The sequence below is a fragment of the Pipra filicauda genome, unplaced genomic scaffold (genome assembly GCF_003945595.2).
Source record: "Pipra filicauda isolate LSUMZ 115617 unplaced genomic scaffold, ASM394559v2 scaffold188_size1440453_pilon, whole genome shotgun sequence".
NCBI classification, from domain to species: Eukaryota; Metazoa; Chordata; class Aves; order Passeriformes; family Pipridae; genus Pipra; species Pipra filicauda.
The window spans coordinates 297173-369261 of record NW_024104296.1 but is presented as its reverse complement, the minus strand read 5'-3'; the positions used below and the strand labels follow the sequence as shown (position 1 = coordinate 369261).

The following is a 72089-nucleotide window of genomic DNA, read 5'->3' as shown; positions in this document are numbered from 1 at the left end:
AAAAAAACTGTGGAATATGGAAGTCTCTTCTGTTTCTTCACAGGTTTGTTTCAATTCACAGATTCATTTCAATCACTACCTTGTCATACAAATGGTATTTGTAATGGCATGTCCTTTCTTCATACAGATGTGTGCCTAAATTTCCACCTCAACAATTAGTTGTATTTCTAGTCGAGCATTTCACTGTAGGACAGAAATAGATCTTATCTGTCTCCAAATGGATTGTTAGCAATGAGCGGATTAGAAAGAAAACAGATGTTGGGTTGGAAGAGATGTAGTTCTACTTGTATTTTTAATCAGATCTAGTTGTCCCCAAATTAAGAAACACTGTTCACTGCAAGCAGCCAGGGTGAACCTACCCAGGGCTGAGTACGTCTCTAAGCTGCATCTGGTGTAATTTTGACAAGGCTGCTGATTCTGCCTAAAGATAACCTCAAAATGTTTTCTTCTGCGTGTCTGCCTGGCACTGCCTCAACTCCCAGAAGTCATGACTGGACAAATCAACTTCCAGAGCAGGACCAAAACTTGCAATCTCTTCTTATGTCATGAACCTCACTGAAGTCAACACCACACATCAGCCAGACCCTGACAGGAAGGTATCATTTCCAGCAAGCACAAGCTTTGAGCTTTGCTCACTCATGCACACAGGATCACTATTTATTACCCTAAAGGAGCCATTTATCAAGTGCACAGAACATACATTCCTGTTAAGAAAAGCCTTCCCTCAACATTTTTCATCCTTCTGCCCTTGGATTTTGAGAAACTAAAAGGATGTGCCTTCTAGCAGGTGAACACTGGATTCTTGCAGCGTGGGTCCAACAGTGGATGTGTTTGATCAGTTTTCCCTTGTTTCTCTGGTGTCATGTACACACCTGAATACCTCATTAGGAATGTGAAAAAGTGATATTCTTCTGTTTTCTAACAAGGGAAATTTAATTTTGTGGCCAAATGAAGACAGTTGGATCACAGCCATTTTCTGCCCATGTTGTTGGGAATTCCTCTGAAGTCATCAGTGTCATGCAGAGTAGTTCACAATGTGAAGAATGCACACAAAAGCTCTCACCCAGAGCACAGTGTGTTGCAGCTGGGTAAGATTTTAGCCCCCGCATATGTGCCTTCTCCTTCCCTCTGCTGAGCTAAAACACCAGGCATTAAAACGCTGAGCCAAAGTGTAGCATTTCCTGCAGGGCTCTGGTTTAAAGGCATTTGAAATATGGCAGTGGAGAGAAAAACTCATGTTTTCTTAATGGCAAATAGAGAAGGGGAAAAAATATTTTCAAGTACATTGTATTGCTTGGGTTATCCAGTCAGCAGCAGATAGACAGAAAGACAAACAACAATAGGCGTTGAATATTAGTAGTACCCCCAAATTCCAGAATACCGGATATTCCTGAATATTTGTGGGTAGTGGTGTCATTTTTAAGCCTAGAAGAAAGCTTATGACCTTGTCCAATCTTGCCCACTAGTTCTTGCATTAAGCCTTTTGCATCTTGTCTTATCCAGAACAACTTACATTAAATGGCAGCACAGGGACCAGGAAAGCTGCAGGTTATTATTTTGCCAATTTAGCAACAGTCGAACACAACTTTAATCCTGGGCATGTCAGCCCAGAACATCCTGGGCTGGGAAATCCATTTAATATATTTTCCATTGTTTTCCCAACAGCAGCTGAAATCTCACTAAGGCAGCATTTGCTTTTTTTACAGTTCATTTCTCTGTTACAAATATCTTTAACAACAGGCAGTCAAGCAGTGTAAGACCACATGTGGACAACACTAGTCTTTAGAAAAACAAGCAGAACCCCCTTGTTTTCCATCAGTGGTGCAACCATGGCATGGCCCTACACATCTGAACAAGTCAGCACAAGGCACACTCTGTCAATGTTCACTGTATTAGTGTTCACCTTCTCTTCACTGTTCACTACAAAGGGTAAAGTGGAATTTGCCATCCTCTGTGGGACAGCTGCAACTCTGAACTTTCACACCTCGAGCTGACAGCTTGATGTTAATGAGAACAACAATAAGGAATGAGGCAAATAATGGCTGAAGACAGGAAAAAATAAACTTTCAAAAATGAAACTGTAACTCTCCTACATCAAAGCAAGTAGCCATCCAAGTTAGGCTTCTTTCTTGGTGTAGTCAAATGCACTGAGGTTGCTAGGGGCCAAAAATAAAATATCCGGACTATGCCTTTCTGCACCCCAAGCCCCCAAACTCCCAGTACCTCACAGGTATACAAAACCACTCTAAAAATCTCAGCAACAGAGTTTCAACTAGGAGGTACTTGCCTAGCTCAGTAATTGGACTTTTATTTAAAACAAATGAATAACCAGAACCCGGAGAGACCTGCTACAACTCATTCCATGCATTGCTATCACCACAAGTGCATGGAACAAGCCTGGAAGTCCAAGCCTTTGCAGATGGCCACAGTTTCTAGTATTTAATCATGACAAAATTCACTTAGCCCTTGAAATCAGACAAGATCAAGCTTATGAAGTGTGGGAAGCTCCTCCAGTATTCACTCAGTGGCAATTTACTGTAACTCCAGTAATGAGTTCCTCCCATGAGGCACTTGCACGTCTGAAGTACTGCTTCCTGAGGCTGTCATGTCATTAATTTCCAGGGTTTATAGGCTAGTGGAGCTCGTGAATTTGCTGTGTGTAAAGGCTGTGAGATTCTAGTGCATCTACTGCAGTGCACAGCGTGTGTGTCAAGTCCCCAACACAACCTGCAGCTCCTCTTCAGAGGGCGTTTGCATGGAGTTCAAGCAGCATTTAGGAAAAGAGGGAGAAGAGAATTGCAAAAAGGAATGAGAAGGTGAAGGACAGGGGAGAGTATTGCACTGTACCCTTAGTATACAAACCAAGGGCCTTCAAGAGACTCTTCAGCATCTCCTGTTTTCTTTCTCGGAGATGTCATTTTTCCGATTCACACACACCTGGTGCATTCGATACAAGACCTGCTGAGCTGAAGCCTTTCTTCAAATAGGAACTGTAAGTGCTGGGCAGCCCACAAATCTGGCTTTGCTCGTGCAAAATTTTAGTTTTGGGGTTTTTTTTTAGTTTCACTAAAACAGTGAAATCCAAAGTGGACAGCAGTACACCAGCTGTAGGCTGTGAGCTAAACCCACAAACCTCTGCAGTCACTTGTAATCAGAATGAGAGGAAACCCACTTTGAGATGCACTGGATGCATTCCCTGATCATACTGAGATTGTTTCTGTATGGAGCTGTCAGTTCAAATGCAGACACTCGAAAGGCTTTTCCCTCGTGCCGTCTTTTTCTGCTGCCCTCATGGATACAGCACTCCAATGCTACTGAATTTCCTATCAGATTCTCCTTCGCATTTATTTCATGTATTACGCAAAGACAAAGGCTCTGAACGTTGTCTTTTTAGTAAGATTCTGAACCTTTTGTAGAGGACTTAAAAATAAAGTATGTCTGATCCCATTCATGCTAAAGCTGATGTGGTCCTGCTGACCAGAACCTGAATGGACTTTATCCCACAATATTGTGGTTGCAAATTACTATAATCCAAGCAGAATAAAGAAGCCCTGAGGGAAAAAAAAAAGAAAAGACTCGAATGCCTCAGTTTGCTGTGATACAGAACGGAAAATTATTTTAATATATTCTTTTAAAATGACCATTTGAAACACAACCTGCACACACCCACGCTGATGTCCAAAACAACTCTCTTCAGTTTGATAAGGAAGAATTACTTGCATTCCAGCCAAGCAAGGACTCCAACAACCCACAGACTGGCTGTTCTGATGTAGACCAGATCTGAAAATGTCTCAGGCTTGTGCATTCAGAAACTTTAATTATCATCTTCAATTCAAATGTTTCAAAACAGAGTATCCCTCTAGAGATGGGTATACAAGTACTGTGAAGAAATTTGCTTTCAAATTATCTTTTAAGCAGAAAGCTAGACACTTTCTCATCAAAATTAGGGGTTTATTTAATTCGAATTTTCAAATTCCATCTAAGACAAATCAGACAGAGTATTTTTCTTATATTTTTCTTATATTCACCAAACAAATTTTCATTTGTTGAATGGCATGAACCATTTCAATCTGAGTAACTCTGATAAAACTGATGCTATTTGTTGGTGCTGTAAAGAAACATATTGTTTCAGATGGGAGCAATGTCTCTTTTCTTTTTCTTTTTTCCTTTTTCCATTTTAAATCAATTGTTAAGCCTGAATAGATTTATTTTTTTTTACCTTTAAAGTTTTTTTAATCAACCAAGTAAACAAAGAATGTAGTACCCCATCCTCTCGTCTATGAGGAACTACAAAGTGATTTTGAGGCATCAGCAATCTGCGTGGAAAACTATGGATTCTGACTAGATGAGGGAAGATGCTGAAGACAAGGCAGAAGGTTAAACAGTAGAGTAAGCAGCATGTCAGGAAATGCAAAGAGTGTCATTTATTTTTATCCAGGAGCCTTTTCGCTTGACAGAACCGAAGAATCCCATTTTATGGGAGGTACCCATAGGACTTGCAGACTTAAAGTAATCACATCTAAATTTTCAGCCTGAAAAAAACCCAGTATTTCCATTTAAGTGTGTGTGTTTGGTGGAGGATGGCACCCAGGAGGATGGAACTCCAGGTGACCCTGCCTTGGCAGGGGGTTGGACAGGTTGATCTCCACAGGTCCCTTCCAACCCTAAGGATTCTGTGATTCTGTGTCAATAACTCAAGCTGTAGGATTTGGATCACAGCAGGAATTTACCATCAGAAAATTCCTCAGGAAGTCTAAGAAATCTCCAGGGAATATGTGATGATGTAATTGCTGTTTGATAGCTTTCTTATTGCTATTCCCTGTGTTCCTCTCTTTGTGAATCACAGCTTTAGTTTTTGAAGGTCACACATTTTTCTTTAGAGCTGTCTTTTAAATAATTACCTTTTCTCCCTCACCAAAAAAAAATCAGTGATTTATACCTACATCTCATCTCATGCAGCTTTGACTTTTGCAGGCTAGAATATTTGTGCCTTTCCATAAAGTTAAGGATGCAGATCATTTATCTGTTGATTTCTAATATTGCTGTAAGGTAGTGATTTTTTAATATATTGTTTTGTGGCACCAACCAGGCAAATGAGTCGCTGCCTAAACAGCCTACAATCCAAACAGGTAAAGGGGATGTTTTATGGGAAAATGAGACGTGCATCAATCATGCACAACATCTGATACACACCTGGATGTTGGACACATCAGCCTGTGACTGGCTTGGCTATTGGCACACAGCCTCCGTGGCAAAAGGGGGATTTGATCTTGGTTTTCTTGCACATGTGATCACACAACAAAGAAGTGCCAGTAGTAGGATCCCGCAGCTATTTTAAAATAACTTTCTAAATATATATATATATATATATATATATATAAAATAGCCAGAGTGTTCCCTGAAAACTAGTTGGAAAGACAAAGAAGAATTTTTAAATACAATTTTAAAACAAAACATGACTTTCCTGATAACTGAAGCTCTCCTTTTAACCTCTGAATTGAAGCCCTCTGAGCCTCAGGAATGTTTGTTTTCCACGCAGATTGGACAAGGCACAACTTTTATTTGCACCCTTTGATATCTTACACAGGCACTGTGCCAGACAAATGAAAGTAATTAGTCTCCTTTCCAGTCATGCTCACTTGGAGGCTGAGCTTAAGCACCCACCTACTCACCAGTCCTTGTCAGCATGTGATTTTTCACCTCTTTTCTCATCCTCCTTGCATCCTGCCACTTCCAACATTCCACAGAACCCTGCCTATGTGTCTGCTGCCTCTCCTTCACCCAAGAAAGCTCAGCACTGCAAGCCTCGATAAGTGGATTTGACCTTCAACATGAATATCAAGCCTCACATGATTCAGGCACACAGCTAAGCTTTGCAAGATAAGGGGCTAATTAATTTAATTGCCAAACAAAAAGAGGGAACTCCTACTCAGGTTTGCCTGAAATCATGTGTTCAATTATTTATTTATTTGCCATTTTAGTTTGAAACCAGAAGGTAATGGAAATGTGAAAAATAGTTTGTCTTTCTCCCTCCAAATTTTGATTTGTCAGGTCAAATTTCAGCCTCTCTTTTACTGCATGTGGGAGAAAAAAAAAAAGCCCAAAACACTTTTCCATGTTTCAGGTAGAATCTCAAAGACCAAAGACTCTAATTTAAACTAGAAGCAATACAATTAAACAGCAATTAATACATGTTATCTTTTATCACAAAACCTTTGCAATGCAAGTGATAGTTAACAAATTGTTCTGTAGAAAAGTGTTCTGAAATTGGGTGGATTCAGCTCACCAGAGTGCAGACATGTTTAATAGTGAGATATTTAATGGGATTCTGATAACCAGGATGATTTAGAACATACCTGATTCTAAGTGGAGCAGTTTGATTAATTTATGTAATATCTGCTCAAATGGTTAGGCTTAAAAAATTGCATAATAAGCATTTCACTAAGTCACAGCCTCAGATCTAAACCTGTTTCTCAGAAGAAATGTTTTTAATCTTTTCCACCAGGAATTTATTCAGGCTTTTTGCAAAATCTGTGTGTTGGAATAAAGGTTGTCAGTACTTTTAAACCTGTAAAATGCTCTGTTGGCCAGCAGTTTTCCAAAAGTAAGCGGAAGTAAAAATTTAATTCTTTCTTCAGAATACTTTTTTTCAGCTTTATTTTATGCCTGTCCTCATGATACTGAAGAACATTTTAAATGTACAAATATCCTTTTATCATAAAATTCAGTGTGGAAATGGTCCAGCACTCATTCATGCTTCTGTCCTGGAGCAGTGAAGAACCATACTTAATAACATATTTTTGTTATCCATCTAATAATTGAGTTTCTGCAGCATCTTCTGAGCTAATAACACGCATAGCAGCAGTGAAAAAGTCAAGTCAATCATTCCAAATTTGTAGATTCATTGCAATCTCATCAGCTGTTTTCTTATCCAAAATTTAATGCATGAGAAATATGCCCATCCTCAAGACTCATTTGAGGAATTTTAAAGCTTTCAGTGATCAGAGAATGATAGAATGGTTTGGGTTGTAAGAGACCATCAATGTCATCCAGTTCCAACCCCCTGCCATGGGCAGGGACACCTCCCACTAGCCCAGGTTGCTCAGAGCCCCATCCAACCTGCCCTGCAACACTTCCAGGGATGGGGCAGCCACAGCTTCTCTGGGCAACCTGTGCCAGGGCCTCCCCACCCTCCCAGGGAAGAATTTCTTCCCAATATCCAATCTAAACCTGCTCTCTGTCAGTTTGAAGCCATTGCCCCTTGTCCTGTCACTCCAGGCCCTTGGAAATACTCTCTCTCCATCTTCCTTGTGGGCTCCCTTTGGGTACTGAAAGGCCACCATTAGGTCACCCCAAAGCCTTCTCTTCTCCAGGCTGAACAATCCCAACTCTCTCAGCCTTTCCTCACAGCAGAGCTGCTCCATCCCTCTGATCATCTTGGTGCCTCCTCTGGACTCGCTCCAAGAGCTCCATGTCCTTGCTGTGCTGTGCCCCCAGAGCTGGAGGCAGCACTGCAGGGGGGTCTCATGTCGGTGGAGTAGAGGGGCGGAATCCCCCTCTTAGAGTGTAGAGGATGAAAGAGAAGAGCAACCCCGCAGACAGGGCTCCTTATGAGCTGCTTTTCCCCAGTACAGGGATCTGTGGTCTCCCCCTCTCTCAAAAATGTCCAAACACTGTCCTGGGACGGGAAAGAGGAGGCTGGACACACTCCCATGCACTTTGTTTCTCTGGGAGAAGGAGCAGCAATTAAGATTCTAAGTGGCAATTCAGAACAAGGCTCTGCAGCAGGATCCAGGACAGGGATAAGTTAGTCATGAGCACAGATGAGGAGTAATCCTGCATTAGTCACACCACAGATAATAAGAGCTGGAAAATGATGACACGTGAGTCTCATGCTAAACCCACTTATGCTTAATTCTCTGTGCTGAATATAAATTGTTCTGAAGAACAATGCATTCCTACAGAACAATTCCTCACATAATGCCACTAACATCTCTGTCACCTTGATTTAGGCCATTTAAATGTCAGTAAGACAAGTTAACACTGCCTAAGGGCAGCTTTGTCCTATGCACCAGAAATCCTGTTCCATCATATTCTATTTTTCTGCAGCGCCTCATGAAAAGGTCCAACTTTCGCACGCAGGGATAGATTTCCAATGGGGGACACAGGAGTCAGGGATGGTGATCCCCCCTTCCCTCCCCAGTATTCCTAACCAATGCAGTTTGTAATATAAAGAATTAAGATCTAACATGGCTTTGTGCATCTCTGCCTTTGCCACCACCCTGCCCCTGCTGTAGCCAGCCTGCCATGTGCAACCACTTCCCTTCTATTAATTCCAGCCCTGAATGCCTTCGTTCTCCAGGGGTGTGTTTATATGTCCAAAAAAAAAAAGCAACTGAAAAGCCATGGATGGTGTGGAAGCACAAGCCAAGTCTCCCATAAGAATGCAAGGTGCCCATCTGCCCTGCAACAGCTCTGAATGCCAAAAGATCCACAATTTCTACCATCAGACAGGTTTATTAGTAATTGGGAATACAGAAAATACTATAAGTCACAGAATCAATTAGGTTGGAAACATCTCTAAGACCATCAAGTCCACCCTTTGACCAGTCAAACTTTGACCGTGCTGGTCTGGCAAGATCTGTCACGGAGAAATTGCATTTTGAAGGGCAGAATATTCCTGGGAGAAGGGGGAATTGGTGTGTTGGATTCTGAGGATGCGAGTTCAACAAAAAAAAAGCTGTAATGAATTTTTCTTTTGGCAAAAGTGGGTGTAGAACCTGACAGTACTGAGACCTCAGAGGTAAAGTTTTAAAACGTTAGCAGGTTATTAGCAGCATTAAAAATGTGCAGAAAGCTTCACTGTTGAATTACTGAAGTGCTGCCCTCCCAGCTGCTTGCAGCCTATTTGAAGAGAGGCTCTGAACCACCTGCCACATGGTCTTCTCACCTGCAGCCACAGGATTGCATGGTCCAGACAGCACTGAGCAGGTACCTTCTGCTTGCTGAGGTTATGAGTTTGTCTCACCTGCTGGAGAATTTCAAAGCAGCTGCTCAAAGACACCTTTGAAGTTCAAAGCTCCAAGGAGAGTTAAAACACATTTTATGAACAAACTACCTTTGGGTCCTGGGAGAGCTGTACCTACCTCTGCAGCTTTCTCTGAAGGTAACGTGTAGCCTGAGACTCACAGAGAATATACTTTACCCAGTCTTCTGGAAACTGAACTTTTGAAGCACTGCTACAGCATTTTTTCCTAATGACTTTTTGTGTTTGTCCTTGAAGGAGAACAAGAGCTTTGTGGCTGAGGAGGAGAGAAAAATGTTCTCTGGAGATGCTGTTTCTGGAGGTTGCTTTTCAGAAAGCCTGGAGTCTGCTCCCACTAAAATCAGCAAGAAAGTTATCACTGGCATCAGTGGGAACAAGACTACGTGCAGCAGTTTTACATTTAGACTGGATTAGGAAGCCTTTTGTTCTGGTCTCTGGTTTGCATGTCTTGTTTACACAAGGCAGTTAATGCCAATAAAAGGACTAACCACTATTAACAAACAGCTGTAACAGATAATCCGGTAAGTATGGGGTGGATTGTGTTACAGGAGGGAAGGGGATATTTGTAGCTTCATGTTATATTAGGATGCTGTTTTCCCATAAGGGGAGCAAATTCTCCAGAGGTTAAATCGAAGCAGGATTCTAATTCATTTGTACTGAATCACTTCTTCTGCCCTCACCCCAGAGGACCCTCTCTCTGGGAACAAAGCAGCCTGAAGAGACTCATCTCCTACCACGGATGCCTGGATTGTGAATACAGGAGGTTTCAAAGGCATTTCCCTACAGCAGAGAGCTGATAAAACTTGTCTCTCGGCTTTTGTTCAGTCTCATGGAGGTAAAACTTCTGTGACTGACACTTCAGCATCCACCCCTTCCCTGCAACCCTCTTACCCCACATGCCATCTTTCCTTTGCACACCCTGGATTTCTCTTTGGGTCCTTTCTCTGAGTCCCAGGCTCTTCATTGAGCCATAGAAATGTTCAGCTCTGCACACTGTCTGCACCCTTGTCTGCTCTGTTCTCTCTCAATCTGTTCTCAAACCCAGCCTTTCCCTTCCATTTTCCAGTGTCTTTATTTACCCAAATTCACCTTCCTCCATACCCCACCCTGCTACAGCCCCTCTTTTACTGTCCCTTTATGTTTTCATCAGGTTGGCTTGCATTCTTAGCATCCCTTCCTTCCTCCCCCTCGGGGTTAAACTCAGTATACCCTGTATCCCCTTGTGCCATGACCTTTTAACTTACCCACACCAATATCCTGATCTGGCATCCAACAGATCCCCCCACTGCCATCTCCAGGCATGTCAAACACTAGGTTGTGCAAAGCATCCCCATGAAGGCCTTGAATCTCCAAGGCAATGCTGTATTAACCCAGTTCTCTCCAACAGCATATCTGACACCTCAGGGACTGGGCTCACTACCCAGGGAAAATCTACCACCAGCAAGGTCAGGTTGATCTGGTTTGCTCCTATGAAGACTTGTGACTCAAAGCTGGATTACAGGGCACCCCTACCCTCAGGGAAGCACATTCCACCTTTTCAATCAACCCATGGAAAGGGTAGTTCTGCTTTTCTTTTGCAGTGTCTGCCTGGTGTCAGTGGGTTCACCTTGATTTGCAGGGTTATTTGTGATCAATGACGTTTTCAGATCGGGCCGGTTATTTCATTCCTGAACCTCATAAGAGTAAGCTAGCAATACTGTGCTTCCATGGCATTCCTCCTTTCTCCCTGTGCCACCCTTGACTCCTGCCTCAGCTATCACCACAGCCTAATTCATGCCCAAGCCCTAACAATTGTCACTCCCTCCACTCTCCTGGCCCCTGACACCAGGACAGCTGCCACCCTCCTCCTCATCCGCTCCTCCCCCAGTTCTGCTATTGCCGGCAGCAGTGCCAATGCTGAGGCTGAGCAAACTCAATAAGAGCCACACTGCTTCTTGCTGCTTTGCTGCCTCTTGGATTTGGGGTCTTGTAGTGTGCTCCTGCCTCACTCCTGGGCTCCCTCATGGAAGTGAGTGGGGGGCTCCAGGCTGCACAGGCAGAAGGGGAACTTAAACCTGTGCCATGGGATCTCTGGGCACCATGGTGAGGGAGGGTGGGTGCTGAGGAGTCCAGATGTGGATCCCTCTGAGGCATGGCCAAAGGGTGAGTTGGAATGTGCCCTATGCTGCTGCCTAACACGTGGGTTTCATTTCCAGGCTTTTTCCAACAGAAAAGCTATAAAAGAGTTTAGTTCTGTTTGCTAAAATATTTCTGTTCTTTTCTGTCATCCCACATGAAATTTCCTTCATTCTAAACGTACCTCTGTGTTACGAGTGCATCTATCACTAATATCTCCTCTCACTAAAAACCTCTTTCATTTCCCCACTTCCCCGTCCTTCCTTCTTCAGCCCATTTACAAACCCTGTGGCCATGGCAGAAGCCATGAATATTTAAGTTTAGGCATGAGAGAGACACAGCTACAGTCTGACAGAAGCCAAAGTTGAAACAGTTGTTCTTAGACAGAGGTCAACAACTTTCATCTCTTCTCCTAAGTAGCTTTAATTAACTCAAAATGAGGAACTCTTGACAGGATAAGGAGGAATGGGTTCATACTGACAGAGAGGAGGTTTAGATTGGATATTAGGAAGGAATTCTTCCCTGGGAGGGTGGGGAGGCCGTGGTACAAGTTGCCCAGAGAGGCTGTGGCTGCCCCATCCCTGGAAGTGTTCCAGGCCAGGTTGGATGGGGCTCTGAGCAACCTGGGATAGTGGAAGGTGTCCCTGCCCATGGCAGGGGGTTGGAACTGGATAATCTTTGAGGTCCCTTCCAACCCAAACCCTTCTGTGATTCTATGGAGGGGTCAGGGAGGCAGCATCCTGCTTGTAAGTGAGGTCATTATAGGCAAAGCTGGAAATTCAACTCGGTCACTGATAGGACTGGGCTGACTCCCATCTGTTTTGTTTCTCAGGATACACCCAGTCTGTGTTTAGTCGTTCCATCTGCAACCACAGCTCCAACTCCTAAGCCCTGCTGTCCTTCCAGGCACAGATATGAAATCCAGGAAACAAAAACTGGGATTCTCTCCCTATGCTTTTTGCAATAAAGGATGAATCTCTGTTCCCTGCAGAAGGCTGGTTAGTCCCTGTGTGCTGCTTGTTGTTCATTTAGCTGGAGTACCAGGATGCAACAAGCCCGGTTTTGTGTCCTTTGTTAAGGTGTTTTCAGCAAGGTGCTTGCTGCTACAAAATGTGGCCATGACAAAAAGAAACCTGTCATGGAGATGGTTCCATTCAATGAAAGCTCTGGGCAGACAGAGCTCTTGGATCCAGGAGGAAAACCCTGACAGAAAGAGGCACAAAAAAAGTCTGTTTTCCTTGACTAACCATGCACATAACAATGGGTTTATTTCCCAACACCTGGATTAGGCAGGGAACTTCACCCTGAGTCTTCTGATCCTCCCTCTCCCCATCCAAAGGGATCTTTCTACCCCAGGGCAGGTCTCTCACAGTTTCCCCTGCTAGAGTGTATCTAACCTGCATAAATACTTAAACACTTGCTGAGAGAGGAGAGCGTTTTGCAGGAGATTGATTTGACTGAGCTGTTGCTCAGGCGTTCACACAGGATGTGGGAAACTGAGGTTCAGGCCCCTGCCCCAATGAATATTTAATTATTTATGGAAAGCGGAGCAGCTGCAGGAGGAAGGAGTGAGAGACGCTTACAAGGAGTTAAGGCACTTACAGGGGATGTTGGAGAAGGCAGAGCAAGACCTCATCCCCATGTCTCCAACACTCCTCGTGACTGTCCCAGCCACTGCTGCCTCACTTGCTCTGATACTTCAGGGGAAATCTTCAGAGCTTGATTCTGTGCCACTGCAAAGGTTTTGAAACCTTAGCAAATATGACTCCAGTTCTGGCATGTCTCAACTTTTCAGACCTCTGTTTTTCAGTGTTAATGTTCTTTTAAGTTTCACACTTTAAAAGTATTTAAAACACAAAATAAAAGTTCTCTGTCTTCCCCGTGGCTGTCAAGGAATTAGTCTGAATAGTTTGCTGTATTTTAAGCCTGATTTCCAGGGCTTATTTATCTAGGCTCCTGAATACTTCTGTGGCTGAGAAAAAAATAATTAAAATTAATGGGCTTTACATTTGGTTTGGACAGTGATAAGGCTTGAGGTCAGGCTTTCAGGAACAATTTCCGTAGACTAACACTCCCAAGCTGTGTCTTATAATGTTCTTAAGGATCACAAAAGGAGGCTGTAAAAATAAAATACCCCCTCTGAAGGAATATATGTTCTCAGATCTCACCACAGAGATGTGAGCTTATCACCTATAGGCACTACTCACAGAGTCCAGGAGCTCAGTGTCCAACAAGAAGTCCACATTCAGGAGAAGGAGTGGAGGCAGTTGTGGGGCAGGTGGGATGAAGCTTTACATTTCATGGTATTTTTGGACTTCCATCCTAATCCTTTCGTTCTCCCTCAGTTTTGGTCACCCCCATTTTTATGCTTGCTGTTTGCATCAGGTCAGAGAATTCCTTCCCTTATAGTGTCTCATAATGTGAAATCCATAAACTTCACCCTTCTTTGATTTTATAGAGTCATCCCAGGTCCTTTTTGCTTGGTCACTGTAGTCCTCAATGTGGAATTTAAGCATGTTAGATCTAAGCTTGTTGCTCACATACTCAATCTCCTCGAATATAGGTGTCTCTGGCTGCCTGACTTCAGTAAACACTGTTTTTCTTCAAAGCTTCTACCAGTTAAATGCCTTAAAACCATAAAATTCTCCTCAGAGCAAATAGATTGTACAACCTCCCCCAGCTTTCAGAACTAACTTGGAGCTCACATTCATCTCTCTGATCCATCACCTCACCATTATCTTTCTCCCTGAACTCTATTTTTACCCCCTTTCATTTTATCTGCAGATCTCTCTGTCACCATCACCACAACAGTACATCCATATCACTGCTTCCTCATCTTTCTAGTTGTTCAAATGCTCTTTAACTACCTGGTGAGGGCTGTAAAACCGAAGGTGCTTCATCAAGGACACTTGGCAGACAGGGCTAATTCTACTTTGAGGTAGGGAAAAGACATGAGCCAGGTATGGTACACACACACTTCCCATCTGATCCGTGACTGGAACAGCAGAGGAGCAGCTCTGTCTCAAAGTACCTTCCCAGTGTTAAAGAAGGGCCAAGATCAGATAAACAACTTGCTGTCCATTGAGAGGAGGTGACTGCAAACTGGAGTTAAGACTTGTTAGGACAGGTCAAGTCCATGCCTGGGCACTTGCAGGGCTTTCCTAGCACAGGCAGTGACATTCTGGCTCCCAGGAACGCTCCCAGACACACACAGCTTTAATGCAGCAGACACAGCCTTGCTGTCAAATCCAGGAGGATAAAGGACCTCGTTTGTTATCTTGTCTCAGTTCAGAAAACCTCTAGCTTGTGGGGAAGGATAAGATATGTCCTATTTTGCTGTTTTGTGAAAGGCCATTTAGAAATAAACATGTAGCAGAGGAGGCAAAATTTGTCGCACAATCCATCACCCTGACCTTTGCAGGAAATAAAGCTCTGCCTCAGAGCTCATCAACAACTACTCATAGCTTGATTTACTGCTGGGGCTCCCTAATTTTATGCTAATGTAACTCTATTGATTTCTGTAGATTTGCAGTAGTATTAAGCAGAGTACACAAAAATAAACATAGAGCTCAGTTTGATGAAGACAGAAAGCTTGCCTGTGTTTTCCAATTTTATCAGCTGGCCTAATAAAAGCTACTATTTCTCCATACAGTCCTCAATGCAATCAGTTTAAGCATGGTGCTGGTTTAAAAAAAATGCTAAATTACTGTCTCCTTACTGATATCTGAATCTAAATGTATTTGTGAATTACTGCCAGTAGGTATTTCAAGAGAAAAAAGATAAGAAGAAATTAAAATCAATTCAGCAAAACAGTTCAGCAAATCCCCCTAAGCAGCATAAATGAAGGAAGATTTGTAAATGCCCAGTCCAACGCTCAGCATATCTGTCACTAGAGCATCACAGGGATGCTCCACGTGAAAATGTTTGGCTGTATTTTTCCAGTTGATTTGTAACTACCTTGGAGAACAGTGCAAGTTGGCTGCAATTCTTAAATTGCCACTTATTTCTCTATTTGTTGAGGGGTTTTGTCTCTGTTGTGAACACAAAAGTTCTCCTTTGGGTTGCTCCTTCTCTGACTTCTGGTACATGCTGCAGAAGGAAAAGCATTAATCCCTCATAGTGGGATTATATATATATATATAATATATGATATAAATATATTATATATTCTGGCTTATTGTAGAACTGCTTAAAACACATCAGAGTGAAAGAAAGGCTGTGTAGCAAACAGACACAGGACAACTGAGAGTGAAAAGATGGAATAATGACACCTTTGCAAAGCCAAGTTCAGTGTGAAGCAGACAAAGACATACACATTATTTTGACAATATGACTGAGAATAAAAAGCACAAAGATTCTTCTTGATGGGGAAAAAATAAATCCATGGGATGTCCTCTGCTGGAAGTGTATATTCACTAAATTTCTGGCAGTGCATTCTCAGTAGGAGAAAGAAATGGGTCTTGTTTTTTGACAGGACAAGCCACAGGGATGAGTGGTATAAATGTGTAATTCCAAAGGGAAGAGGACACTAACTCTTCAAGCAGAAAAATTTCCAGCAGGGTAAAACCTCTGGCATCCATTGGCAAGGGGGTACCTGGCAGACTGGAATTATGCTACTTACTTAATATCCTCTCTAATTCTGACAAAATATGTAGATATCCGTTTCCCAAAGGAATGGGAATTGTCCTGATTCCTGCAGCTTGCACTGCTGTCTGACTCTCAAATGGAAGGAAAACACACCTAGCTTGTTCTTTGGACCTTATGTTTTCTCCAGAAGCCTACTTGGGTCTGAATGTCTGGCATCTAAGACCTGCATGGATTCATTTTCCCCACAAGGTCCTGTATAGACCTTCTTTCAGGATGATGCCTATCCAAACAAAGCCATGAATTCAACCACCAGCACTTTCCCCACTCCATGGTACTACCCTAATGCAAATAAGAAGTGAAAGCTGTGCATTTTTTTCAAAGCAAGCTTCTGGATTTTGGCAGACCTGGATCACGACTAGGGCAAAATGATTCCCCGCAGACCTGAAGAGAAGCTAATTTAATACTATGGGGCTAGAATAATAGTACTACTAAATTACTAGGGAATATTAGGTAATCAGCAATGCCATTTCCATGCAAGCTCAGAAGACCAAAGACGAAAATGATCTAGAGTTACTGAATTTCTCTGACCAAGGCCAAAATTTGAGATTCCAACAGGAGGACGTTAGTGCAGGGTGGTGAGGGATGGAACTGCAGTACCAGAGGTTGTTTGAACTCAGCTCATACACTCACAGCAGCTCTGAATTACAAGTTAGTTGGTGGTCATAAAATGGATCAAGAACATTCATTCACTATTGAGGAAAAAAGGAATGTTTTCCTAACCCTGCATCCCTCAGCTCCTGCTCTAACAGCAGGTAAGAGTGGTGGGGTACAGGCAACTCGCAGAAGCAGGGTAGAATTCAGGGAACAACACAGGAGAAGAGCTTTATTGAGGTTCCCATCCTAACTCCCAGACACCCTTAGGACCTGTTGCAAAGGACTTTGTCTCTTGCCTTTCACCTGAGGAGTTCAGGTGCTGCCTGTGGAATATTTAGTCCCACACGTGGGTTAGTCCTCTAATATTCGTACACGCTCCTGGTGCACTTCCAAAGGTTTTTTGGTCTGGCAGACCATGAAGAGGAAGCAAATACCACACACGGGCTGGCTTCCCATGGCAAGCACTAGCAGCAGAGAGCATCACACTCTCAGACCCCAACAGCAGAGTGTGGCCAGTCCCAGGCAGACAGACACGATCCCCTCAGTCAATCTGGGCCCACTGCTTGCCGCTCTCCTGGGCGTAGCTCCAGCGTTATCAGGGAATATTATCACTTTTATCAGCCCCCAAATGTAATCCTTCAAATTCCACTGTAGGATTTGGCAGAGAGTAAGGTGGGTGGTTGGCACCCACTGAACTAAAATGAGCCCCACATCTGTGTCTTTGGGGGCTGTGACAGGAGCAGGGGTGTGGGAACTGCCCTTTTTCTCAGGCTGAAAGGCAAAGAGCTGCTGGTGATGAGCACAGCAGAATGGCTGGGAAGCTGGAAGACAGTCAGGAGTGAGTCTCAGGGGTGGGAGAGCAGAGGGATTAGGGACATCAGGCCTTTGGTGTAGGTGTTGGAAGCACAGGAGCTGTGCAGCCGTGAATGTAGTGTTGACAGAGGGCACGGCAGGCTTGTCACATTCACCACTCTGCCTTTCATTACCTCACCACCAGCATCTACTCCACAAAAGCTCTTTCACACCTTCTACAAATGTGTAACAGTAAACAAACTCCTACTATGGATAAGAAAGCTCTGCCAGTGTAAGAAACCTCAAACAGGTTTTCTTAAGCTGAGGAAAAGTGCACAAAGGCTCTGCTGGCCTGTTAAACTGTGTGCACACAAGGACTTTGTGACCTGCTCTCACCTTTCACAAGACTTAACCTGGCTTCCCATAGGTTTTCACAGGGATATTGCAAAATACCCCTTTTACTCCCTTCAAAGTGAAATATCTTTTCTTCAACACTATTTGCTCTGCAATGGGTCAAGCTCATCCCTCATGTTCTACTTACAGTCTCTGCAAAACTGAATGGAGAATTAGGCAATATCATGTCTGGGTATATGCTGAGATTTTAGTGGGTACAGTGGCATATCCACAGGATGACCCAAATTCTATTTGTCCTTTGATTCATTTCCCACCACCTAGAGGGAGGCAGTTAAATATGTGAACACAACCGTGATTTTAATCCTACTGTTACACTGAAAATTTCCATCATTTAAAATCATATCTTTGCTAAAACAGTAACATGCAATAAAGTACAACACATGCCCCCTTCCACTAAGCAAAAATCAAAGTCTACAAAAATCTCTGCGTTTTCAGCAACTCAAACACTGGGAGCCCTTGGGCCCAGTGTAAGCAACATGCACTTTGATTTGCCTCCTGTTCTTCAGGGTATTTCTTTCTGACTGTTAATGTTCAGTGGGTATTAGAACATGAAATAAGGTGAGAGAAAGGTCAGAGCATCAAGATGTATATCTACAGCAAAAAGTGGTGGAGAAACTGTTGCCATAAGAAAGCACCTTGGCCTTGCTGCTGGAGTATAAAACAAGAAAAAAAAGTTTCTCAAAACCCCAAGAAGGTCCTTTACTACATAAACGTGGTCTGAGGAGGGCGAAAGGGCTTGGTCAAGACATGCACACAGGAACACCACTTGCACCACATGGTTGTTTCATCACCTCTGCTCTGCACTGCAGAGAATCACAGAGTCATAGACTGGCCTGGGTTAGAAGGGGCCTTAAAGGCCATAGAGTTCCAAACCCCCTGCCTTCCACTATCCCACGTTGCTCAGAGCCCCATCCAACCTGGCCTTCAACACTTCCAGGGATGGGGCAGCCACAGCTTCTCTGGGCAACCTGTGCCAGGGCCTCATCACCCTCCCAGGGAGGAATTTCTCCTGAATATCCAATCTAAATCTGCTCTCTGTTAGTTTGAAGCTATTCCCCTTTGTCCTGTCACTCCAGGCCCTTGGAAATAGTCTCCCCATCTTCCTTGTGGGCTCCCTTCAGGTCCTGGAAGGCCACAATTAGGTCACCCCAAAGCCTTCTCTTCTCCAGGCTGAACAATCCCAACTCCCTCAGCCTTTCCTCACAGCAGAGCTGCTCCATCCCTCTAATCAACTCTAATCAACCTCTAATCCAGAGGTGGCCTCCTCTGGACTTGCTCAACATCTCCATGTCCTTGCTGTGCTGGGCCCCCAGAGCTGGAGGCAGGGGGGAGTCTCACCAGCGTGGGGCAGAGGGGCAGAATCCCCTTCCTTGACCAGAATATCGGCACTTAACTCCTGCCACTGGTCTTTGTAGTGGTAAATGAGCTCCTCAGATCTACAGAAACCTTATAAAGAAAGAAGCAGTCTTTGCTCTGTGAAAGCTGGTTGCAAATACAGATGGCCCTGCCTGGCACGATGGGTGCTGACAAAGGGACTCTTTGGAGTCAGGCCTTGCTTTTTCCAACAAGCTGTCAAGCCAAGGGCAAGATACATAAAATCACTGCTTCTAAAAGGAGATGTAAGCCTCCAGAAACAAAAAGTGGGGCCACTTTCCTGAAGATTTTGGCAATCCTCTCTGGGAGCAATCCTGATATAAAGGCACTCAGTACAAAGAAAAAGAACTGCTTATTTTGTATTTGAAAAGACACCTTCATTTGTCAGAGAGAAGCAGAAGGTGTAGAAACTGTTTAAGAAGAAAATATCTTTTTTGCTCTTAAGGACACTGGGTACACTAGAGGTGGGACAGTGTTTCAGGTTTTGAAAAGCAGGTGTAAGGAAAAAGAGGAAAGTTTGTTGCATCTAGATGTGACTGTAGAATAATTACCTATACCTGTGTGATTCCTGTGTCATGCAGATGCAGGACAGATGCAGGAAGTGGGAAGAGTTTTGCTGATGCCACTTTGTTTGCCTCAGAGTAGATGTCTGCAGGTGTTTTACAACTTTCCCTGTCTGAGAGGGATAAACAATGCTGTTTCAAGCAGGGAAGTTTCATAACTCCCACCTAGCAAACAAAGATATGAGACCAAACTGAAGAAGTTCCTGTACAACTAAGGTAGGAGGCATCATGCATGAACTCCTTTCCAGTCCCCTCTGTCACTGCTTACTTGGAAGAAACAGTAGCTGGACAAACTGTGGCTTCTCCTGGAGGTTCTGCTTCATGGTCCTTTCCATCCTGTGGATTAAATTTCATTGTGAAACCACTAGAAGATCACATGGGTCTTTGGTAGGAAGACTGCTGCATTAGGGTATGACCTGATGAGGATATATCATCACTGAAACAATTATAATGATCACTTTTGTAACTGCAAAGAGGGACAAGGCATGTTTAATATAGCTGTGCTTAAGTCCATGGAGGCTGTAGTGTTTGAGAGAACCCTGTGACTGATGGCTTTATCATCATCTGTAGCATGGTTTAATCCTGTGGTGATTGCATGCCTGACTACAACTGACCACGACTAATTCCTGCCTTCAGTCCCTAAGAAAAAAATCCAAAAATCTCATTTGTGTTTTAACTAATGGCTCTTCCTTAGACAGAGCTTAGCAGAGACCAACAGGAGGCATAAAATCCCTCAAAGGCAGGGAGGCACTGCAGGGAGACATTAGAGGGCTGAGCAATCACCAACTACATGAATTTTAACGAAGGCAAGGATTTTGCACCTGGAATGGGGCAACCACGGATGTATGGACAGACTGGGGAATGAGAGTCTGGAAAGAAGCACCAGGAAAGGGCCGTGGGGGTCCTGGACAATGGCCAGTTGAATTTGAGTCAGCAGTGCCCTGGCAGCCAGGAGGGCCAAACAGGGAATGACATGAAGCTATTTCAGGGGAGGTTTTGGTTGGATATTGTGAAAAGGTTCCTCACCCAAAGGGTGGTTGGGCACTGGAACAAGGCTCCCCAGGGAAGTGGTCATGGCCCCAAGCCTCATAGAACTCAAGAATCATTTGAACAACACTCTCAGGCACAGGGTGGGATTATTGGAGCTGTCCTGTGCAGGACCAGGAATTGGATTTGATGATCCTTGTGAGGCCCTTCCAATTCAGGATATTTTATGATTCCACGAAACCTTCCACAGTGAATCTTCAGCAGATTACCACATAGAATGAATCCTCCAATTCCATTTATTGCTTAATTTCCTCCAGCTCTCTAGCACTACGTGGTTACAACTGTGCCGTGCAGGTCCAGATTACAGCAGCTCTTCCAAGTAAGAGAGAGGTGCTGTCAGAATAGTGGGAAGACTTTGATTTCTCAGACAGCCACAATGAGTTAAGCGGGTGCACTGCTCATGGGGGCAGCATTCCTGTTTGTACGCACAGATGGGGAGATGGTGCCAATTCCATGCAGATGGTGAGCTGTGTAAACAAGAAGTTCCTGTTCTGCATCAGCCTGCTGGTGTGCCACTTGCCAAAGGGCATCTGCAGGCTGATCACTGCCAGTTTGCAGCCGAGCCGCTTCCACCATTCCATCAGCACTGCTTGTATAAACAGGGAAAAGGCGCCGCATCCCACCAGCCTCCTCTGCTCCTCCAGACCCGGGGAAGCAGGAAATCTACACATTTATCACTCTGAAAGGCGCTTTGGCGACAGTGGAAAATATTACACATAGCCATAAAAATAGTCTTTTCTCCTACCCAGCAACAGCCTTATTTCAATGTGATGGATGGCTTAAACCAAATAAAGTTATGTTCAGAGACCAGCCTTGACCTTCAGGGCACTGTATTAGATATGTAAAGCTTCATCCAACAGGGCTCTCAAGCAGCTCTTCAAACATGCATGTAGTCCTAAGGAAGTCAACAATGCTCCTGATGTGCTCCAAGCACTCTTTGCTGGATCTATGCCCACACAATAACTCTGTTGCCCTTAACCATGGAGGTATTTAGTGGCCCACCTGCAGCCATAGGTGCCACACAGTGGAAGTGGTCACCATCCCTGTCACCCAAAGGAGATAGGGCATGCTATGAACCAGGTTTAAACAGGATTTTTATCAGCTTCAATGGAGCTACTTCCACTCCGAATATTAAGACCAGTGTCACAGAGTTGTACCTCTTCTCAAAAGTTAAACAAGCTTGGTTATTGTTGATGTGTTGTTGATTATTCACATATTCAGCCAACAGCCCTTCAAAATGCAAAGTACCTTTTAGCCCTAAAGAGGTCTGCTATAGCTGGCTTTATTATATACATGAAATTCCAAAGTACCAACTAGTATCTGCTTGGAATGCTCAGCAGAGATGTTCCAAAACATCTTCCTCACGCTGTCTGTGCAGCTCGGTCTTCCTTCTTTTCGGTCTTCCCTCTCTTACCAGTGAAAACATAGGCTTGCTTATATTTACCCAGTCTCATTTGCCATCTCAGCTGGGGGGAGGTTGAGCTCAAGATGACAGTGTGACAGTGTCTATATTGCAGGCTAGTTGTTTAAGTTGGGTCTGCAGCCAGGGGAAATCCAGACATTGCAGGTTCCTGGAGCCCAGCAACACAGCTGGGCTGTGTCACAACGAGCCAATGCCTCCTTCAGACAAGCAGAAGCTCTCTATTGGCTCCACTGGCTATCAGTGGGATCAGATCAGTGCTTAATCATGGACATCTGATGCCATCTGAGACTTATGAGGATGTCCCTGCTCTGGCTTTCAGCTACTGCTGCTGGAGAGTACCACATGCCATGCCTGTATGTCCCCAGGCTTGTCTGGGATACTCTAGAAAGCTCACTGCTCATTTATTTCAAACCTTATTGCTCCAGAAGAGTTGGTTGTGTCAAGGACCTCAGGGTTTTACTCTGTCCTCTCAAGAGAGAGGGGCCCAGTGGGACACATTTACCACTGACATTTACCACAAGTAAGAGTGGTGTTTGCTTTGAAACCAAAAATCCTATACCAAAAAGCCTCATTGCTTTTGAAAGCTATGAGTCACGCCCTGGTTTTAAACCTTGTGAATTAACTAATCTATTATTAAAAAAAAAAAAAATCTAGTGGTCAGACAGTTCAAAGAAGCACAGTATTTAAAGTCAGTTATTCAAAGTATCCAAAGGAATTCCATTTTAAAGGTATTGATAAGACTATTTCTTCCAGACCAGCTAGAGACATTCATATATCCAGAAACAGAATAGACTGCGCAATTTATTTATCTGATCTATGCAAGCTAACATGATTAGGGTTTTAAATAGCAATTTATTGATAGCCACCTATTAGTGAGCACCATAGTGAGCACAATCTCCCCTGAGATTGTGACACATTTCTTCAGACACAAGCTGTCAAACAGTTCAGACAATCTGAGAGTAGAGAGGATGCAAACACAACCAACTTTTCACATGATTCTTGCATAGCAATATAGAATTAACATTGAATTAATGAGATCATCACTTCTGCACACAGTGCAGTCGCTGTTCCTGGATGTACAACTGACCTCTAAAAAGCATTTTGATTTGCTGTAGCTCAGTTTCTCCAGTGGGAAATGGCCATTCTGATGCTACAAACGAGAAGTGCAGTGTGAATTAAGCTGATAATGTGTTATCCCTGATTCTGTTTACAGCTGGTGAGGTTTGTTGGCACGGCAGGAATGTGTGGGTCAGTCAGGCATTCTGTTTTCCGCAGGGTGCTGGAATGCTGGTTTGAGGAGGTGGGTGCGTGGGTTTGCAATTATGGTGCTGTTGACTCTAAGCCATCCAAGGGAAGATGGAATCATTTGTACACAGTTCTGAGAAGAGTCCTTATCAGGCTTGCTACCATCTGGGTGGAGAGTCATTCCCTGAACAGAGCCAGCCTGGATGTACGGATAGACTGGGGAACGAGAGGTCGGATAGACCCCATGCCAGTCTGTAACTTCCTCACAAGGGGAAGTGGAGGGGAAGGCACTGATCTCTGGTGACCAGTGACAGGACCCGAGGGAACAGCTGGAGCTGTGTCAGGGAAAGGTTAGGTTGGACATTAGGAAAAGGTTCTTCAGCCAGAGGATGGTTGGCACTGGAACTCCCCAGGGTCATGGCCCCAAGCCTGACAGAGTTCAAGAAGAGTTTGGACAACGCTCTGAGGCATGCAGTGGGATTTTTGGGCGTGTCCTGTGCAGGGCCAGGAGTTGGATTTTGGTGGTCCTTGTGGGTCCCTTCCAACTCAGGATATTCTGTGGCTCTGCGGCCATGTCAGCTGCAGAGAACACTAATCAGAATAAGATGATCTTATGAGGATGAAGCACAAATGGGTGGGTCACCAGTTTCAGGACAAGGAAGGCGATTATATACCCTGAAAGGCTAATGATGATCTGCAAGGAGATACCTGGACGTGCCACTGCCTTGTCAAGGTGAAGACAGGTAGGAAAGGTGGGCACCTTCTCACATGAAACTAAAGCCCAGGCAAAACTGATCTGTGCAACTTGGGCTTGATTACAAACACGAATCTCAGGTTGGGTTCATCAAAGTTCCTGGACAGGATTGAGTGAAATGACCGCTCAGATTTCCAGCAGGTCCAAGCCATGTGTCGGCTCTCGGGCTGAGGATCTATGGTTGCAGAAAGGAAGGTTATGAACCCAAGTGGTTTTAATTGGAAACTTCTCCAAAAAAAATTTTGGAAAAATGCTGCTTTCTGTTCTCTGTCTTGTTATATTAAGAATAAAATGGTGTCAAAATGAAAAAAAAAAAAAAATGTGTTCTAATAAAACTGCTTAGATTTGGAGATGTGCAGGATTTTCCTCAGCCTTTCCACAGGTTTTGGATATGTGTTCAAGCCTTTTTTAGCATACACAGAAAACTGGAGAGGAATTCTAATTTGTTTTGTTTTGTTTTGTGGGCATCATTATGTTGGCATTTGTTCATCTGGTATCCACTTTCCAAATTAGGAAATGCCATTAACATGTGCATTTTTCATTCTTGTTTTATGCTGCTCTTCTTTTAAAGTCAGGCTTACCTTCAAGATCAGGGCTTGAGATGTGTATTTCAAACCCAATTTTTTTTTACTTTGATGGAGTGGATTTCACTTTTTTGTTTTCTCTGATTACAAGAGAAAAACCAGAATTGATGTCATTTTAACAAATTCTTCCTAACCACATGCACCTAGGCAGGTAAGGGCCCAGAAAGGGCCATGCAGGTCTAGTTCCATCAGGATTAAAGACACCAGGAGGGAAAACATAGGAGTCAGTGTGCCTGGCATGTTCATGCTGTGTCTTACCCTGTTTATAGGTGTGTTCCTATGTTGACATCTATGTCTCTAGCAACTGAAATAATAAATTGAGCCAACAGTGCCCTCCTACAGAGATCAGCATGAATCCCATCTCTTCACTGTATCCTGTTGCATGACATGGTATTATCAGCACACAAGGGATGCTATCTGTGTCCATGCACTGCTGCTCCCTTCTCCTCTTCAGCCTATGCTCCAAGGCTTTTTCACCATCTCTACAACCAAACTCACCAGGACAAAGGCTTTGAAACATCCTCACAAACTCTGCAGTACCACTCTTGGTGTGAAGGATACAGAATGTTTCTGCTCTGGATCTCATCTGGATCTCCACCAGTTCTCAGATTGCTCTTGCTGTGCTTTTCATCTTGTATAGCTTAAAAACACCTTCCCTTTCCCCCACAGCTGTAGGAGTGGAAGTTGGGGATATTGCCTGGTTCCACTCACCTTCAGGTTTTCATTTGAACAGAAATCCATCTTGGTCCTTCTGAATATGCCTTCCTGCTTTTTCCTTTACTGTGGGAATGGCTCCAGTGAGCTGCAAGGATGTCATGTGCACCTCCCCAGCTTTCTGTAGGGTTATTTTGTGGTTTCATACCACAGTATCCTCCAAGTCAAGAGACTTGCTGGAAAGTAGGAATGGGCACGTAAAGAGAAAGAGTCCAGCTCAGGTTGTGCCATATCCCAGTTCACCTTCTGCTCACCTGTTGGAAGGCAGGAGGACTGGGTGGGCAGCCCCAGTTCCACTCAGCCTCTCTGTGTCATGCTTTATCCAGCTCCTGGTGGCAGCGAAACGCAGCCTGCACTTTGCAGGCTCTGACTAACAGTTCTTATAGAATAGTCCTAGACTGGCCTATTCCCAGCCACATTCCAGTTCCCCTCTTTGGCTGGTGGGCCTACTGGTGTGCTAGCACCGTGTTCTCCATGTCTGTAAACCCATTTCCATGCACACAGGACCAAGAAGGTTCTCCAGTGCCACACCTGAATGGACAGATCCTCTCGGTCAGCCCCACTCCCACCCACTCTGTGGATTTGGGCTCGTGCTTCCCGCCAGCAGAAGGTACACTGAGGCACAGAAGATCTGAACCACAGAATCACAGAATTAATGAGATTGGAAAAGACCTCTGAGATCATCAAGTCCAACCAGCAACCAATCACCACCTTGTCAACCAGACCAGAGGACCGAGCGCCACAGCTGGTCTTTCCTTAAACACCTCCAGGGACCATGACTCCACCATGACTCCTGGACAGCCCCTTCCAATGCCTGACCACCCTTTCTGTGAAGAATTTCTTCCTAATGCCCAACCTGGACCTCCCCTGGTGAAGCTTAAGACTATGTTCTCTTGTCCTGTCACTTGTTACCGGGGGGAAGAGTCCAAACCCCACCTGGCTACAACCTTCTGTCAGGGAGTTGTAGAGTGAGAAGGTCCCCCCTGAGCCTCCTTTTCTTCAGGCTAAACATCTCCTTCAGCTGCTCCTCATGAGACTGACTCTCCAGACCCTTCCCCAGCTCTTTTCCCTTCTCTGGACATTTCCAGCCCCTCAGCAGCTAAGGGCCCAGAACTGGACACAGGATTTGAGGTGTGGCCTCACCAGTGCCCGGTACAGGGGGACAATCCCTGCCCTGGTCCTGCTGCCACACTATTGCTGATCCAAGCCAGGTGCCATTGGCCTCTTGCCCCCCTGGGCACACCTGGGCTCATGTCCAGCTGCTGTCACCAGCACCCCCAGGGCCTTTTCTGATGGGCACTTTCCAGCCCCTCTGCCCCAGCCTGGAGCTGCAGGGGGTTGTTGTGACCCAAGGGCAGGACCCAGCACTGGGTCTTGCTGAACCCCAAGTCCCCCCTAAGGACCACAGCAGTCAAATTATCTCCTGTATTTGAGACCTTTGCCTCCTGGAAATAGTTGATAAGAAGGATCCCTTACTAGGCAGCACCTCTGGCCATATAGGGAACTCTGTTTCAGTTTCCATCATTTGTCAGGACAGCCAGCACTGCTCTGGAAGGCAGTTTGCAAAAGGTTGTATCCTCTGGGAACAGATCATCCACTGAGACCACCACCAGCCAGCCAATCTAGTTTTATCCTCAGCTGGCATCCCTTTGCCATGCAACCCAGGGGCTTTTCTTCTATGCCCCCAAATCAAGGGCTGGCTTTAATTCATGAAGTGCGACTCCAGTTTCTTTCTCTCATTCCTGTTTTCTCTAGGGGTTGCTCCCTGTAATAGGTTTGCTTTAGCAAAGATAGAATAAGGTGGAAAACAACCTTCTTTACAAGCCTTTCCATAATTTTTTACACTTTTCTGGGCTTTCTGTGCTTACCTAGCTATTACTTTTTCAGAATCCATCCCTCTTCAACTCTAAATTGCTTCTCCTTTTCTTATGGCTCCCTTTTGCAATTAATTTTTTGGCTTCTCTAATTAATCTCTCTGTAATGCTGAGGTGATAGTAAAGGGATTTTGAGGGGCCCAGAGACTGCCTGGAAGCTAATAACCTTGCTAAAGCAGATTTAAGAGATGTTAGGTATAGGCTAGCTCTGTGTGCAAACCTTGACTCAGCACATATGCAAACAGGTTCCAAAAATAGCTTGCACTTTCCCAATTCACATGTGATGCATGTGCCATAATTCTGCACTGTGCTTTCCAAAAATAGCATTTACAGGCGATTGGTTGGTCTAAATCTGTGAATATTTAGCTTTTTTAACCCAGGCATCAAAGCACCGGGCTCCACAGACTTTTCATAGAGGGATTTTTCTCATGGGCGCCTCCCCCCCTATTCACAAAAATAAAGGTTTTATCCCCTCCCCCGTGCAACTGCTTAAGATCCCCGTGGCAACTGCACAAACCTCCTCACGTGGAGAAGCGACATCAGGTGTCGGCTGAAAGGTATTTTTAGCTTCTTTCCGTGCTCTCTAGCTGCTGGAATCAAGAGGCAACCCATTACCTTGAAGTTAACCAATTCCCCTGAAACACCAGCAAGGTCTCTGCAGATCAGCAACCCAGAAACTGCAGCTGACAAGCACAGGTTGTTTGCACACAGATCTGAACAAGGAGCTTGGTTAGAGGCTGAATGGAAGGCTTCTCTCTTGCACTTCAGGAGAGAAAATGAGTTTCTGGGATATGTGCAGGTGTCTGCCAAAAAAAAAGACTGGAAACCAGGACTGAAAAGACAGAGTGCTGATCTGACCACCAGGATCAAGGCCAGGTTGGATGGGGCTCTGAGCAACCTGGGATAGTGGAAGGTGTCCCTACCCATGGCAGGGGGGTTGGAAAGAGATGATCTTTTAGGTCACTTCCAACCCAAACCATTCTATGATATTTATTTCAAAAAGTTACTGGAGAGCATCCAAAGGAGGCTGCAAAGATGTTGAAGGGCCTGGAGGAGCCATAGGAGGAGCAGCTGAGGGCACTTTGTCTGTTCAGCCTGGAGAAGAGATTGAGGGGTGACCTCAGAGCAGTGCAGCTTCCTCACCAGGGGCAGTGGAGGGGCAGGCACTGATCTCTTCTCTGTGGTGACCAGTGACAGGACCTGAGGGAATGGCTGGAGCTGTGTCAGGGAAAGTTTAGGATGGCTATTAGGAAACGGTTCTTCCCCCAGAGGGTGGCTGGGCACTGAACAGGCTCCCCAGGGCAGTGGGCACAGCACCAAGCCTGACAGAGCTCAAGAACTGTTTGGACAACACTTTCAGGTACATGGTGGAATTCCTAGGGTGTCCTGTGAAGGGCCAGGAGTTGGACTCGATGATCCTCATGGGTCCCTTCCAACTCAGCATATGCTATGATTCTATGATTTAACTCTGCCTCCTATCAGGTAGATAACACTGATAGGTCCTCCAAGTCTGAGGAAAGGAATTTAACATGTAGAAAACCCATTTCTGTAGAAACAGCCTGGGCCAACCTCATTTGGGGGCCAACACTGCAAGGCACCAAGTACTTACTGACAGCAAACCAGATCTCCCCTTGCCTTATCTAAACAACTACTACTACCAACTACCTCACTTATCAAGTGCTGCTTTATACTTATTGAACTCCAACAGCTTTGTTCCTAAATATACCAGCACACTAATATGCTGGCATGACTCAGAGGTGGTACCATTGGTGAGGTTTTCTTGTGCAGCAGGAATGTTCAAAGATAAAAATTAATGCAGATACTCTAGGGGCAGAAAAGAAGTCAAGGAGCTGTCAGCTCAAACTCCATTAACTGCTGGTATCTTTGCTCAGCAGTCACAGGCTCTGACCAAGGGTCCTTCACATCTGCTTCAGCACACAGTGGAGATGTGTAACTCCTACACACAAGCACTGAAGAGGAAACTTCTTGAGGGTTTACAGCTCTCTTTCTGTTCAGCCATCTTCACTCCTACACCAGCATCTAATATAATAATAGTGCTTTTCCCAGGAAAATAGTGTGAATTATTGCTGAAAAAGACTTTTTGCTGGTGGGTGAGAGGCTGGACCTACCCCGGCCTTGTGCACTGGCACTCAGAACCCCCCCGTGCCCTGGGCTGCACCCAAAACAGTGTGGGCAGCAAGGGAGGGGGGATTCTGCCCCTCTGCCCCCTCTGGGGAGACCCCCCTGCAGTGCTGCCTCCAGCTCTGGGGGCCCAGCACAGCAAGGACATGGAGCTGTTGCAGCGAGTCCAGAGGAGGTACCAAGATGGAGCAGCTCTGCTGTGAGGAAAGGCTGAGAGAGTTGGGATTGTTCAGCCTGGAGAAGAGAAGGATCCAGGGGGAACCTAATTGTGGCCTTCAGTACCTGAAGGGAGCTCACAAGGAAGATGAAGAGAGTATTTCCAAGGGCCTGGAGTGAAAGGACAAGGAGGAATAGCTTCAAACTGACAGAGAGCAGGTTTAGATTGGATATCAGGGAGAACTTCTTCCCTGTGAGAGTGGGGAGGCCTTGGCACAGGTTGCCCAGAGAAGTTGTGGCTGCCCCATCCCTGGAAGTGTTGAAGGCCAGGTTGGATGGGGCTCTGAGCAACCTGGGATAGTGGAAGGTGTCCCTGCCCATGGCAGGGGAGTTGAAACTAGAAGATCTTTAAAGTCACTTCCAACCCAGGCCATTCTGTGATTTTATGTTTCCTATCCCTCCTGTCCCAATCCTTCCACTCCCATCAGACTTTCAGACTCTTACAAGCCACTCCTTCAGAAAAACAGTGCTTCAAAGTGCTGATACCCAGTTTGCAGTGGAGGGACAACAGTGACCCAGCACTGCTGACTGGGCACAGGTCATAAAGGACACTTTAAAGGATATGCCCAAGATGGAGGCTCTGCCCCATTCCAGCCCTATTTCCTTACGGACAGGGCAGGTTCATGGACTCATGGAACATCTCTGCTGCTCAGCAGGGCAGACAGAGCCTAGAGCCCCGCTGAGCTGGCACAGACTGTGGGGTGAAGCAGCACAGGGGAGCTGGTGTGACAGACAGGCTGACTCCTCCGCTCCTCGGTCACCACGGAGCGCTGGGACGTGAGTGTGCAGCCGTGGGTGGGGATGTGAGCGTGCTCCTGATTGCCATTCCCTCTGAGGAAAGACAGCCTCATTTATGCATAACTCTGAATAAATTCTAACCTCACAGCCATCTGCTATGGCAGTTGTACCTTCAGAGGCAGCCAACCAGCTCAGCTGCCAAAAGCATGAACCAGAACTGGTGGCTCCTCCGAGTTTGGGGGCTGGTGCCAAAATAACTTGAAGTCAGGCAGTTTTCTTGGGGGCTTCCAAATGGTTGTTCTTGTCCAGTGGGATTATATGTAAGAAGACTGCAAGGCACGTTCAATGAAATGCAAACCTAGGCAAAACTCCTCTGGTTTGGTTACCAATGCGAGTCTCAGGTTGGGTTCACAAAAGTTCAAAGGTCTCCTGGTAAAATTGAGATGGGCCTTTGGTGAACTGAAACTGAATTCCAGGCAATGCAGAGCCTCAAGCAATCCACTGAAATCAAGTTATGGGTGAGGAGGTAACAAAAAAAGGGACAGGTTCATGCAAGAGGAGGTGACTCCGCACACAGGAGACCTGAGTCGTGGGACTCCTTCCTACAGGATGTTATGGATTGTAATTGTTTACAAGGGTTCAGCAGGCAGCTGGTCAAACTCATGGAAGATCAGTCCTTTGGAGCTTTATATTTGAAATGAATGCCACCAACTTGTGAAGCTTCTGGAGGTTTCATAGTTCAGGGAAAGGACTCAGAGCAAGAATGGCACAAATAACAGAGCCATTCCTGTGTACTGTGCATTATTTCCTTGACCAGCACTCGAAGTTCAAATGTGCAAAAGTATTTATGATCTCAAATTTTACGGAAGCAAGGCAGTTTAGGCTTTTAAATGTCCTTGTGATTCTGGAGAAGGGTTGCTCACCACCTTCCATGGAGACTTTTCCACAGTCTTCCCATGGCATTCACACAAGAAGCTGATGGAGGAGGTGTCTTTGTGGCCTGTCAAGTCAGTGCTCAAAGGCACAGCTGAGCTATTACAGCCCAAGGAATGACTGCATGTGAGTTGAGGGCAGGAACTGTCCTCTTAGGGCAATGTTGTCTGCAGCAGGAAATATAGAAGAGACATTGGCTTAAGTATCCATGAAAAAGATTTAATACAGACATCATCACTCACAGTTGTGGGGGGATCAGAGGGTGTCACGGGCAATTATGTTAAACTGTTTGATGGCTTATTGACGTCTGGGGGGGTGGGGAGGCCCCAGCACAGGTTGCTCAGAGAAGCTGTGGCTGCCCCATCCCTGGAAGTGTCCAAGGCCAGGCTGGATAGGGTTTGGAGCAACCTGGGATAGTGGAAGGTGTCCCTGCCCACGGCAAGAGGGTTGGAACAAGATGATCTTTAAGGTCCCTTCCAAACCAGGCCATTCTGTGATTCTGTGAAGCCACCACAGCTCAGTGGTAAATCTGAGACTTGCTTCCCTTGCAGACAAATGTTCCCCCACATCAACTAGTTTGAGTGACATCAGTGGAGCAGTGCCAACTTACTCCAGCAGTACATCTGCTCCCACATCTTTACATAACTGTTCCTGACTTTTTTCCTTTTTTTTTTTTTTTTCTCCCCACAGGTAAAAAGAAGCTGTGATTATCCCATATTCATCTGAGAAATGCCACTAAAATTGATGATATGATGATTATTACTAATATTTGCTACTGCTTATATTTTAAGCCCTTCAAACTCTTCCCTACGTTGCTCTCAGAGCTGGGCTGTTTAACTCACTCCCAATACAAAAGGCAAGAAAAAAAAACTTTATAAAAACATTAAACATGCTGCAAGACTTGGACCAAACCTGATTTACAGTCACTCTAGATGATCTAATAATGTACAGATCAGGTTCATGCAGCAGTGAGCAATTTGACGGTCAGACCAACGGTGTTTTCAGAAGAGGGGAAAGTCATGAGGCAAGCAAAAGGATGCTCTGTGGAAATAAAACACTTCACAGTGGGGCTACACTTGCAAAAACATTTTTCACCTTCAATATTAATGTTTTTCTGTTTTAAAACATCACCTATTGTAAAAGCTGGCCACATTTACTATAGGCACCATGTTGACATCACCCTAAAGAAAATAACAATGGTTTGGCAGCCTGCAAAGTCTCTTTAAAAATAGACTGCGAAGCCCCTGAGAAAACGGCAGGCTCTAAAAATAGGACTAGAGCTGAAGGAGGCAAAAAGAAAAAAAAAAAAAAAAAAAAAAAGGAAAAAAAAAGCTTTCCTGATGCTAAAGCTCAGGGTCAGCTGCAAAATGAGGGGTTCCTTCAAGGACACACAATGAATGCACTGCAGAGCTCTGTGATGAATAAAAGCTCCCTCTCTGTTTCCCTCCTGGGCTGCACCAGTCTCTCAATGGGGGAGAAGAGGGAAAAAGACAGAATTTTAACCAATTCAGGTAGGTGCAATCTGGGGATTCCTTCCCGTCCTACCCCCAACCAGCCCTTGATAAAAACATCTCACAGAAATAATGTGGATCTATCTTTGCTTCTGCCGTGGTCTTTTCCTTCCACACACACCCTTGCCTCTGTTTTTCAGTGCCAATGCTCCTTTGCACAAATCCAGATTTTATGGGCACATCCTTGCTGCACTGGCACAGAGACAGACTTGGGAGGCTGAGAAAAATCATTTTAATAACCCAAATAATTTCAAGCAAGTGTCCCAGATTCTTGATTACTTGTGATGCAGGAAGCTGGACATCCCATTTTCAATTTTCACATCTAAGTATTAGGATAAGGCACGAGGTTTTTGCAGGATTTTAGACCCTCCATTTGGTCCCATGCAATGGTCATTTTTAGCATCATTCTGTCACAGTTATGAAATAAAACTAGAGCCCTCCAGTGGCCAAAACCACACCAGTAACCTTGCTGGAGGCAAACCAGAGATGGTCTCCAAGTTAGCTGACCTACTTTACCTTGGCACCAGCCAACCAACAGTGTGAGAAGGGCTCAGGAGCTGAAGTCAGTGGGATATTCTTGGACAGGGAACATCCAGCACAGACACACTGTGGGATCCCACGGGTTAAAACTCTGGCATGTCTGTGAAATCTGTGATTGGCACACAGATTATCCCACATTTCACCCTCATCACTAGTTGAAAGGACACCAGTGGAAAGGGGGAGCCATTTAAAACAGCCTTGGTCACATGTTGGAAATAACCTGATCCAGCTCTCAGAGAGTTGCAGGAGAGAAAGTAACTGGCCTGAGTTTTTGGTGGGAGTGCAATAGAAAGGCAAGTCATTGGTACAGCCACTGGTCAGAAACACCCAGAAATGCCACTCTGTCACCCAAGAGAATAGCTAGGAACCTCCAGGGAATTATCTTCCTTTAAGGTAGCCACAAAATTCAACCAAATGGGGTTGTGCCTGTGCTTTTGGCAGCTGCCTTCTTACAAACAGCTGCTCACTGTAGATGTTTTGTTTACTTGAGCAGTTACCTAAAGGTACTTGTCCTTTCTCAAATGCACATTTACCAGGGGGGGATGTGTTTCACTACAGCTCTCAGGGACTCCTAATGGTGGCTCCTGAAGGTGCAACAGTGCTTCCTTTACGGGATAATCCTGTGACCCTCCTTGCCAGATTCTGTCTGTTGCAAAGGAAGCAGCTGTGCTTGTCTAGGGTTTCCTTCCTTTGACTGCCTTAGTTTTTATTTTTTTGCCCAGAACCACAAGGAAATTGAGTTACCTCTGGAGCCATGGAAGGAAAGTGCTATGGAGTCTCCCGACCTGCCATGATGGTCAGTGCAATCCTCGCAGGGTGGGTACACTCTGAGCAGCAGATCCAGGCTTCTCCGGGTTTCTCCAGCTGGAGAATGTCATGGCAGAGTCCTGCCTCACAGGCTGCTCCTCTGCAGGGAGGCCCTGCCCCAGCTCTCATTGCTCCTGGGGGAAACGCTACAGAGGAACAGGAAACTTCACCAAGAAGGGAGCAAGTGCTTCCAGGGAAAACACCAGTGCTTTTCTTCATCTGTACTACCTAACGCTGCAAGGACAGGATGGTCTCACCTCCTGGCCACACTGAGTTCCATTTATCTGCCTCTGCTCTTGACACTTATTGCCTCCAACATAACTTCATTACAACAAAAGTATCCCAAACTCTTCAATTGCAAACCAGTTAAGCATTTCACCAGTCACTTGTTTCACCTTGCAGCAGAGTGATCCTTCCCCAAAGGCACCTGTAGTTTCCCACAGAGCTCCATTCCCCTGTTTCCCTGCTCTCTAATAGGTGCTGACAGGGAAGAAGCACTCCATTCCACAGAGTTTCCAGACATCAGGATGATATTCCCACCAAGCACAGTGGGAATATCATCACTTTTTGACATCAGGCAGGAGATTAACCTTTCAGCCCATGTTAGACCTTCTCTCATGGATCTTCAAAATCAAGCTGAATGCATAGATGCAAAAAAAAAAAAAAAAAAAAACAAAAACCCAAGCAAAAAACATGTGAGCTGAAATATTTCCCAGAAAGCTCACTACACTTACAGCATGTAACCAATGGCAAACAATGGAAAATAATGGAAAAACCTATAGAAATGCAGTTTTACTGAGTTATGAAGCCTGGTATGGCTTTTTGCAGATAAAATCCCAAGCCATAACCAGGTGAGTAAGAACAGCCACTAGTCCATTCTATGCTTCTCCCTCACCACAGGTCATCAGATAACAGTGAGCAAAAATAAGGATTTTTTTTCCCCCAACAACCATATCCACAAATGGCATCACAGTCATCACTTCTATTCTGGGAGAGCTAACTTGCCACAAAAGGGGAAAAAAAATAACTTTCACTCTGCCACAGGTCATCAGCAGAATGAAAGGGGTGTCTGCACTTGGAAGAGCTCAAGGAAGCATTTGGCATGGTTTATGAGACAAAAGGAGAAGATCAAACAGGTGGGAAAGAAGAGGAAAATATGGAAGAAATTTTGAAGATTACAAAGGCACAGCTGGAGAAACTTCCTGTGGGTGAAAAACCACCACAATTGGCTAGAAAAAAATCTTCAGATAGGTTATATCCTGCTTTGAGATCAAGACAGCAGTGAGGAGAAATGAACATAATTTAATCAACAGAGCAATTGAAGTCTCTTCAAATACCTTAAAACAAACTGTCTCACTGCTAACTGGAGTTACTCTGGGTTTATACAGCAGAATTTACTACAGTCTAAGATGATAAATCACTGTTTTAAAAAGAACAGCTTGTTCACCGTGTATGGGGCCAGTCAATCCAGTTTAATGACTTGCAGTACACGAGCTCTAGAGACTTCTGGCTGCATTATTCAACACTGATATACAGCCCTTGGAAGAGCAGGAACAAGTCTTCATTCCAGCAGCATACAGATGATATCCAGGTGGGCAAGTACAACAACACTGAGAAACAGATAATCAGGAAATCAGTGCCAGCAGGACCAAGGAAAAAAGAGCGTCTGTCTGACCTTGGTTAGGAAGGAAGGTCATGTTAATTTATAAACACAGAATCAGAGAGTGGCCTGGGTTGGAAGGGACCTGAAAGATCATCTTGTTGCAACCCCATTGCCATGGGCAGGGACACCTGCCACCTTTCTCAGAGCCCCATCCAACCTGGCCTTGGACACTTTCAGGGATGGGGCAGCCACAGCTTCTCTGGGTAACCTGTGCCAGGGCCTCCCCACCCTCATGGGAAAGAATTTCTCCTGAATTTTGGCATGGAATTCTGTTGCTGTGCTCCTGACCAGCCCCTGAGAAAGAAGTTACCTCCAGTTTCTAGGGGAAACTGTCAGGAGACATTTTTTCTGCCACATATCCCATCCAGACTGCTGCAGTCTTTAAAGGTAAGACACAGACTTGAAAATACAGTCCCAGAATGATATAAATCCTGCATGTGATGGATAAGACTGCTGGAGACTGACTTTACCAAGACAGAGCTCTGCCATGGGTCTTAAGAGGAATAGTTTCATGTGCCCCTAAAAGAATTCTTGGATTAGTGGTAAAGAATTTTGTATTGCTCTAATGGGCAGATTAAGCATCTTTGTCAGCTTAACAATCCCCAAAAGATGCAGATCAGAAGTAACAGGATAACCATCCTCATCACAGTCATCCTGGAAGAACTGAGACACTGCCCAGCAAGGAATGTTACTAGAGGTCAGACAGGAATGTGTTTCCTGCATCCACCCCAATACAAGGATTTGTGGTGAGACTGTCAGATCCAGCAGCAGCACTGCTGGTGCATTTGGTGTCGCCTGGTTTGGACAAGGTAAGAAAATGCTTTGAGCCCTGCTTGATGTGACTTTTCGAGTAAAACAGTAGTGATTTTTTTGTTAGTTCCTTGAGAAGTTCAACTTCACTGGACTCTTCCCTGTCTTTGCTTTTTCTGGAGGTGTTAAACAATACAGGGATGACCCCATGAGGCCACCATTGCTATCAGACATCCCCAGTACACCTCAGAAGTGAATTCTTCAGGGAATTTTCTGGGCTTGTTCTGTTCCCTCTGACTCTACACCAATGTTAAACTGGAATCAAGACTTGCACCAGCTCCCATCTATCCAGCTAGAATAAAATCTAGAGATATCCTACCAGCCCCTTCTCTAAGCCTCTCTATACATCCTTCTCTCTCCCATACCACCTTAGCTTTTCCAGCCTCTCACAATAGGATGTGGCTGCTCCATTGGTTCCATCTCACAGGAACCAGCCACTTTCTGACACAGAGAAAGCTGCAGCTTTCATGTACAGGGAGCTTGCTGCTTCAGTTTGTGTGCTCATGTTTCTACTCCCTGAGCTGCCACTGTAACCTGGAAGAAAGATTGTAGATGTTCCTAAATATATATTTGCTTTATTCACCCCCAATACATTTCCTTCTCCTAGCAATTGACTTCCAAGGAAGCTGAGATTAAGGAGCTGCTTCTTACAAGCTGGCAACGGTTTGAGTATCCTCTAGTGGCACTAAATAGAATTTCAGTCACTAAAACCTGGATCTCTGTAATAGCACACAGCCTTCCCCGAATCTGCTTTGCTGTGCTCCTCAGCATCTCCAGCCATGGGCCACAGTCTCAAATTTGGGATAACTTCAGCTGTGCTAGTCACAAGAAAAGAAAAGGAGTCTCTCTTGGCACCGTATATGTTAAGACATGAAGATTCTGGTTATTCTGTGCTCTCTTGCTGAATATGAGCCTGGGCCACACCCATGTTTGTGGCTTTTAACAAGAAAAACAGCTGTGGTCCCAAAGACTTGTCAAATACCATAACAAAGGCACGTGCTGCCACTGCACCAGGCAGGTCCACCTTGGTAGATAATGTCAGAGCAGGGCTTTGGTCCATGGAGTCATTCTCCATGGCTAAGAGGGGTAAAGATTTCCGTATAAAGGAACCAGAAGAGCACCTGCTGCAAACCTCCAGGCTATAGGTCTGTCTATAAGATGACATTGTATTTAGTACTGAAAAAGAGTTGACAGTATTACAGCACCGTAGTTATCTCATGTTCATGCATTCCACCAAGATTAACAGTAATAATTAATAATAATAATAATTTAAAAATTTTACAGTGCAACATGATAGAATATTTCCAGTTTGAAAAAAAAGGACTTTTTCATTTTCTTTCAGAGAAATTTTAAGTGTCACTGCTCTGCCATGAGAAGGACCTCGGTGACGAATCATGGTGACACTTCTCAGACCTCTGCAGCTATGTCCACTTAACATATGGGGAACACTCCTGCATTTCCTTGTCCATAGACAGATTCCTTTCAGTCATCCCGAAGCATATGCTCTAGTATTGGTAAAGTCAGCTCTATAATAACCCAAGTTCCAGAGGCTGAGTGGAAAAGGTTAACCTTTCTTTAGCTTTTTTTTGCATCATGCTGCAACCCTTAAATTGGAACAGCACCCCTGCCATCAAATTCAGTGGGAGATTTCATACAGTTTTTTATGAGACTCATTCTGGGCAGTACATCTGCCATCAATTTTAAAGCCAGAGAGGACTGCTATGGGTGTGTAATGTAATGAGAAAAGGGAAGGGAGCAGCGGAATCTCAACCTCCTGGCAGAGCAGCCCTGTGATTCAACTAGCTCTTCTCCCACTGTCATCTTTTCACCTTTCCTGTCCTCTAGATCCACAAGTTAAACTCTCTCTTTGCTGAGTTAAAAGCTGCCAGGATGGCCAGACCCAGAGAGTGGTGGTGGATGGGGTCACATCCAGCTGGTGGCCTGTCACCAGCAGTGTTGCCCAGGGGTCAGTATTGGGGTCAGTCCTGTTTAATGCCTTTGAGGTTCAACAAGGCCAAGTGCTGGGTCCTGCCCTTGGGTCACAACAACCCCCTGCAGCTCCAGGCTGGGGCAGAGGGGCTGGAAAGTGCCCGTCGGGAAAGGCCCTGGGGGTGCTGGTGACAGCAGCTGGACATGAGCCCAGGTGTGCCCAGGGGGGCAAGAGGCCAATGGCACCTGGCTTGGATCAGCAATAGTGTGGCAGCAGGACCAGGGCAGGGATTGTCCCCCTGTGCTGGGCATTGGGGAGGCCACACCTCAAATCCTGTGTCCAGTTCTGGGCCCATCACGTTAAGAAGGAAATTGAGGGGCTGGAAGTGTCCAGATAAGGGAACAGAGCTGGGGAAGGGTCTGGAGAGTCAGTCTCATGAGGAACAGCTGCAGGAGCTGGAGGTATTTAGCCCAAAGAAAAGGAGGTTCAGGGGGGACCTTATCACTCTCTACAACTCCCTGACAGGAGGCTGTAGCCAGGTGGGGGTCAGCCTCTGCTCCCAGGGAGCAAGGGACAGGACAAAACAGCCTCAAGCTGTGCCAGGGGAGGTTCAGGTTGGACATGAGGAAGAATTTCTTCACTGGTCAAGGATGGTCAAGGATTTGACTGGGCTGCCCAGGGAGGTGGTGGAGTCCCCATCCCTGGAGGTGTTCAAGAAATGAGTGGATCCTCAGTGCTCAGGTCTAGTTGACAAGGTGGGTATTGGTCAAAGGTTGCCTTGATGGTCTTGGAGGTCCTTTCTAACCATAATGATTCTGTTATTCAGTGATTCTATGATTCTAAGTTACCCTAAAAGAATAACCTCAGCAGGCAGACACCCCACACTTCCATCAGTGATGGCTTCACACCCCACACTAGACAGGTACCACTGAAATGGAATTAGTACAGAAGTGAACACAGTCAAAGCTTAAAGCCATACGGTCATGTCAACCAACTTGTCCCACTCGAGGAGTTCTAAAACAGCTGTGCCCCATAAAGACAGATGCAGAGGCAGCTCCACAGACGCTGCCTAACTCATGAGCAGGGGAAAAAGGGGGAAAAAAGGGAAACAGCTACTTAGACTGTGCTAGAAAAGGGTGAGAGAAAAATCTAGAGACTGTCCTACAGGCAGAGTCTGTAGGGGCAAGTATTTACACACCTGAAATAGCACTGTAGGGGGGAAGAAGGAAAAAAAAAAAAAGAGAAAAATAAGTCAGTCATTGGAACTTTCTCCAACTTATTCCTGAATGGATCCTGCGCCCTCTGCTGGAGCGCTGTGCTCATCCCAGCCAAGCCAGGGTGGAGAGACGGGAACACAAGAGATGGGAAGGATCAGAGCTGGGAGAGAACAGGGACCGTTTAGAAGGGAGAAAGCTCAAGGGATATAATGTAATATAAGAGTTATACATAGGAGAAAAATTAAGCATTTTACAACAGGTGATGAAGGTGATCTTGCTCCCTAGAGGGAGCCCAGAGTGGGAGGGATGGACTTCGTGAGGTCTCTGACTTCAGGGAGACTCAGTAGATTAGCAATGCAGGCGAGCAGATCCTGGAGTGGTTCTTCCTGCAGCTCACTCAGGAGTATGAAGGACACTCTCCAAGAAGCTGGGATTTGCCTGGGAAACATCTAATACTACACATCTATGGAGGTTTGACCTTGGGTAGATACCCAGTGCCTACCAAGCTGCTCTATCACTCCCCCTCCTCAGCTGGATGGGGGGAAAAAAATATACTGAGAGGCTCATGGATCGAGATGGGGGCAGGAAGAGATCAGTCACCAAATATGTCATGGGCAAAACAGATTCTACTTGGGGAAATGAGCTTAACTTATTACCAATCAAATCAGAGGACAATGAAAAGGCAAGGAGGGTAATGGAGCAGTTCTGCAAAGGCAGGGAAAAGTCATCCCTATCTCTGGAGACTCTACCCACAGTGCAAGGTGTGACTGAAACTCAGTCCTTTACCCCACCTACCACTGCAGTCTGAGATCCACATCGTTCCCAAGGGAAAGAAAAAAATTCTTCCCTGTAAGGGTGGGGAGGCCCTGACACAGGTTGCCCAGAGAAGCTGTGGCTGCCCCATCCCTGGGAGTGTTCAAGGCCAGGCTGGATGGGGCTGTGAGCAACCTGGGATAGTGGAAGGTGTCCCTGCCCATGGTAAGGGGTGGAACGAGATGAGCTTTAAGGCCCCTTTGAAACCAAACCATTATCTGATTCCATGACACTATTTCCCTGGCCAGGACATGCAAAAATCTGGTGACTCTCGGTGCTGTTCTGTCTCTCTGTTGGAAGAAAGAAAGTTCTAGCTTTCCCCCCCAGCTAGTGGGAGGGGAAAGCCCCACAACTCCTCACCCTTCTCTGTGTCACAATGAGGAGACCAGGCACTACACCAGAAGTGATTCCAGAGGGAGGAATGGTAGGACTACACTGTATCACCCAGGTCCTGCCAGGGCCCTACACTAATGATCACAGTGTATTTGCACCTCTGACGTTTGGTGCTGCCTCCAGTCTGAAACTTCAGCTTGACCAGAACCAGGAGTGCATGGTACGGATGAAAGTCTTGGAAGCTTTCTTTCCTTCTGTGACACCCAGCTTTAACTCCCATATGGACATAGGAAGCAATTGGAAGGATTATATTGGCTGTACAGAGCAATGAGAAGACACAAAGTGAGCAGTTGGAGGAATTAAACAGCACCCTGTTGATCTGGAAGAAGGTACAGCTATACATCCCTATATAATGAAGCAGTCTAGGGTAAGAGGTGACCTGAAACACAGCACCTCCTCAGCACCTTCCCCAGATCATCACTAAACCACTCCCAAGCCAGGGATGACCCTGTTTGAAAAGGATGTGTACACAGACACTTTCAGGAGCAAATGCAAAAGCATATTTGGCTCTACGAAGCACTTAGGCTTGGACTGTCATTATCCCCGAGCTGCTGGGAAACAAACCACTGGGGAAGGGGTCTTGCTGTTCTGCACCCTCACAGTTCCATGCTGAGGAAGATCAAGTGTTCATAGCAAGAGAAGTCTTATATGAGCATTTGCTTCTCCCACAGGACTGGCTGGACTTGCTGGACACCAGGCTGGGCTCACAGTCGCTCCACAGCTTGTTGACTGGGAGTGCCACAGAGATCATGGTTACATGATGTACCTTTGACTACTACAAAGTGGCCTGAAATGGTCCTCTTCTGGTCAAAACATACTGTAAAGGGTGAATTTTTCTAACAATAAACAAGGAAATTATTCCCCTATGGGTATGCAAATTGCTACTCAGGAAACAGTCTGGGCTGTTAGGAGCTATTAATGTGCACAAAATCAATACTCAGGCAGTTTGTCTGCTCCATTCAGAGACAAATATACTTATGAATTCTACACAGTACAGCTGGTGTCCATCAAGCTATTGTTCGAGACTCTTTCAGGGTCTGTGGACAAGTTTTAAGGAGTCCATAAAGGTCATCAGTAAGCTGGTATTTACTGTACTGTTATTCTCATCTCCACCAACAATATTTAGAAGATGTGCAAATCAGAAAAGACTGGAAAACAGTTATCTAACTCCATCCAAGCTTGAGAAAGGTCAGATTTAGGTATCTTCAAAGGGTCAAATCTATATAACACCATTTAATGTCATTTACTCTTAAAGTTGAACTGACTTTGGTCTAGATATAGGTTTCCTGCTTCTGCCAATCTTCTGCATGAATACTAGGAAGTCTTAAGAACAATAACAAATAGACACCTAAAGGAGAACAAGAACAGAACAACCATATACTCTGCCATCTTTTAACCATTTCTGGCTCTTGGGGTCTACTCAATCTGCTGTGTTTTGTTTATTTAGTAATCTGCAATCAATCTCTTTTCTACCTTACCAGGTCACCTCTTATTTTCATTCAAATTTCTTTCATCTCCACCCTCCTTTGTCAACGACCTCCCTAGATATGCTTCTCCTTGCCTGAAGTGCCACCTCCTTCTTTGTATTTTGAACCTGTATCACAAGAGTCTCATTGGATTACTCCAAGTCTAGGTACTCAAGAAGAAACAGGTAATGCTTAATCCCTACTCAAGCTCTCCATGCATTTCATAATTAGGCCTCGGCCATACTTTCTTTGATGTCATTGATGGTCCTCCTTGCCTTCTCCAAACATATTCCAGCTCCAGTCTGAAGATGAAGCACCAGGACTGCAGCGGAACCTGAGCTCTGAGCAGAGCCAAATATTTGATTTACTATTTAAATTGCCACTGAACACTGAGCAGAATTTTTAACTGACTTCTTTCCATTCTATCAGCTGGCCAGAGACTCTGACCACTGTTTCCCCTTTTTAACCATGCCAGGACCTTCTCTTTTATCCCATGACTGTACAGTTTCCTCTAAAGCCTTCTGACCTAATCAAAGAGACTCACCATTATCATTGTGCTCATTTATCCCTTCAAAGAAATCAGTTTCCTAAAGCAAAACCTTTCTTAACAGAAACCTTGTTGACTTAGATAGTAGAAAAAGGTTCTTCCCCCAGAGGGTGGTTGGGCACTGACCAGGCTCCCCAGGGCAGTGGGCACAGCACCAAGCCTGACAGAGCTCAAGGAGCATTTGGACAACACTTTCAGGCTCATGGTGTGACTCTTGAGGATGGTCCTGTGCAGGGCCAGGAGTTGGACTTGATGATCCCTGTGGGTCCCTTCCAACTTGGCATATTCTGTGTTATTCTGTGAAATTTTTTGTATTTATCAGGCATTCACTGATTAAATTCCTTGTTATACTATTAATTGGCCTAATACAAATGTCAAATTTACCAGACTGCAGTACCTTAGATACACTTGTGGAACCTGTTTTAAAGAAAGGCACCACACTCACTACTCCCTAGGCTTCAGGCACCAATGGAGGATGAAGTTAATTATACAGTGCCATAAGTAATCCCACTCACTATTCGTGAGTGAATACCACTCAGTTCTGGTGACTTGTCAGCATTCATTCCATATGTCTGCAACACAATTTCTGCCACACTTATTTAATAGGAGAGATGCTAGTCTGTCTTTGATTTCATTTCTTATAATTCAATGACTCTCCAAATTGTATTCTCTGCTGGGACCACTAATTCACTTCTAGGAAAATCATTACAACAGACCAATTACAAGAGCAAATACAAATGCTGTACTCAAAATTATTACGTTTATACTCCTCCCTGCTGCTCCCTCTTCCAGCTATTTCTTTTACACCTCTACTGTCCATGCATATTCTCTAATGCATGAAGACTCTTATGGACCTTTATGGTAAACGGGGCTCAACTGGTCAGTCAGCCTTGCACAGCTTATACTTCCATCAATCCATCCTTTAAAAACAGACTCCCAAACTTACCCTAAACCTGACTGGATTAAAAAAACCTCTTTTTTTTTTTCCCCTGAACAGATGATTTATCTGATACAATTGCCTATAACATACCTTGACATAATACATCCACCTGTAAAACATACTGGCAGTTGTGAGTAATCTCATTTCTACACATTGCTGCAGGTTTTGAGCACCACTGATGAAGGGCTTCAGGGATGGTATGTGTAATGAGAGTGTTTTGGGACAGCAACTTTCTTCCAAAAGAGGAGTCAAGGATCATGTGGGCTGAATGAAGAAGGGATGAATTAAGTAGGCAAGCAGGGTCAGGCTGACTCTGTGGTTTGAAATACAGCAGCTGAGACAAATAAGGCTTTGTAAGATAAAAAAAAGATGGGTGTGAACTCAAATGTGACAGTGAGAGCATCCAGGGCTCAAGGATTAGAGACAGTCATGGCTTTGGATAAGTGACAGGGAGCAGACAAGCACATGTACTCACTGGTTAACAGTGCTGTCACAGTGTCAAGGTAAAAGAAAACAAATTTTGTGCATGAACCATTGCCCTTGATTCCTTCAGCAGGACACAGACTGGTGCATCCAGTGGGGGAAACAGGGTCTGGCTTTTTCCTTGACTCTCGTCTCATTGGCCTCTTCCAGTGTGACTGCATGGCAGATAGAATGTCTCCCCAGTGGCTAAATGCCATATACATGGACTTACCTTTGTGGCTTCCAAGTCAAGAAGCAAGAAAAAGATGTGAGGAGTTAATCTGGAGACTGCCATTGAGCATTCCTGAGGTGGTGAACTTGCTGGAGCAAGATAGCTCTCTTGGAAAGTGCCCAGGTCAGCTCAGTGGCAGCAGGACAGTGCAGGACTGCAGCAATCACCTCTGAGGAAAAAAAGGTGCACTTCTGCAAGTGGACTGTCCTAAGAAAGCTGCATTAATTTCACATCAAATATTTCATATGAATATAATAAAGTCCAAGAGGGCAGCCAGTCTTTTTGACGAAGAAAACACAGCACACTTTAAAAAATACTGATTTTATTCATATGTTCTAGCCTGTTCAACACTGGATCACACTGGTAGGAACAACCACAGATATCTAATTACATGACTTAAAAGGTTCTTGCCTGTGCAAGGTTGGGTTTAAGTCAAGCACATATTATGGCACCACCAATAAGGACAATGATTGCTTTTCAAAGCTCAGTTGAGTCCCATCTCCCTGGTCAACTTCCAAGCCTAATAACCTCTTCTCCCACTGTGTGTGGGACTGCCTACAAAGAACTTGGATTCTCAAAGCCTGAATCCAGCAAACAGCCTGAAGCATGTGCTCCATCAAAAAATTCTCTACACCTCACGTTCTCTATTGGAAAGGCTTCAGGTTTTCATTGAAACAAACAAAAAAAACCCACCATCAACAATTGCTCAGAAATGTTGAACCAGATTTCTATCAAGCCGCTCCAATAAGGGAGCTGGAATTACTTATTTCACCACGTGGTCTGGCCTGCAAATTCCAACTGTCTTCCTTGAAATAATGCATCAGAACCAGGTCTCACAGCAAAAGCAAAGCAATCCTGTAACTATCACCCCTGCTGACTGTGTGGGCACACAGCATAGTCTAAAGTCTCTGACCGGTGCGCCGTGTGCCTGAAGGGTATCCATGGGCTTCTGCAGGATAGTTATGCTTTTCCAAAGGCAGCCTGCACCTAGGCTGACTCTGAAGACAACTGCCTTTGCTGTCCATGGCAGCTCTGGTCACTCACTGTCAGCCACATGGCAAGATCAGGATACACAGAGACTCAGAGAAGTCCCACAGTGCAAACTGGCCGGCACTAAGACATAGAGTAGGTCTCTTGGGAACATGGAGTACACATTGCCTAAGGACCACAGCCTCACATCCACACTCAGGACTACTCAGAAGACCTGCTCCAGAAGCAACTTTTAATCTGGCAGCTCAGGGTTTCTTTTATAAGCTTCTGTGAACCTGACAGGTAGTCAGGATGTCACAGCTTGTCAGAGTTCAGACCCTCAGGTATTACAGCCCAGCCTGTTACAGCTGCCAAAGCAGAGTGAACTGCCTTCTACCTCTTTTCCCTCACACATTGACTGTGAAAACTGCCAGACAGGCTAAACGTCACTCATGAAAACAGAGAGGGTGTTATTGATAAATAGTTCTAGGGAACTCAGTGCCCAGCATCCATCAGACTAACTTCTGAAAATCCCAGTCATCCTGCTTACTCCATTCTTCTCAGTCTCTCCCCTTCCAGAATCAATTCTTTCTACCCATCCTCCCACTCTCCTGTGCAGAGAACTGGCAACACACACAGGGTGGATCCACATGTGGTTATGGAAATCTGGCTGCACGACTGACCTTTGCTGCTGCCAAAGGGAGGGAATTCCAGGCCACAGAATCCCTCTCTGCCCTTCCCTTTTCAATCCTAACTGGGTTTTCAAGCAGTTTCAGCACAGCACAGCATGGACTTGTGGAGCTTGAAAAGCAACAGAGGTTCTTATCACAATGGTGCAACAGGAGAAAACTTCAGAGCATTTTCTGGGAATGCTGAGTACAATTATATCATAATTTCAGAACTGTCTGGCTATTGTGTCTTCTAAATCACACAAAAGACTACCACAAACAGCGCTATTTTGGTGAAAATCTCTATGACCACTGAAACTAAGTCACTAACTCCTTTAGAGCAGGCGATGGACTCACATGTTCACAAGAACTGACTGTACATACACTAGGCAAGACGCTTTGTAGGTAAATGAGAAACACCTCTAGTTTGGGCCCATCCCTTACACAGCAGATATTTTGCATGAACAGGATGATTGCTACCTGTAGAGCTATGTGAAATACCTACCTTTTATCTGAGCTATGAAATCACAGTTTTAAAAAGCACAGTAACCCGAGGCCAAAAGACAGGCAGACAAACGGACAGACTTCGGTGACTTGTTCAATTCTCTGGAGAGAGCTCTTCTAAGGGATGACCTTACCCATTTGCCAGGTCTGGATCTTCCACTTGAAAAAAAAAGTTTAAAGGAAGTTTCAACAACAGAGTCTTTTGGAGATGTCCTGTGTCATTTCCAGCTTCCCACAGAACTCAGTGCTTGTCTGGGGTTTTTGATGAACAGCTCATAAATTGCTGCAGTTGAATCCTGTTTTACTTGGTTTTCCCAGAAATGAGACACATTTGAATCTTGTAGGGGATTCTCTCTGCCTCCTTCCTCCAATCCCTGTTCACATCTAGTTTCGGTTTCTTTGAACTGAGAGTGTTGACCCCTTCAAAATCAACAGCACCAAGAAAATCGCAAAGCAAGGAAAACAGTTTCCTGTCCATAAAGGTCGGATTCCCTGCACACAGGGAAACGTCACCAACTCTACAGTAAGAAGATGCAACACCTCTTTTGTAGCATCCTGACAGCCTTGCAGCATCCAGAATCCAGCCTAGCAAGGAAAAATAAAAAAAGCTTTGCATTAAAAAAAAATGCCCAAGACAAAGGTGTTATTTTACATGCATCAGAGTCAAGACACATCAACCTAAAGGGTTCATTTCCTAAGGAGAACGTTTGAAAGGACTGAATTTGAGATATCTTGTCAAGATTACTGCAGCTGGCTAAAATAGAAAGTGCTACATTTCTTTGATGCCTAGTGGGATTGGTTTTGGGGGCGATTTTTCCTTACGGCTGCTGGGAATTATACATATCTCTTCTTGCAGGAGACGAAATACATTTTTCATACATCAGAAGGTTACAAAGTTTGTTAGGATGCATTTCAGTGCTATGCTCTCCAAGCATGGAGACATAAGGTCTGACTTTTACTGTAACTGAGACTTTGGGAATTCCCACAGCCACTGGTGTCTAATTTTAAGTCCTTTTGAGACAGATCTATATTAACGATTTGGCTCGTAAGCCCCTCTCCTCCATGTCAGGGGCAGGGAAGTCTCTCAGAGCAAGAGAGGGAATTTAAAATTGAAAATGTTTATTTTATTATTCTAAATCAGATCTGAAACAATTTATTAGGCAACAGATGGAAAACAGGTTGTGTCTGCAAGAACCTTTCGTTCTTCAGAGACTTCTCCATTGCCACGCTTTCATGCAATCCATTCTAGCTGCATCTAAGTCCATCTGTGCTGGTTACACATGGAACCTACAGGGCTGTTAATAAGTTATGAAAAATATCAGCAGTCCTCAACAACAAAAGAGGGAGAAAGATAAAAAATAACTGTTTTTACGCAGTATTTTCTACAAAGATAATTCCATTCCTCACTCAGTCCGGGAGTGTCAAACAGCATATCCACTATGAAAATCATGCACTTTCTAGTTCCCTGTGCTGCTGCAACTCCTGCTATTGCTTGACAAGGACTCAAGTAGCCAGAAAAAGAAAAAGAACAGGCTATAAAAAGCATACCCCGGGCCAGAAGGTTGGCTGTAACATTGCCAAAGCCCAAAGGAGCAGAAAGAAGTGGGAGAAGCATTAGAGGCTGGAGAAGCCTTCTAAGTGAAGGAAATTTGTCAAAAGCTCTATCTAGATTCAGAAGGAGAAAATGCCAGAAGCACATAAAATATATAAATATGTATCCTTATATAAATATATATTGACATATTCACACTCACACAGAAGGTACATATTTAAGTAGTGATTACAGATACACAGAGATGTGCAAGATATTACAAGTAAGAATTTGTAAAATGCATTTGCTCCTCACGAAGTTTTCTCAGGGAAAAAAAAGCCAGGTCTACCAACAAAATGTATGGCCTGTTTGCTTTGAGTTCACCAAAGTTGTGAGAAATCTCTGTTTTACAGGCTAAATATAACGCTGATCTTCAAAGCAAAATTCCCTCAGTGAGTTCTCTTTCATGTTAGCTTTTTCCTGTGGATTTATATGCTGGAAAGTCTTCAATCCAGGGATTACAGAGAGTGAACAAATTGAGATGCTAAGGCTAGTTCACAGTTCTCAAAAGATTCAGAGCAGCAGTAACTCTGGATCCCAGTGATTGCTTGGAGTTTGGTAAGTCAGAGACCCCATCACATAACTCAGGGGCAGAGTGAGATGTTTGCAACAGCTACATTGATTGAACCTATGACAAATCCCTGGATTTTCCTGCAGAGGGAACAATCCCAGTGGTCTTTGGTTTGATTCTAGTTTTAGTTTTACACTGATGTATCTGATGTGGATCTTCCCTAAAGTCAGCAGAGATGTTCCACTGGTAAAGGGCAGAGGACAAGAGTCTAAATACTCATTATGTGATATCGAGGGTCTCCTTTTATGCATCGTGGATATTAATAATCCAACAAATGCTTAGAAGTTGTAAAATCCTGATCTACAGGGAGAGGATTCCTGCTCCTTTACGGTTTGCAAATGCTCTTTGGCAGTAAACAAGACTCCTCTTGCACTGCAAGTATCGCGTATAATGTCACCTGTCTATTCAAAGTAAGGGTCGTGCAAAACTTAAAATCAATAGCAAAAGAAATGGGGTCTCAGTAGATAAAAAGAGAAATGACATAAAAAGGTTTTCGGGTTTGGCATGAAAAAAAAATTTCTTGAAGTATTTGTAAATCAAAAAGCCCAAATTTTTCTGTACCATCTTTTCGTCATCTGTTCTGTAAAAAAAAAGAATTGCAGGGATCAAACACCACAGCATTAAGCAGATGTCTGCAAACGGCTTAGAAAGTATGAAAGAGCTGTTATACTCAGTTATAGTATAACACATAATAATTTAAAAATGCAAATATTGGGAAAAACCCAAACAGGGTAGCCACAGGACAGAAAAACTCACATTTTAAACCTGTCATATAAGCAAGGGTTTAGCTTACACACCACAGCAGTGAAGGACTGACATGAAATCAGAGACTAGATCCAAGTTTATAATAGTGCATGAAGGAAGGCACCGTTAAAATAATGATTAAAATAATGATTACCATCACTCACACAGAGAAAGCAATAGGAAAGGCTTTGAATGGGCCAGAGGAATGGTAGATGGATCAAAGAAGATTTTTCTATGTTGTCATGGTTTGAGATAGCCCCAAACCCTTTTCCCCATTTGGAGTCTGGTGTGTTTTTGTCTGGAAAAAGCCCATCCCACATTAGGTTGAGATGGGGGAGGGGGCTTAGACTAGGGAATTGGATTTTGGGGCTATCTCAAACCATGACATATGTCTATAATTCTATAAATGTAAAAGGAATCACGTATTTAAAAGGAATGGACATGAAGAAAAACAGGAAGCATAAGATAAATGAAATACCAAAGTACTCCTTGCCAGCCTATGACTTACTCATCACTGTTATTGCTTACTTACTTTTAAATACTATTTTAATGTAAAGTGCAAATCTAAACCAAGAATTTCCAAAGCGGCCAGTGATGTTGGATGCTCAGCTTGAACTATAAAGGGACTGAATTTCAGAAAGCAGGTCCTGTACAGAAACAAAACCTACTACATTGCTGTCATTTTTCACAAGCTGGACCTCATATATACGCAGAGGGATGCAAGGGATTAATTTGGGGGACCCATTTCTTTATTCTTTATTGCCCTTAATTTTTAGAGTCTGATACTGATGTCTGAATTCATAGTAAATGGCTCCTCACTCCTCAGTGAGGCTTTCTGAGATCAGTGACATGAAAAAAATGGATTATGTTCTGGAATGGGATGTAAACTCACCTGGGCAATTTTTCAACCCCATTTCAGACACTTTCTACATTTATGATTTGAAAAGATTCATGTTTAACACAGAACTGACTCCTGCTAACGTGGAAGATTCTTTAATCCTCAGTGATGACAGATCCAATCCCATTTAAATTCTACGTGCAAGTAAGAGGGAGATCTACAAGCAAGAACAACTCCTAGCAAGTTAATTGAGAATGATTTCAGGCTTTGAGTGTTTCTGGGGATAGCAAAGATGTGAGGAAAGTTATTTCAAGTGGATGTAACTCCACTGAAGCAAATCTTACTTGCTTTCATTTTGACAGACCCATGTGGCAGTCAGGTTATTACACTGTGCAAAGATAAGGGAGAGATTGATTAAATAGATCAGATCCAGTGTATTTATAGTGCCCATCTTAAAACAGAAAAGCAGAAAAGACCAACAGAGTTGTGTATTGAGCAGCTTCTAATGAGAGGATGAACTCCTTCCACGTCCTGCTACAGTAAAGGACACTGATGCAGTGGACACATAAAATCAGCTGGAAATAAAATAAGTGGAAAGATGCAGAACTGCCTCATGTGAGATTGGTAGTTTCAGCTTGATTGAGTGAATCAAAACATTCAGGGGAATCCCCAAAACTCCATCATCCCTCCCCAAATTAAATCTCCAGTTTAACCCCAACGCAGGGCTGGCCATACGCAGCTCACACTTCTCTCCCTGGGAGCCATCTGGAACTCCCTTGAAGAATCTCGACTTTCAAGCACATGTTGTGTTTAATTCCGACACTGACAGCCAAAAAGGACATTGTTGGATTTAATGGCACTGTGCAAAGACTATATAGACTTTCTCCAGAAAATGGGTGATGTGGCCAAGTCCCGCCTCCATTCTGTTTTACGTGTCTAAATCCAGTCCAAGGCCAAATGCTTGTCCTCAGCTGCCACCAAAGCAGCTCTCGTCTCCAAACTTCTGGAGACAAAAGAACACTGGTAGAATGACAAAACAAGGCAGATCCACCACGTTGCCAGTGGCAAAACTCTCACCAGAGAGTGGAAGAAGTGAAGAGCAGGAGGTCTCATTCCATTCTCCAAGGAGTACTCTGGAGCCAGGCTTCCTCTTCTGCATCATTAACCCTATGTCCCACAGAGCTTCAGCAGCAAGGACAGCATCCTACTGTGCCCCTGCACCAGCCTCCTCTGATGCCTGGTGGCAAGGGGACTCTCCCAGCACTGTGGGTCCTGCTCACTGCACAAAAAGAAGCTGCTCTCCCTCTCTCATGTCTTGAAAGAGTCAGTCCACACTCATCTTAAAAAAAAAAAAGTTTCTCTGTTATCTGGGGAGGTTTCTGCCCCTAAGTCCTGCTTCTGCACAGTCAGGGTGTAAAGCTGCATGAACATTGTGGAGGGTCCATGGCACACCCCAGCACTGACTATTTAGATAGATCTGCAGTAGCAAATGAAAGGGATTAAAATCTTTAAATGCTGAGGCAGAAGATGCTCCACATGTGAGTGGAGCCTTCATGGCTGGGCTGGTTTTGGCTGGGGCAGAGTTAATTTTCTTCCCACTGACTAGTATGGGGTCATGTTTTGGGTTTGTGCTGAACACAGGGTTGATAACACAGAGACATTTTTTGTTGTGCTGGCACAGAGACGAGGCCTTTTCTGTTTTTCCTACCACCATGCTGGCAAGGAGGCTGGAGCTGCACGGAGGGTTGGGAGGAGACACATTTGGGACAGGTGACTCCAACTGACCAAAGGGATATTCCAGACCGTATGACACCATGATCAGTGTATACAGTGGGAGGAAGATGGAGGAAGTTGGGGATGTTTGGAGTGATGGTGTTTGTCGTCCCAAGTCACTGTTAGGCGTGATGGAGCTCTGCTTTCCCAGAGACGGCTGAACACCTGCTCACCCATGGGAACCAGTGAATTCCTTGTTTTGCTTGCCTTGTGTGCATGGCTTTTCCTTTCCCTATTAAACTGTCTACGTCGACCCAGGAGCATTCTGGCCTTTGCCCTTCCAGTTCTCTCCCTGATCCCGCTGGTGGTGGAGTGAGGGAGCGGCTGTGAGGGGCTTGGCTGCTGGCTGGGGTGAAACCACGACAATGGCCAAACCCACCACTGCCAACACCCTATCCCAGTGCAGGTCACACATCCAGGTGTTGGCTTGTCTCATACCTCCATGGCCCACAGGATGGCACTGTGACACCCCACAAACTCCTCACGGGCTCTCAGTGGCACTTCCTGACAGCAACAGTCAGTACAATGCAGACTTTTTCACCCTGCACGTTCTTCCTCTGAATTTTCAGGCTTTCCAGAATTCAGTGTAATTCTACAGATTCTCCCATGCTGGTGCTTGTCTTTGCCCAGAAATATCACCTCCCTTCCTGTGGGCATTTTGCTTGACTAACAACAGTAATCTTATCCCCAGAAAAGGCTCAGCCTGGAGAAAAGGAGGCTCAGGGGAGACCTTCTCACTCTCTACAACTCCATGACAGGAGGCTGTAGCCAGGTGGGGGTCGGCCTCTGCTCCCAGGGAACAAGGGACAGGACAAGAGGAATTGGCCTCAAGTCGTGCCAAGGGAGGTTCAGTTGGACATCAGAAGGAATTTCTTCACTGAAAGGGTGGTCAGGCATTGGAAGGGGCTGCCCAGGGAGGTGACAGAGTCCCCGTGCCTGGAGGTGTCCAAGAAATGACCGGATGTGGCACTCAGTGCTCTGGTCTGGTTGTCAAGGTGACCTGTCAAAGGTTGGACTTTATGATCTTGGAGGTCTTTTCCAGCCTTAATTATTCTATGATTCTATGAACAGCTATTGCTCACAACACACTTGGTATGTTCAAAGTACTATATAAAACCAACTTCAGTTCATAAACTTGCTATTTACCACATCATTTGCATTTTACTTCAGATCACTGCAAAAACTTGTAGTTTTTGTAGCCTACAGCTTTCCAGCACCGACTGTCCAACAAGCCTTTACACACACATTCGTGGACACACTTGGCACATATGCTCTTGTTCAAGCATCCACACAGTTTTCCAATCCTTTCCCATTTGTGGAGCCAAACCACAGATGTTAAAATTTGGGCTGTGCGTCAGATTTCAAAGCCTTCTCATCAGCGTTTGATGAGCCTATGACACAGGGCTTAGATTTTTCCCTTGATTCACAAAGCATCCCTTCAAGAGAAATATTCTGGGAGAACTGCAGAGTCAATGATTTTAAATTAAAATTCAACAAGATATGCTTGTCCTTATTAAAATTTTTGAAAAAGATCACGAAGGTCAATTATTTCAGCTTAAAGTAGCTGAGAAAATGAAGCAACCTGAGTTTTACTCAACTTGAATCCAACTTTCCTTATCAGCTTTAACTTCAGTTGCTAGCCCTTGTTAAATCCTCATCTGTTTTATCTTCACTGCTGTTTTAAATGCTTTTTTTCAGTGTACCCAGGAAACCAGCACACAAAAAAACACCAAAACATTACAGCTGGGTCTGCAGCAGAGGCAAAGACAACAGTTGCTAAGGACAACGGCCTGCTGAGGGACAGCAAAACAGCCATGGTCCTGCCTTTTCTCCAAGTGTTGGGAAGCCAGGATTGGATGATGAGAAATGTGGAAAAGGGCCCTGAGGACAAGGAAACTTCTGCCATGGTTGTGGCAGTGGTAATAGTCCATTCCATTCCTTACTTCTCCTCTCCTCCCAAGCGTCTCTAGGGTTCCTCTGGCTCAGCTTGGCTTTCTCACTCTCTCTGTTCCTCCCCATGGCTTAACTCTGGTACCACATATCCAGCAATATTTTATTTTGCCCTTGCAGCTGAGGCACATCAGGCTGGCACCATAAAACATTAACAAACCCAAAGCAGCTGCACGAACTTATAGGAAAGCTGCCATGCTTTGATGGAGTCATGGAGTTAAAAGAAATCACCACGAGTGGAAGGCATTGCTTTGGTGGACTCCACGCCTGGAGGTGTGTGTGGAGGTGGCAGGGTGCAGGTCACACGCTCCAGGATCAGCAGAGCAACAGCCACCTGGGCACAAGGACTGTGATCAAAAACAGCCACGCAAATACAAGCGATAAGTTCGGATCTCCACTATTGGTCCAACTGTTTCACCAGAAAAAAAACTTCCCAAAGTCCATAGTGTGTTTAGGCTTTAACAGACATTATTCTAAGTGCTGTCTTCTACCAGATTTCTGGGAGTGTGAATTTATGGTATCTTCTGACTGCCTGGCTGCTTAGCTAAGTATTTATACTCCCACTGTAGTTGCCTGAATACCCAGTAGTGAGGCTTCTGATTATTGACAGAAACCACGGAAAGGGGCACAGGGAAATATTCACAGAACCCCAGAATGGTTTGGGTTGGAAGGGACCTTCAAGATCATCTTCCAACACTCTGCCATGGGCAGGGACATCTTGTATTAGACCAGATTGTTCAAAGTCCCATCCAACCTGGCCTTGAACACTTCCAGGGATAGGGAAGCCACAGCTTCTCTGGGCAATCTGTTTCTGTACCTCACAACACTCATAGTAAAGAATTTCTTCCTAAAAAGATACTATTAATAGAGGCAATGTAACTGAGGGTCAATTAAAGAGGGTCAACATCCCATTTATCCTGTTTCCAGCTGTGACAATAATGATGCCCTTTATGGAAGTTACAACCATGTGAAATCAGAAACAGGTTTACAGAGAAGCTCCCTAGAGTTCCCACAGTAACCAGCTGCCCCAGCTGAACATCTAGGACACAGGGTGTCCAGAGAACGTGGATGTTCCATCCCCAGAAGTGCTCAAGCCCAGGTTGGATGGGGCTCTGAGCAACCCGGTGTAGTGGAAGGTGTCCCTGCCCATGGGAATTGGAATGAGATGATCTTTAAGATCCCTTCCAATTCAGGCCATTCTATGATCCTAATTTCCCAAGCCTGCCTCACACCATCTGCTTGTGACTCCCTATAGGAAAAACATGGTCATTTGCATTACCTGAAGACAAGTAAGTTTACCAATGGATACACTTATTGTTCCCATAGAACCTTATCACTGATGAACACCCAACTGCATGCTGAGGAGAGAAAGACTTTATTTCCCTTCTGCAGCTAGGGGAATTGAGGCACAGGAAAAATGAAATGCCAGATGCATACCAGATCCAGACCCAGAATGTGCCAGTGAGCATCAGCCTACCCACAGACTGGTGTGGTGCTGTGGCAGATCTGACAGTCAAAACTCAAAATACTCAAATAGAAACTTCTGTTATGCTTTAAAACACTGGATTTCCAGGATAAACAGGTCTTGTTTCCTAACCATAATGAAAATTGACCATCTGAAAAAATAAAGGCTTCTAAAGCACCCTGTACCACACTGCCTAGTTGGCATCAGAAGAAAAATGTGAGAATTTGCCTCCATTTGCCTGAAACCAAGTCTCTGCATGAGTAGGACTGTTAAAATATTTCAGCCATCAAAAAAAACTCCTCATGCATCATGGTGGGCACAAAGACATGGCAACAGTCCCTCTCCAAAAACATAAGGTTTTTGTGAGACTCATGCCTTGCATGAAAGACTCAGGCACCTAAATGTGCTACAGGACAGAAAGCAATTTGCAAGAGGATTCATCTGGGCCTTTTTACATATGCTTGTCTCTGAATCACCAATATATGACTAAATATAAACCATGAAGAGCCATAATTGCTATTCTATGTATCCTCCTATTCCTCTGAAAGATCATAAAGGAAGAAAAACCAGCAAAGTATTTAGGAGGATTAGTTCCTAACAATGCCAATGAAAATCTGCAGGAAAAAAACCACCTTGCCAGATTCAAAGCGCAGATTTCACTGCTCAGTACCAGCAGTTGGAGAGTTGATACAAATCTCTGAAAGAGCTTGTGAACTCCTCCCATCTCCAGTGTATCTTCTGCTGCTGCTTTACCACTGTGGTCCCTGATACCAACTTATGAGGTCTAAGAGAAAAACTTGCTCGAATTTCCTTCTCTTGAACTAGCTATGAGAAGTTGATATCAGCCTCTTATCTCCACAGACCATTCCATGAGCTCTCAATTTACCTCACAGTAAGTCAGCTCTGGGCCATTTGTCACACAGAAATATTTTGCACACTTTTAATTCACAGGGCGGCCCAGAAGGGAACGGAGAGTCACAAATAAGGGGGATTGCACCAAGTATTTTGTATTTGAAGTATTTGAAAAACTTCATCATCACTGGTCTGCTCTGGCCTCCAATTGGGAGGTCTGGAGACACACCATCTATAACGCTGCTGCTTCCTTTGAGAACACACGCAGGGTCACTCTCGAGGAGAAAAGACAATGAAGAAAGAATCGTGTCTTGTTGATACCACCTAAGGAGTCTTTCTGCTGTGCCTTTTGCAACCAGACGTGTCTATCTCGTATTGGCCTTTTCAGCCACCAGTGTGCTTGTAGCAGATGTGGGCAGAGCCCTTCCCAAATCTCCGTTTGCGAAGCCCAGCCATGATGATGATTTGAAAAACAGAAATCAGAGCCGACAGAGCAGGACTTATTAGCATTTGGGTATTACACAAGTCTCACACACAGGGCCAAATATCTTCCTGTGTTTCTTTGATCCTCATTGTCCATCTGTTCGTTACTCCTGTTATGGCAGTGACACAACACTGTGTCCTGAGGACGAGGGGCTCCTTACCATGCCTGACATCATCTAGGTGTTAGGGAAGAGATGGGACATACTCAAAAAGATCTCCAGGAAAAAGAAACTAAACGGCCTGATACTGCCCTGTTTTATTGCCAAGGCACTGAGATATGTGGTACATGCAAAGGCCCTGTGACAGTAGTGGGGACTGTCCCCCTGACACCAAATCTAGAATTTAATTACCAAGACCTTCCTCATTAAGAGGTCCCTTAACTAAAGAAAAGCTTCACATCTCTTTTTGCTGAAATTACTAATAAGCAGAAATGCCAGAGCAAGAAGTACCAGTGGGTGTTTTTTGCTGCTACGTAGGTTCTGTGACTGGGGATGGAAAGATGCACCAGCCTCCAAACTCCATCACAGCTTTGTCACAGCTGCAGCTGGCTTGATCAACATGTATTCAGGCATCTTCTATGGAAATGTTGATTAGTGGTTACCATGCAAAGAACTCCCAACTCATCTTCTCTGAAAACCCCTTAGTTAAGTGTTAATGGCACTTCAAAAATCTGCACAGGTTTGAGGTTTTTTTAAAGAGCCAAGAAAAAGGTAAGTAAGGAGGGGAGCTATAGCACATTCCAGATAGTGACTTCTCCCTCCATTCTCAATTCACCCAGAAATTTTTCAGTAATAATTTTTTGTGGATTTTTTCCCCTTTCCTTTTTTTTCCCCCTATTACTCTCCAAGTAAAAGTTCCTAAAAGATGACCAGCTGAATGGAAAAAGAAGGAGTTCAGAATTCAAAATGACACGTCCTAGCAAGTCAGACTGTGCTGTAAAAGCATTCTGGTCTCAGAGAACTTTTTTACCTGGGCAGGTTTTCCAGCTCAGAAAAGAACAGCCAGCCACACTGTGGCTCAGCCACAGCCAAAGCACTGGGACATCCCTTCTGTCACTAGTGTATCCATGACATTTACCTTAATTCAAGGAAGTTTTGGAGCTGACACCGGAGCCACGCTGCTAGTAACCAGAAACAACCAATGGCTACCACTACATTCCTTTAGATTGGATAGTAGGGAGAACTTCTTCCCTGTGAGGGTGGGGAGGCCCTGGCATAGGTTGCCCAGAGAAGCTGGAAGTGTTCAAGGCCAGGTTAGATGGGGCTCTGAGCAATCTGATCTGGTGGAAGGTGTCCCTGCCCACAGAACTAGATGATCTTTAAGGTCCCTTCCATCCCTATCATTCTGTGATTCTATGCCTCTGTTTTTTTCTATTAACCCTGACCTCTCCCATCCCATGTAGCATTTTTCTGTACAGCATATGAAGCTTGCTGTCCAGTTTCAGGGATGGCACGACCAAGATCCAAAGAGTTAAGAGCAGGAAAGATATAGCCCAATTTGTTTAAACTTAGTATTCCCTCAAAACAGAGACTCTGAAACCAGCAGATGTACAGCCAACCTACCATGACTGCAGCAATTTTCACGTAGCTCTAACAGCAAAAACCTGTAGGAGGGGTAGAGTTTGTCTCCACATCTACCTCTGCCACCCTTCTGTTGTTATATTATTTAAGACTTGCAATCACATTTCTGCGGCTTAAAACACTCTGTATCCACACAGAAAACATCCAAGCCAATGCAAGCTGGAATGGGAGAACAGTCGAGAATTTAGGACCAGCACTCTGCATGAGGAACCTGATGACCACACAAGCCTCTCACTAGCCTGGATTCTGCTCCAGCCCTGGCACGTGAGTGTGATGTCAAGGATACAGAAGAGCTGAGCATGGCACAGCACGCAGGCACTTGCCTCCACCTTATGGTGTGACAACAGCACACCCTCCTGAGGGCTCCATAGCAGACACGCAGACAAAAGGACTGTGGTCCAGTTCTGCTTTCAACAGGGATAAATTTGGAGTCACTTCACTGACGTCAGTGGAGTTATTCCAGAATTGCACCCGTGTAAAAGAGGGCAGCATCTGCTTTCTGAAAATGGATGCCATCAAGCTAATTGAAAACAACAGATGCATCAAGGAGCAGCAAGAAGAGAGGGTAATGCTCCAGTTTTCTTGTAAAATACCATTTAATTTCCCTCTAAAGAATGTAAGAGTATACACCAACATATACTGGAGTATACACCAATATGTAGTCTAAAAACTAAACCTTTTGTTGGTGTAAAATTGTATACAACCTTTCAGGTGAATGGAATGTGTATCTGCAATACCTGAAGAGATTTACTCTCGTCATCTGCATTTACAGTCCTCTTCTTTGGGCCTGATTCTTCTCTCACACTTAAATTAGGGGTCACACCACTCATATTCTTAAGAAAGTATTTATCTAACCTTAAGTAGAGAGCAGAATTCAGAGTTCTGTTTTCTTTAAACAAACAACAGCAGAATTTGGTAATTAAATGGATAAATTTGTGATTTACAACATTTTTTGACTAAAAGCCTTCCAAAACTTTATACCACTGAATAAATATCTTAGTGAAAATAAAGCCAAAGAAGGACTTACTGAAACTTCAAGGATAAGACAAAAGTTTCCCATAGATCTTGTCTCTAACAAATAGTCAACACAGCTTCAGTATTTGGGGTGACCATGGAAGTTGATGAGCACTTTCTCTTCTGTAAATCCTGTCTTTCTTTTCACTAAGGAGTACTTGCACATTGCTTCAGCCCCTCTTATTAATTTGCACTACAGACAACATGGATATTCCCAGTGGTGAGAGTTTATCATAGAGTTTATGCTTTGGCAATGTAAAACCCACACTGATCACAGGCATGTGTTTCCCACAGTGTAAAACCATGCTATGCTATGCAAGCTCTTGTATCAGCCAACAAGCCCCAGACAGACTTCCCCGGATCACAGGAAAACCCATGGAAAGCATGTGGAATTAACAGGTACTAACAGCATAAGCTACACTTGAAAACAATTAGTGCAGTCTCTGTCTGCTTTCCCAAAAAAACCATTTTTCTGGATTTATCTCCCTGGCTAGGCTCGTGTGTTACTTAGGACCTGACCCTCCAAAAGAAGAACTCCTTCTTGAAGCTAGCAGGCAATTTCCTCACCAACTTGTCTTTGGTGGCAGCTAAGGACATTCAGCATTCACAGGTTCCTTTCATCAGGGGATTAAGTCTTTTCATCCTGCAAACACCTGCTCCCCTCCTTCTGTGTAAAGCAGGTGACTGCAATTCAGGCATTAGACTGTGAACCTGCTGATAACATGGCTACAAATGTCTTCAGAATAGGATCTGTCTCTAGTGCAACTTCAAAGAGCAAGATGAAGAGCTCAAGGCTGTGCTTTCATTTACAGCAACGTAAATAGCGCTATCTTGTGCTTACAGGGCTGCCACTGAGGGCAGGATCTTCTTTAGTCTTAAACTTCCCTGTGGATTTCTCCACATACTACCACCATTAAGAAATAAATAGACAAAATGCTGCTGCTCTTATTTCTGTCAATATAAACTTTAAAGAGAAGCTTAACTTTGCTGATGAGCTCAGTAGACTTACTTGGACTCAAGTCAGATGAGCACTTTTGGGAAAGCTGTGGTTAACTCCTGCTGTAATCTGCAGATCCTTCCCTGGTGTAAACAGGACCTCAAGAAAAGAACAAACAAAAATAAGCAGTTTAACAAACAGTACATAAGCTTTGACTTGATGCAGAAGATTGAAGTTGGAACCCGATATAATCCAAGGTAGTTGTACTAAAAGGAGTTTTGCCAGCTTGAATCAGCAGATGGTGAGGATCTGGCTCATACTATATTTTTGTAGTTTATAATTATCTTTCTTTCTTCACCTAGAACCAGATTCTCCCTTTAGGCTGCAAATCTTAATTATAAAATCCTTCCTCATTAGTTTCAAGAAATTCTTAGTCATTAATTTCATAGAACAAAAAGAAACCTTACCTATTCTAGCTACAGCAGCTGATGCTGGAGCTGTTTATTCCTCTGCTTTCCGGGTTGATGCTGTTCTTTCCATCACTGTACAGAAGACACTTCAGTCCTTACCCTCTCTCTTACTGCCCTGAATTTCCTTTATACTCACTCTTCTTTATCTCCATAGGGATCTCTGTACACTGAACGAGAGGGCCAAGGAGAGAACACCAAGTCCAGTCACCTTCACCCCCATGGCTGCTGTAGCAGTGAGTTTTTATCCATGAAACAAAAGGGCCAAACAGAAAATTGCTCAGAAATCCTGAATTCCAACATTTTCCACACAGGAACAGAATAGGAATTTCATCTTGGAAGGAAGTGCAGGAATCTACTGGTAATGCAGACCTTGAAATATCACAAAATGGGTCTTCATGCCTTTCACACTTACAGTCCTTTAAGTGGATTAAAAAATGGTGTCCTCGGTAGAATTCTTTTTCTTCCTTCCCCACCTCCAAGGAGATGATTTCTGCCCTGTCCTGCTTTGGTGCAAAACATCCTGTGGGAAAATTCTCTGGGGAGCTGATTGTCACAAACCAGCCAAGGGATCAGGAAGGAACAATAGTCTTTTCCACTGCAAAACTATTTCCTAGTGAGACTGTTGAAAGAGGAATTTCTGGTCTTTTCATGTGATGCTTTAGCTTGTGTTCCCTGTCACTGGGTACCCAGATGACTCTACATCCACAGGCCAGTTGTCCCTCAGCTCCTTGACTGAGTGCTCAGATTGTCCCTTCACACACTCTCCACCCCCCCCCGTGTACAAGTTAAATCTCTTCCCATCTCCAGGTTTGCACTCCCTTCTTTCAAAGGCTGGTAACTGTCCTTCTGAAGTTGGACAGGACAAGCTGTACATGATACAAGGTGATGGGATCATCTTCAGGAAGCAAGGAAAACGTCTGTGAAGATGAGGTGCTAATATCTGAAAAGAAAATATCCAACGAGGGCTTTTGCTTGTAGCCACAGTCACAGCGTAGAGAGAAACAGTCCGGGAGGTTGTTATGGAAACAACTCCCTGGAGGTGCCTACTTGGCTTCACAAGGATGTGCTCTACCTTCACAAGGAAATAGCTTCAGAAGGAACAAGACAGATTTGCATTTTGAACATTCAGGGGTGAGTGCTATGGGCTGAGAACTTGAGGTAAATTTCTTGAAAGCATTTCTGTGATTTGGTGACAATGAGACCTCTGTAAAGTCGATGGCACAGGTGCCACTATGTCATTTCAGTTACAAAAAAAACCCCAAAAAACAAAAAAACCTTAATAAAAATATCAAATTCCACAAGCTCTATAATATATGGGATTATTGATGACTCTGGGACTTCACTGCAGTTCAGGAGGTGTTTAGAGAAGGATTTAACGTGCCCAAATGACTCCCAAGGTTACAATTTCCACACTTCTGTTAGCTTTTTGCATTTCTCTTCGCTCTAACACAGAAAATCCAGGGAACAAACACCACTCCTGCTTTGTACATTTTTACATGCACCTTCTTTTGAAAAATTAAAAATGTGGATGACAAAATCTGCACAAAGCTGCCTGTTTACAACAGAATTCCTTCGCACCTTGGGTATGCATGCCCCTCGTCTGTATGGACTTTTAAAACCCACTAGAAACTCACTGTTGAATTTCGCCAGAGAACAGGAAATCTCTTTTTTCGCCGGAGTCTCCATGCCCAGAGGTCTGTCATGTTGGTCAGGAGAACAACCTGTTCTGAGCAGGGAGGGTTCCTGCCTGGCAGGGGCAACGGGGCCAGGCTGAAGGGAAGGAACGAGCACAGGAATTTTCTGACACAGGCTCAGCGTGCGTCTCATGACTCCTCCCGAACTTATGTTTTAAGCTGAGTTTTTTATATCTTACTTTGGGGAAACTTCTATCAGCTGATATACTCAGGCATAAAATATCCCCAAACATGGGCATTCTGCTAGGATAGGGCAGGAGCCTTGAAACATTCCTCTTAAACAGCAGGTTCTTTGGCTGGTTTCCAGCAACATGAAATTCGAAGGGAAGTCCCTCTCTTGCCCTCACAGTAAAGATTTCATTATAGTGACCCTGAAACACAACTAACAACAACACCAGCTTTTTACTCAATAAACTCAATGACCTGGACTTGGGTCCTTTTAGACAAAATCAACAGAGATGCCACCATGCTGATCTCCTTCCTCAGTCCCACTTATTCACCAGGACAACTTACCCACCAGCTGATTACACTCTTCAAGGGATGCAGAATGGCTCCCAAGGCCCAGAGCTTCACAAACCTTTGCCTCAATCCCAAGGAAGCAAAGAGAAATTATACATTATTCAGGCACACTCCTCTGAGCTATGAGCCCTCACCACACCACGCCTGTATCTCCCAGACTGACACAAGTGGCATTTTCCTCCTGATTTCAGAGAGAGAGAACAGAGATTTTAATACAATGGTTGTGTGCTGACTCCACGGGAGATCCCCGCATGCTAAAAACCTTGGAGAGGATAACAGGGCTCTGGAGAAATGGAGCAGAGTCAGGATTTGCACAAACAACTTCTACCATATGACCAGGGCCCAGATGAGGAGAGGCCACAGTAAAAGCACTCTAGGCATGGAGCCATATCTCAAGATGACTGAAAACAGGCAGGGTCATGAAGATGCAAACAGATCCCTTCTCACAGCCAGTTCTAACTATATTAAAGTATATGGATGGAGCTCTGAGCAACCTGATCTAGTGGAAGGTGTCCCTGTCCACAGCAGAAGGGTTGGAACCAGATGATCTTTTAGGTCCCTCCCAACCCAGGCCATTCTACAATTCTATGATATGCCTTTAGCATTCTCAGTCTTATGGCTGAAAAGCATTATATATACATAAAATGCATTCTATGTATTTTGCACCTGGATATTATGTCTGGTTTATGTATTCCATGCGTCACATGCAATATGGAGTACATTCTAATATGCACATCATACAAGATCATGCAAGGCATTAATGGCTGCCTTTGCTTTCATACACATGCAGACATGTGAATGCAAAATATACACTTAGATTTCAAACAAGAAAGGTTTTTCCTTGCAGAAAAATTTGCCAGCAGAATCTGAAAGCATCCATTCCCCCTTTTCACCTGCTGGCAGCAGCTGAAACATTTTAAAGTTCGATGTAAGGCAGAGCTGACTGAAACTAATTCAATGATCTCAGAAGCAAAATGTGCATCTTAAGACACAAACCTTGGCAAACCCGGCACTGCAGGCCAAGCTATGCATATCTTGCATTGCTGGCATATACTGCTCTCATAAAAGCCAGTGCAAAAAACACTGCTGTCCCTTCTATCCATGGAACACCAAACACTGGCTGGATCAGTCATACAGCAAAAGCATCCCTTCAAGGCTAGTTGCTTCTCCCCTCATTTGAAACCGTTGGGTTCGTGCAGATAGCTTAGGGAAGTTTGTAACCACAGTCTCAAATGTTAACACAGTTACCCTGAAGCAATTTATGCCTGTGAGTCGTTAAACCTTCGAGATCCTCCCACAGCACAGGTGCAGCTGCCTGTGGTCAGAATTTTTCAGCCTTGTCAACAAAATACTACCATGCAAACTTCCCTCAGCTATACGAATGCTCAATGTAAAAAAAGCAGTGGAGTCAACTGCTCTCACATGCCCAAATACAGAGCTGGGTATCTGAGGCACAAAGTACATCTTATTAAATGCTATTGTGTGGAGATAACAAATGAATTTACTCAAATGCGCCTTGCATCAGAAGGCACTTACCACTATGAAGATTAAGTTGGTACTATAAAGGCCAATTAACATCAGGGCACTGGCATAAATAAGGCTGAGATAAGCTCAAAATACAGAGAATCATCACCAATACTGTTGACTGCTACAAGCCTGTTTTTGATACATGGTATATACGCTGACGAGCAGCAAAAGAGCCTTCAGATCTATGCACCTTTTTTTTTTCTTCTTGAAACACAAACCAAAAAGAGGATCTTTAGCATGCCAAGGGTTGCAAAGAAGACAGGCATCTGCTTGCTGACCCTCCCCTACAGCTGCAGAGCTCGCTGTGCTCCTGGCTGCAGCGTTTCCATTATTCAAAGGCAATGGCATGGCAGGCGTGACCGATCCCACAGCCAAGGGCACCGCGCCGGCACAGGAACCAAGGGCACAGCTTAAGCCAGATGTTTGTTTGCGACCCCTTTAACTGCTCACTCTGCTGAATCCTTCAGCCGAAGTAGTGGCAAGGGCTTCTCTGCCAGTGGAGTAACAATGCTTGGTTTCAGAGCAAATGTTGGGTTAAAAGCAGTCTTCAAAAGCAGAGAAAGAAATTCACAGGGGAGCGGGGATCACAGCTAGCACTCCACGGAATAAAGCAAGAACATTTCTGGCCGCACACAGTAATGAGAAACAGCAAATCAGGACAGAAGAGCCCATTATCACAATCATTCTGTTTACGGTATCACAATTCACAGTCTGGCATGTAAATGCTGAATAGATCCAGCTGCTTGTAGGAAGGCTGCTGTACAGCAGCTCGCAGCTCCATGTCTGGACCCAGGAGAACATAACAGATCACACCTCTGTCAGCATCTTCTTCTCTTTAAAACCCTGGTTACTGGGAGGAATGAAGTTGGAGTATTTCATGGACTCCAGGTCTTCTGCTTCCAGGAATTCAGATTTGCTGAGAGACTGGTTACTGTCCCCCTTCTTAGGCTCAAAGAAGGGTGACTGTTGCTGGCCACAGGTGACGTGGGTATACTGGCACTGCTCCTCATGATCAGTCTCTCGGTGGTAGAAGTAGTTGAAGTTGGACACAATGACAGGAACAGGGAGGGCAATGGTGAGCACACCTGCAATGGCACACAAGGAGCCCACAATCTTGCCACCAATGGTCATGGGATACATGTCCCCGTAGCCCACGGTGGTCATGGACACCACTGCCCACCAAAAAGCATCAGGGATGCTGGTGAACAGGGAGTCAGGGTCATCAGTCTCTGCAAAGTAGACAGCGCTGGAGAAGAGGATCACCCCGATGAAGAGGAAGAAGATGAGGAGGCCCAGCTCCCTCATGCTGGCCTGGAGAGTCTTCCCTAAGATCTGAAGCCCCTTGGAGTGCCTGGAGAGCTTGAAGATCCTGAAGACTCTGACCAGACGGATGACCCTGAGGATGGCCAGGGACATGGCTTGCTGCTGGCCCCCGTTGTTGCTGCTGCCCCCAGACTGTTGCTTCTGCTGCTGCTGCTGGGCCAGCTCGGTGCCCAGGGTGATGAAGTAGGGGATGATGGCCACGATGTCGATGATGTTCATGATGTTGCGGGAGAACTCGGGCTTGCTGGGGCAGGCGAAGAAGCGCACGAGGAGCTCAAAGGAGAACCAGATGATGCACAGGGTCTCGATGAGGAAGAAGGGGTCCGTGAAGAAGGGGCCGGCGCCGGCGGCAGGGCGCAGGGGCGGCGGGGTCCCGCTCGGGGCCGGCGGCGGCGGCAGCAGCAGCGCCTCGTCGCCGAGCGGTGCTGCCTCCCCGAAGCCAGGCTGGGCGCCCTTGGGCTCCTGGCGGAACTCCGGCAGGGTCTCTAGGCAGAAGATGACGATGGAGATGAGGATGACCAGCACGGAGACGATGGCGATGGCGCGGGCCGGCCCAGAGCTCTCGGGGTACTCAAAGAGCAGCCAGACCTGACGCTGGAAGTGGTGCTGGGGCAGGGGCTTCTCCTCCTCTTGGATGAAACCCTCGTCCTCCCGGAAGGTTTCGATGGCCTCCTGGCCCAGCTGGTAGAAGCGGATCTCCTCCAGGAAGATGTCGAGAGGCACATGGACCGGCCGGCGGAGCCGCCCCCCGGACTGGTAATAGTAGAGGATGGCGTCGAAGCTGGGCCGGTTGCGGTCGAAGAAGTACTCGTTGCGGAGCGGGTCGAAGTAGCGCACCCGGCGGCTGGGGTCGCCCAGCAGCGTGTCGGGGAAGATGGAGAGGGTCCGCAGCTGCGTCTCGAACCGCAGCCCGGAGATGTTGATCACCAGCCGCTCGCTGCTGCAGCAGCTGCCGCCGCCGGCGCTCCGCTCCTCGCCCGGCGCCTCCGCCTCCGCCTCGCCCGCCCGCGGGGCCGCCAGCGCCAGCGGCTCCTCCGCCCGCATCCCGCCCGGTCCGCTCCCTCCGCCTCGCCCCGCTCGCCTTCAGCGCCCGCCGCCCGCCGCCATCCGCCTGTTGCGCCTCGGGGCGGCCGCAGCTCCCGGAGCGGCTCCTCCCGCGGAGCCGGGGGGCACCGCGGGAATGCGCGGCTCTGCACACACACACACACACACACACACCGGGGGGACAGGGAGGGGCACGAGCACGCGGCGTGACAGGGAGGGGCACACGCAGACACACGCAGGGACACGGAGACACACAGACACGCAGACACGCAGACACAGCGCCCGCGCGGGCGCGCTCAGGGACGGAGCGATGCGCGCACCCAGCACGGCGAGACACACACGCGCAACCCGCGGGCGGGGGATGCTCGGCCCCACCTCTCCCCGGCAGCAGCCGGATTTTGGGGGGAGACCCCCGCGGGGACGGCGCTGCCGGGCGCAGCTCTCCTGTCAGCCGCCTCTCAACAGCTCGTCCGAGGGGCGGCACCGCCCCCGCCCTTCTTCCCCCCACCTCTCCACCACGGAAACCTGCCCCTCCAGCCAAACCCCCGAGGGGGGCTGTCCGACAGCGCTCAGGTCTCGGCCGTGGGACCCGGCGGACCTCGGTGCTGTTCCCGTCCCTGCCGCAGGCTGGAGTTGACCTTGAGCCAGGCGCTCCATGCCTGTGGCTCGCGGACCTCCATTTATAAATGTCATTGACGTGATGCAAGCGCGGCGGTGGCACCGGACCATCCGCAGATGGAGGCAACCTGCCACGGCAAACAGTGCAACTGGGGGAAAGATACGGGTAAATGCAGTTTCCTTCCTCTTATTTGCAGGGGATAGAGTTTGCCCCATCTCCCAGGTACCAAACAGGTGAGCTTGCTTTTTTTTTTTTTTTTTACCACCACCCAGTCAGCACTAAGTCTCCCCGAGAGCCAAATCTGCATTTCAGAGGCAGACTACCAGCTCTTTTGGCTTTAGAAACCTGTGGCTTGCTCCATCCATGCCACACTTAGCTTCTGAAAGCACAGGGAAACTCACGACCGTGTACTTTCTACTGAAATAACTCGAAAATGGGGCCAACAGGAGAGTCTGCTTCCATCCTTCCCAGGGCAAGTGTCTATCTTTCACTTGAAAGCCCTTTGTCAGTGCTAAATATTATTAACCAGGCTTTTATAATCATAGTATCTGATGCCTTTGCTGGCTGCAAGCCATGTCCTTAGCCTACACTATCTCATAGCAGCACATATCTAGAGGAAAACATTCCCCTCTTTACCCCTCCTCCCAGTTGCTCCAAACTAGCTGGCACTACCCAGTTCAGGCTCTGGACATTTTGACCAGCTGACTGTGGCTGCCTTGTTTGGCTCTGTCCTCAGCAAGGAGGTGAATATGATTTAAACGTCACTTAATCCTTTTTCATTTCTCACTCATTAGCATTGAAGATGGCTGTTGTAAAAGGAAGCATATTTTCTCCTTTATGTGAAGATGGCTGTCTCACAAGGAAGCATATTTTTGTTTCATATTATACATAATTGAGGTAAGGAAAAAGAATTGCCCAGAGAATACACCTTTTCTTTAAAAAAAAAAATCATGAATCGATGTTTACCTTTGTAATAGTAAAATGCTTCTTGCTGAAATTTCTTTTTCAATTATTAGAATGAATTATTCATCCCTGGGATTATTTGAATCATAATTATGATTTATTCATTTTCATGGTTAACTATTGAGAAATCCCTTAAAAAGAGCTTTTGAGAGAGATGATGGAAAAGTTCCCAAGGTTTATAAGAGGATACAGGGCACGTCTACATTGCTGGGACTGACCTCACCCTGTGCTGGGTTTAAATGAGCGAGCTCCAAGCAGCATAGCAGGAACAACGTTCCACCATGGTTTGCAGGATGATTTTGCAGCCCCTAGAGTCATTTTTGCTGCCACAGCTCTGGTCTTCACGTTACCTGAGCGAGCAGTGTTACAGAATTCTGTGATTCTATGAAAGACAGCTGAGGTGCAGTCCCATCCAGCAATCCCTTCCCACCACAGCTGACCTCTGAGCAGGCACTCAGGCTGCTCCACGCTGCCTGTGCTCGCTCCTGAAAGCCCCTCAGAAGCCACTGGCTTTCCCTCTCTGCACTTACCCTGCACTTTAGTCTCAGTATTAAATCCAGAAGCAATGTGTAACTCAACTCCTTTTAGAACGCAGGCTGTTCCCAAAGTGCTCTGCACCACAGTGCCTGTGCAGCCCCACCCTCACTTCTATATTAAGAGGAGATGCCAGCTGCCACCATTCAGCCTCCGTGCGGATCCTGCTGGACCAGCAGCTCCCAATGGCACACGGTTTGCAAAGCTAGAGAGGAACAGCAATGGGAGATGTGGAGATGTGAGGGAGGGGCAAGAGGTGAGCCCCAGAGCAGCACTCCCAAAAGCCACAGTGCTGTACCATAACAGAGAGATTTGGCTGCTGGGTCTCCAGCCAACTCCACAAGGCCGCTGCTACCTGAAAACATGCCACTGCCTCACAGGGAAGCTTAGTGACAGCGTTCACATCTCCAAGCTCAGGTATGGCATGTCACTGTGGTTCAAGAGTTCACAATGACCACATCCTGCCCCAGTCTATATCAGTCACTAATGCCCAGGTGCACAAAAATCCCTTCACAAATACATGGGAAAAAGATTGTTGCTGACTGGCACAGCAGGACACCTGATTCTGGGTTCCTATCCTGCTCCAGAAGCTGGAGGGACATTGTCCTCCCAAGCTTGGTCCTTACAGCCACCTGTGAATCTGCAGCACAACAGTTCATTTTCAACAAGCCAAACCATTCCTTGGATGTCTTACACACCCCTGAAGGTGGCTCAGCATTTTGGGTAACACTGCCACCCTTTGGGTTCTCTTTAGCTCCCTTTTGCAGGGTTTGATGTGCTCAGCACTGCAGCTGCCACAAAATCGCGTCTGCGTAGGATTTTCTCAGGAAAGCCAACTTCAGAGACTCTCAGGATAAGCACTCCAAAACCAAGATACCCCAAGTTGGAATCTAGATTTGAGTCTTGCACATGCAGAACTTCTTACCCACTTCCTGCCTTTCTGTGTTTCCCAGTCAGTCCCATAGAATCATAGAATCATAGAATAGATTGGGTTGGAAAAGACCTCCAAGATCATCAAGTCCAACCCCTGATCCAACTCCAATTACTATATCATGGCACTAAGGGCCACGTCCAATCTCTTTTTAAAAACCTCCAGGGATGGTGAATCCACCACCTCTCTGGGTAGGCCATTCCGATGCCTGATAACCCTCTCTGTAAAGAATTTCTTCCTAACATCTAACCTAAACCTCCCCTGGCAGAGTTTGAGCCCATGTCCCCTTGTCTTATTGTTGGTTGCCCGGGAGAAGAGACCAACCCCCACCTGGCTATAACCTCCCTTCAGGTAGTTGAAGAGAGTGATGAGGTCACCTCTAAGCCTCCTCTTCTCCAGGCTAAACAACCCCAGCTCCCTCAGCCTCTCCTCATAGGACTTGTGCTCAAGTCCCTTCCCCAGCCTCGTTGCTCTTCTCTGGACCTGCTCCAGCCCCTCCATGTCCTTCCTGAACTGAGGGGCCCAGAACTGGACACAGCACTCCAGGTGTGGCCTCACCAACGCAGAGTACAGGGGCAGAATCACTTCCCTGCTCCTGCTGGCCACACCGTTCCTGATGCAGGCCAGGATACCATTGGCCTTCTTGGCCACCTGGGCACACTGCTGGCTCCTGTTCAGCCTCCTGTCGATCAGCACCCCCAGGTCCCTTTCCGCCTGGCTGCTCTCCCATCTTCTCCTGAACTTTCCAGTTCTCTCCTCCATGGTTTCTGGGCTACCCCTATCTTCTGCTTTCCATATTCAGGCACTTTTCCCAGATATGGAGCTTCTCCTCCCCTCTGACTTCTTCACTTCCTTGAAGGCCAGTATCAAAGTACTTTTTATATCCCTTTTCCAAAAATCCTATCAGGATTGAAGCCTGCCCAGTAAGCACTGAAGGTGTTGCCTGACCATCTGGCTCATGGGGAGAAGGCACTGGGCAACCAGGAGAACAATTAGAGATGCTTTGCCTGTGTGACATCTTGTAGTACTCATCCACATCAAATGAAGAAACAAGAAGAAAATCAAACAGCCCTCCACACCTGCAGTATATTTTGATGATCAAAACACCTCTGAAATCATCCATCAACACCTTAACGTGCAGCCTGAGAGGCACAATGAAGCCTCCTACAGCCTGGAGGCCCTGAGGCAGAATTCATCTCCCAGGAGCCAAAATATTCCACATACACAAAATAAATCCCCATGGTCTAAAAAGAGCAATAGACAGGGAAATTAAAAAAAAAAAAATAAAATGTAATAGCTGGCAGAGCATCCCCATTTGAAATGGTAATTTACACTTATGCACAGTACCAATTACAGCCAGCTTCATACTTCTTCACTTACTCAGAGCCATAAATACATAAATGAGAGTGCTGAACAGGGGAGGGAAGCAGAATTAGCTGAAGCCCTGAAGCTGCTAGGCATACCACTCGGAAACAGGAGCTCTCCTGCTTTGTTTGGTTACCAGAAAACAGGAGCAAACCCGAAGGATGTTTGTTAACATCCTTCCAGGCATCAGAGCAGTCAACTGCTTATGGCATCAGATGTTAGTGGCCAGATTCTTTGGTGCCTTCAGCCTCTTTATTCTGCTCCAAGTGAAGGCGTGGGTCTGAAATGTTTCTCTCCCCATTTCGCAGAATGCCAGACGCACTTATGACAGGAAAGAGGAGTGATTTCACTGAATGTGGCTTTCACGTTCCCATTACACTGTAAGAGGGAAGAAACTATGCAATTTGTGCAGCTGCAGATCTCAAAGCCTCAGATGGCAAAAGGATGAGTAGTGATCAGGCATCTAATGACACCCATGCATCCATCACGCTGCCATTTCCACCACTGCCCCAATGGACAGGGATAAAAATTCCCAGTTTTCCCAAGATAGAAGCAACCCTGATTGTTATTTGATAGGAAACCATTAATCCCAGTCATAAAATCATAGGATGGTTT

At 45.3% G+C, this 72089-nt stretch overlaps 1 protein-coding gene across 1 annotated transcript; it reads right to left on the bottom strand.

The window, feature by feature from the left end:
• Positions 1-44851: 44851 nt before the first annotated feature.
• KCNA6 (potassium voltage-gated channel subfamily A member 6) lies at positions 44852-67496 on the bottom strand. Its single transcript, XM_027715341.2, has 3 exons — positions 60953-67496; positions 60558-60644; positions 44852-47272 (listed from the first exon to the last, which is right to left on the bottom strand). Exon 1 carries the CDS (start codon positions 67060-67062, stop codon positions 65503-65505), a length of 1560 nt encoding a protein of 519 aa, XP_027571142.1. The 5' UTR covers positions 67063-67496; the 3' UTR covers positions 44852-47272; positions 60558-60644; positions 60953-65502.
• Positions 67497-72089: the final 4593 nt, after the last annotated feature.

Excerpts from the sequence above, each read along its gene's own strand:
- KCNA6 (XM_027715341.2), bottom strand. The coding sequence starts at position 67,062 with ATGCGGGCGGAGGAGCCGCTGGCGCTGGCGGCCCCGCGGGCGGGCGAG.